The 60,948-nt window shown below is 30.8% G+C and overlaps 4 protein-coding genes across 15 annotated transcripts; 2 read left to right on the forward strand and 2 right to left on the reverse strand.

Moving 5' to 3' along the window:
• The first annotated feature begins 5,654 nt into the window (after positions 1-5,654).
• Positions 5,655-35,565, forward strand: LOC109811031 (calcium-transporting ATPase 10, plasma membrane-type). Of its 4 annotated transcripts, XM_020374667.3 has the most exons (37): positions 5,662-5,792; positions 6,408-6,543; positions 10,918-10,998; positions 16,191-16,246; positions 16,640-16,815; positions 18,771-18,887; positions 18,971-19,007; positions 19,155-19,264; positions 19,355-19,486; positions 19,576-19,665; positions 19,965-20,034; positions 20,273-20,343; positions 20,470-20,553; positions 20,633-20,710; positions 20,803-20,874; positions 21,635-21,718; positions 21,797-21,879; positions 22,282-22,390; positions 22,516-22,571; positions 22,954-22,996; positions 23,078-23,161; positions 23,537-23,674; positions 23,774-23,839; positions 23,949-24,047; positions 24,207-24,317; positions 24,604-24,774; positions 25,323-25,382; positions 28,780-28,941; positions 29,020-29,136; positions 29,397-29,495; positions 29,759-29,896; positions 29,990-30,090; positions 30,467-30,512; positions 30,687-30,821; positions 34,300-34,407; positions 34,876-34,967; positions 35,157-35,565. In XM_020374667.3, exons 5-37 carry the CDS (start codon positions 16,651-16,653, stop codon positions 35,269-35,271), a joined length of 3,243 nt encoding a protein of 1,080 aa, XP_020230256.1. In that variant the 5' UTR covers positions 5,662-5,792; positions 6,408-6,543; positions 10,918-10,998; positions 16,191-16,246; positions 16,640-16,650; the 3' UTR covers positions 35,272-35,565. The 4 variants fall into 4 exon arrangements, with proteins under 4 accessions (XP_082931836.1, XP_082931838.1, XP_020230256.1 ...); XM_083075710.1 differs by lacking the exon at positions 6,408-6,543 and having other exon boundaries at positions 5,655-5,792; XM_083075711.1 differs by lacking the exons at positions 5,662-5,792; positions 6,408-6,543 and adding an exon at positions 10,440-10,771.
• A 693-nt stretch (positions 35,566-36,258) lies between these two features.
• On the reverse strand, positions 36,259-40,110 carry LOC109811005 (choline monooxygenase, putative (CMO-like)). Of its 8 annotated transcripts, none has more exons than XR_002240807.3 (11): positions 39,800-40,110; positions 38,961-39,009; positions 38,656-38,791; positions 38,349-38,423; positions 38,045-38,257; positions 37,684-37,779; positions 37,268-37,389; positions 37,088-37,181; positions 36,747-36,793; positions 36,612-36,662; positions 36,442-36,530 (listed from the first exon to the last, which is right to left on the reverse strand). XR_002240807.3 is itself a non-coding variant. In XM_020374632.3 (10 exons), the coding sequence occupies exons 1-10, from the start codon at positions 40,089-40,091 to the stop codon at positions 36,393-36,395; spliced, it is 1,260 nt and encodes a 419-aa protein (XP_020230221.1). In that variant the 5' UTR covers positions 40,092-40,109; the 3' UTR covers positions 36,259-36,392. The 8 variants fall into 8 exon arrangements, 3 of the variants coding, with proteins under 3 accessions (XP_020230221.1, XP_020230220.1, XP_020230219.1); XR_002240808.3 differs by having other exon boundaries at positions 36,747-36,841; XM_020374632.3 differs by lacking the exon at positions 36,747-36,793 and having other exon boundaries at positions 36,259-36,530; positions 38,355-38,423; positions 39,800-40,109.
• Positions 40,111-51,739: 11,629 nt separating this feature from the next.
• LOC109811046 (plant intracellular Ras-group-related LRR protein 6) lies at positions 51,740-56,719 on the forward strand. 2 transcript variants are annotated; one of them, XR_014434217.1, is made up of 4 exons: positions 51,740-52,029; positions 53,206-53,375; positions 55,618-56,425; positions 56,572-56,719. XR_014434217.1 is itself a non-coding variant. In XM_020374680.3 (3 exons), exons 1-3 carry the CDS (start codon positions 51,820-51,822, stop codon positions 56,294-56,296), a joined length of 1,059 nt encoding a protein of 352 aa, XP_020230269.1. In that variant the 5' UTR covers positions 51,740-51,819; the 3' UTR covers positions 56,297-56,719. The 2 variants fall into 2 exon arrangements, 1 of the variants encoding a protein (XP_020230269.1); XM_020374680.3 differs by having other exon boundaries at positions 55,618-56,719.
• A 1,164-nt stretch (positions 56,720-57,883) lies between these two features.
• On the reverse strand, positions 57,884-60,227 carry LOC109811025 (pentatricopeptide repeat-containing protein At2g37320). The gene has a single exon (XM_020374657.3). It carries the CDS (start codon positions 60,122-60,124, stop codon positions 58,616-58,618), a length of 1,509 nt encoding a protein of 502 aa, XP_020230246.1. The 5' UTR covers positions 60,125-60,227; the 3' UTR covers positions 57,884-58,615.
• Between the last annotated feature and the right edge of the window lie 721 nt (positions 60,228-60,948).

A 60,948-nucleotide genomic window follows, 5' to 3' on the forward strand; every position in this document is an offset into this window, starting at 1 on the left:
AAAGATAAGTGTAATCGACTTAAGAAAGATATGAAAGGAAAATTTTTCAAAAGAAAGCTTATGATTCATTGTTTTCTAAAAACTTTAGAGAGAAGTCAAAGAACTCAAATCCTCTCCTCCTTCTCATTCCTTCTAAGAAACCTTTCCTTTTCTTCCTTTCTCAGCCAATTATAGGAAGTGGTGAACAATCCGAGCTCCGGGTCGAAAACCTCAAGCTAGTGGTGTGCAAAGTCGCTTCTCTTCTTTGCAACTTTTCTTCAAGAGGTAAGGGAAGCCATGATTTTTAATTCTTGAGTACGTTGTGGGGTTGAAATGTCGAATAGAATTGATTTTTTAAGTTGATAACAAGATTGGATGGTAAACATGATGACGTTGAGAGAGTTTTGTGGCTTGAAGAGAATATGGAGAAATTGAGTTGATTATGTTTGGATGATTATTGCATGTTGTTTTTAATGAAGAAACTAGTTGTATATGATATATAATTGTTGTATGTTGCATTGCATGTTGTTGGGCTACTAATTTTTAGGTGCTTAGGATTGAAATCAGTTCCTACATAAGTGTAGAAACTTATATCGTGTCTGGCGCACCTTCAAGGTGTCAGGCATGGTTCCAAAGAAAGGTTCTTGTCTCACTAATGTTGGGCACAAGATTGGTAATGTTGGGCATAAGGAAAGAGACTCATCTCGGGTTGGAATTACATCGAATGTGGGTTGAATGATGCTGGGCATGAGATGAGATGATGGTTTTTGTATAAGATCACGTCGGGTGCTGGTGGAGTGGTGTTAGGTGTGAGTCAGACAAAGAGCTCTTTGTCTGATTAGGACCTGGCGTGGATGTTGCAATGTCAAGCACGAAATTGAGGGGAACTATTTGCCTCAATCACGTCGGGTGCTGGTGGAGTGGTGTTAGGCGTGAGTCAGACAAAGAGCTCTTTGTCTGATTAGGACCTGGCGTAGATGTTGCAATGTCAAGCACGAAATTGAGGGGAACTATTTGCCTCAATCACGTTGGGCACGAGTGGTGGGACATTGGGTGTAGGCGAGACAAGGAACTCTCTGCCTTAGTGTGATGTCGAACACCTAATAAGTGGCATTGAGCATGAGTTGAATGATTAGAAGTTTCTATTTAAAGATGTTTTACAATTGATTGATGGTGAATGAGTTGTATGATGTAAAGTTGATTGCTTTATTTGTTTAGCAATTGAATTATGATGATATAGTTGTATGAATGATGATGTAAGATGATATATGAGTTGATGCGAAGTAAGTTGACCATGTAAGGTTGTGTGTTATTTTAAGTTGCTTAAGTTGATTTTTGAGGTTATTTTATGAAGTTGCTCATGTTGTAAAAGTTATAAGATGTTTTACGTTGTTTAAGTTGTCATGTTGTAATTAAAGTTGATAGTTGATAGTTGAATGTTGTATAAGTTGTATTTTGTTAAAGTTGCTAAGTTGAATGTTGAACAGTTATAGATATGTAGGTTAAATATATATATCTTAGCTATGATACATAAAAATTAAATGAGAGTTAAAAATGTTTTCGAACTCAATATCCTATTGTGCGGATATATATTATAGTGTTTCGAGAGTCTGATGGAAACCCTTCAATAGGTAAGTTGGTATTTGAATGGATAAGTTATTTTTCAGTTGTCCTCTCTAGGTTTATATGATATTCGTGTGTGGACAAGGTTGATACATACGTGTATAAAGCGACCAACCAAGTAAAGTATCGGGCTAGGGACTTAGTCTCTAATCTAGTATCGGAGGATTGTAGTATTTGAAGGATAGTTAGTAGGTTAATCCCATAGGTGGTTTAGTGTTGTAGACTAATGCCATCTAGGCCCATATCCAAATTATTCCATCCTAACATAGTATCATACTTCCTTAATTAAGTGGTGAAATAACTTGAGAAATTAATCTACTTTATGCTAATTATTGTTTCTATCCTTGTGCTAGCTGTTATTTCTGGCCTTAGTGTTAGTTGTTGTTTCTGGTATTATATCAACCATGGTGATTCGATAGGGTCTAGTCACTTAAATTGTTTACCATAATATGTAGCAGATCTCCGTAGTTGACATACGTGATGATGCATTAGATGATGTATATGTATATATATTGATATGATGAACATGTTGTGAGATGTTAAGTTGCCATGATGATGATGATGACATGTTGTAAATTGAATTGTTTTAATATGATGATGTTTTCATAAGTTGTTATGTTGAATTCTTTTCATAGGCTTACCTTGTATTTTTCTTGTGGTTGGAACTGCGATAATGATACTTGGTGTAAGAATATAATAGGATTAGCAAGATGATTGGTGTAGTTGGAGGCTAGTCATGTTGGAAGTGGCTAAATTTTTTGTTGATGGCTACTTTGATGTAGTTGTGTATTGTATAGATTAGAGGTGTCAAAGTAAGTCAACCCAACTCACATGAATTAGCTCACCACGGGTTGGTTCTTTCAACAAGTCAACCCAACCCGACTTACTTTCTGGTGAGTCAAAAAAATTCCAGTTGAACTTGACCCACCATAGGTTGGTAAGTTGGCTCACAAATTTTTTAATAATAATAAAAAAAATTTCATGTTTCTATTTTTAATAAGTAAAATAAAGAGTTATAATTTTTATATCGAAAAATCAAGTCTATCATTGATTCAAGTATAATTACTTAAGAAAATATCAATCAAAATTTTAAATAAAAATTAATTTTATTATATATATATATTATTTTTATTAGTAGGTTAAGTAGGCTAATTCGATTCATTTAGGCTCAAACTCGTTTGACTCACAGGTTAAGTAGATCAGTTTGAAATTTAATCAAAATCAATATAATTTTTTTTCCTTAAACTAGTCCTATTTGAACCCATAATGAATGAGGTTAGGTTTAACTAATTTTAACATCTTTAATATAAGTATTGATTGACATTTAAATTTATTTTGCAATTGATATTGTGTTATATATAATAAGAAGAAAAAAATGGCTAAAATAATTGATAAAGTACATACTAATTATAGCACCAAAGGACAATGATTCTTGTGTTTCGAAATTGCCAAGAATTTTCTTCTATTCAATTAAGGTGCAAATTACAAATCACATGGGGTTTGTACTATTCGACAGTAATTTGTCCGTGAGGACCTGTTTGATAGGGGAAAAAGAAACAGATAAAAATTGTGTAAAAGGAAATAAAGAAAAGAAAATAAATAAATAAATAAATAAAGTAAAAATAGGTGTGTTTAGTCCAAGAAAAAAATGTTTAGTTAAATATTAATAATAATAACTAGATTTTTAAAGCTTATAATTTATTATCAGTTGTCAAAGTGATAAAAAAATGATGCTATGAAAAATAATTTTACTACAATTAAAATTTTAAGAAAGACTAATTTCTAAAGTAGTTGATAAATAATCTTATCAACGATAAAAAGAAGTGATAAGAATTATCCACACATTGTAGTTCATTATAATTCATATGCAGAAACATGAAGAAGATAACAATGAGGCAATAAGGGCAATTTTATTGTTATGTTTTGTGCGATTTTTTTTTTCATCTTTGTTAAAGAACCTCACTTATTTTCTCTTATTCTATTTTTATTATCCTTTCTTAATAACAATTTTAATTATTAAAAAAAATTCTATAATTTTTCTTTATATTTTTTTTTCATTCTCTAAGATAAATAGTGAAAAAATAATTTCACTTTCTTTTTTTTTATTTATATATATCAAAACATTGTATCTTTTTTTTTTTTTTTTATAACTAACATCATCGTATCTTTTCATTATATGAATACTTTTTTTTAATACATTTTTATTATTGATTAAAATTAATTAAAAAATACAATTTAAATACATTCTTATTATTGGTTAAAATTTATTAGAAATTACAATTGTGTATAGGTTTCACTTTTCTTATCACTATATTATTGATATTGTAACAAGTTGACAAATCTCTATACTATAAAACTTAGTTACAATGGAATAGAAAACATAAATATAATATAATTTAGGTTTAAATATATTTTTAGTCCCTCAAATTTAGGATAAATTTATTTTTGGTTCCTCAATTTAAAAATTGTTGTTTTTAGTTATTGTAATTTCAAAAAAATCTTATTTCAATCTTTATATTCAAATTTTGTTAATAAATTTATCAAACATTATTGCATAAAATCTACCTATTGGTATCCTTGTTAGTAAAACATCATATTAAATCCGTTTGATATTATATAATCGCCTTAATTAGTTACTTTCAGATATGTTATCGATAACTTGAAGGACTAAAATAAAATTTTTAAAAATTACAGAGACTAAAACAATAATTTTAAATTTGAGAAGGCAAAAATAAAATTATTTTAAATTTGAAGGATTAAAAACATATTTAAGTTTATAATTTAATATTATTATACAAAGAATTCGTGGATATTCATGCAATAAGATATATGTTAAGAATTATAATAAGATATATTAAATGTGAACCTTGTTATAATAATTATGATCCTTAAAAAAAATTGAAAAATGATAAATCTAAAAATGAAACCAATTATAATAAATTTATTAGATTTTGAAATAAAAATAACTAATTAACTATGTTAATATAATTGGTTTAATTTGATCCAAAGAATACTCCTAATACACTCACCCGAATAAAATTGGGCCTTGTTAGCAAAGTAAAATGCAAGCATGCCTATTTGTCCTCTGCATATGATGATGAGCTTTACAGACTATTTGTTTTTGTATTAATTAAATTTCAAAGCACTTGTATCTCATCTTCGAATTAATTAATTGTCCATTAAAAAAATCCTAAATTTTCAAATATATATGTGCATACATTTGGTGAAGGTTTTAGAATTTCGGGTTAAATGTGTAAAATGAATTTGTATCATCTCTATTTCTTTTGTTGTCTATTTTCTAAACTTTTAGGAAAACAAATAAAATGAAGATGGAATACATTTCAAGAAAAGTAAGATTTATGTTCATAAAATTTAATAATGAAAGAAATGGAGAGAAAAAAAAATGAAGTGTATTTTTACTTATCTATACTAATATATAAACGGGATATCACTTTGAATAGTTATTTTTGATTTTCATTTTTACATAAATCACTTTATCTTTTGTTTATTTTCTATAATTTTTTAAGACTACTTTTTTTTATGAGTAACTTCTCATTCTTTTTCTTTTTTTTATTTTATTATGAAACTATTATAACTGTTTACAAAATAATTATTTTTCTTGTAATACAATACAGACACAGAATGTCTTTTTCTTGTTAGTATTAAATAAGTTGGATTTAACAAATGTTTCCCTTTTTACGAGCAACTATCTCTTGCTTTCTCTCTTATCTTATTCATTTATTTGAGTTATGATTGATGATAATGTTACATAAATAAGAAATATTTAAAGGGTAAATTTTATCATATTTATTTTATTTTAATTTAATTAATAACTCATATGTAATATAAATTTTATGAATTAGATTATTAAATTTAAATTTTTAATATATAAATTAAATTTACAAATTTTAAAAAAATAAAACTATTTAATATTTTATTTTATTAATTTAAATTAAGAAATATTCATATTAAATGGCTGTTCCGTACACACTGAATTTCCAAGAAATTTCCGTTATCATATCTTTAGTCTATATATTATAAGAGACGCTGCCAAATATACCAAAACTTGAAGAAAACGCATATTCTAAACTTTGGGTGAAAGGAATCGCTTTTTCTCTTCTCATCGCTCCACCTTCGCTCTTGCTATCGCTGTTGCTGTTCATACTCCCCTTTCCTTTTTTATGCTGCGGGTATTATTTCGTACACCCACAATATTCTTCTCAATATCATATATTCTTTTACACAGCTTTTTTATTACCCTAACTTCCGCTTTTCCCTCTATAATTTTCATCATAACGTGATGTTGATACAGATTAATGACGTTATCATTTACATCAACTCACCAACAATATCATGCCATGACAAAAAACTATTAAATTTATTTCAATCTTGATAAAAAATGACATCATGATAATTTTTTTAATTATAATTAAGAGATATAATTCTCTTTCATCGTACATATTGAGAATAAAATGATACTTTTAATTATAATATCATATCTAAACCGAGATTCAAATCTTAATTATTAATTATCAAGATGATTAAATACTAGAATCCATTACCTTCATTATTACAAATTCTACTACTTAAACCACTAATTAAGTCACTTGTTTAGTTATACTTTGAATACTATACTATATATAGCATTATTACTTAAGTTAATTTTTTTAAAAAAATTACTTAAATTGATAATTAAATTAACCTCCCAAACATTTAAAAGATGAGTAAATATTCATATATTTATTTAGTGTAAATAAATTGTTTATTAAATCATTGACGGTGATTGTAAGAAAAAATTGAATTAGCGTCAACCGTCAACTAAAAGCCTTGGCTAAGGTTGGATCCGTTCAGATTGCACGTTCCAAAGTGTGGCTCCTTCACGTGTGTTACCAACTTACATTTGGTAAATGAAAATTGTTGGCTAAAGCCTTGGTGTTCCAGGTAATACATCTTAAACTTACCACCAAAACAATTGCATTGTAACTTCATTACAAGTAATTCTACATATCTCTTGCATAACAAAAATAAAATTAATTTTAAGTAACATAAAACTTTAATTTAGACAAATTTGATTATTTAACACCTTAATGATTAATAAACTTGTTATATTGTTATATAATTCACTATAATATATAATTTATTTAGTATGTTTTTAAATTAAAACTATATATAATTCTATACAGTTTAGTCAGTTTACTCTGTCATTATTATATTAATTAATATTTTTAGACTTCTTTAAGGTATAATATTAATTTTATTGAAATTTATAAGTATAAAATATATATATGATATGAATATTTTTTTTTATAAATAATTAATAAAAATTGGATTATGTAATTAAATTAATAATTTACTGATTTAACTTTTGATCCATTAATTTAGTATTTTGATCAATTTGAAGATTGGTCCAATTTTTAGAACATTGTTAATAACATATGACAATAGTTAAAAAAAAACAAGCAAAAAATTATTTGCCTATCAACTATAATAGAACTTATAAGACAAAATAGAGGGTAAACAAAAAGGAAAATTACAAAATTAACAACAGGAGAGAAGAAGAAAGTTAAGATATTGTTCACACTAATTTTATATATATATATATATATATATATATATATATATATATATATATATAATCTTAATCAACATTGGTGTTAATAATTATTGAGGTTATTTATGATATTTGTCTGAGGGAATATTTTATGAGGGTTATTTTTATGAGGTTATTACACAAACATACTCCACAATAATGAGATATTGTCCGCTTTGGGCCTTAGTCCTCACGGTTTTGCTTTTAGTCATTACCCAAAATGCCTATCTATCATTAAAGTATGTTTATGTTATATAAGTTGTTATTTGTTGTTTTATTTTATTTTTTTTATGATAATTGTCTGAAGGGATATTTTTATGAGTATTATTTTTTTTATAAGGTTATTTCACAAACATACTCCACAATGATGAGATATTGACCGCTTTGAGCCTTAGCCCTCACGGTTTTGTTTTTTGTCATCACTCAAAAGGTCTCTCTATCATTAAAGTATGTTTATGTTATATAAGTTGTTATTTGTTGTTTTATTTTATTGATGTGAACTTGTTTGTATCCCAACAATAATGTAGTATTTTTTAAAAAAATAATAACGTCGTTCATGTCTAACATAAATAAAAATATGTTCACTAATGGATGCTAATTAGCATCAATGTCGACGCTAATTAGTTTTAAATTTAAAACTTTACCAAGAAAAAGTTTTAATTTAAATTTTTTAAATTAAAGCTAAAATAAATAAAAACTAATAAAAAAAAGTTACATAGATGATTTTCAAATATAGGGTGCATTATTTAGAGTTGCTTAATATTTCAAAATGTTTAAAAAATATGAATAAAAAAGAGTGTATTATTTTTTTATTTATAAAAAATTATAATGATATTGTCAAATTTTAACTTTAGACATTATGTATATAACTCTAATCTCGAATAGGACAATTTTAATGATTTTTGTAACAATTCATTAGGTTATTATATTTAATACAACACAATAATAATACAATGGAAAACTAAAAAAAACTATTAGTCTAAGATTATCATGTGATAATACTTGAATATCTAAATCCCATTAGGATTACAACAAATCATACATATATGTACTACAAGAAATGTTACATGTAGTGGCATACAAAAAATGTCATTATAGGTACAATATATGTAGGTATATGTCTATTTGACATATAGTTACATTACAATTTTAGTGTTAATTTTGAATGAGATTTAACAACATATTTTGTGTGTTACTATAATCTATACTCACACTTTTTAATAATATACAAACATATATTGTAGTTATTGTGTGGGTAAAAGTAATTTTTAGTGACATATATAGTGTCACTATAGAGTGTGTGTCACTGTATAACAATTTTGTTGTAGTGTATACAAATATACATCTAGTAGAGAGTACTAACACCACAAGTCCTAATGCTAATCAAATGTCCTTACACAACTACTATATCAAAATCCATAACAACATGATAGAGACACAAAAGGTCATCTCTAACATGGCTATCCATAAAACAACATACATGCCAACCTAATTTACTCTATCCTTATATAAAGTATGGTCATTGTATTGAAGAAGGAAGAATTTCAGGATCCAGAGTTTCACTCTCTAACTCCTCTCTAAAACTTTAGAGTCATAAACTTATAAAGTTTGTTCTTCATAATTTTTCTTATATACTTCAATCATCTACAGATCAACTCTCATGCACTTAAATTATATCCTTTATAACTTAAATTTAAAGTTATCATAACTCTAACTTTCACCCCACCAAATACTACAAACAATAAAACAACATGAAATATATAATATTTAATTATATTTATCACAATAAATATAATTAAAAAAGCACGGTGTTACAATTTTGAAAGTGTACAACCATTATATTATATTGTTATAATATATAATTTTATTTAGTCTTTTTATAAATATATATAACTGTGTATTAGTTTATATTTTTATAACTTGTAATTTGTTAAAAATATTTAAATTTATTAAATATTTTTATTTTAATCTTAAATTCTAAACATTAAATATTGTATGATAGTTTGTGATTAGATGATTGAAAAAAAAAGAGAGTATCAGTTTATATATTTTCTTTACTTCATAAAACATTACTGTATTTAAATTAAAATATTATTATTTGTTCTTTAATTATTCGTGATAATTTATTATTTAATAAGAGAATCTAATTATTTATGATAAATTATTATTATAGTATTTTTTCTCAAAGAATTAATATAGTATTGTTAGATATAGATATAAGCAGAAAAGGTAATTATGATAGTTTAAACTTATAAAACATTAATAATGTAAAAAAATTAAAACATAAATAATATGAATAAGAGATAATAATTAATCATTTCGAATTAGTGTCTTCTGTGCTGTCTTACCGAGTAGTCCAAAAGCAATTACAGTATATAGGAAAGAAACGATTACAATAATAATTTTTTTTACATCATTTTCACATCGGGTGATAATGTTTTAATTATTGGTTAGTCATTTATATGAATTGATTAATAAATAAAGAGTTTAATAAGTATATATAGTTAATATAGAATTCTTTCCGCTATCAACTAATTATAAATAATCTTTTATAAGAAATTTAAGAAAATAATTATAATAATTAAAAAATCATATAGAATAATATGTGATTAAATAATAGTATAAAATATCTTTACACTATTAATATATGACTTTAAAAAAAAAGCTTATAACTAATTATTGAACTATGGCAACTTGGGTCCTGGCTAACTAATTAAGATTTAAGGGCCATTAACTCAATTACCCAATTCAATACAATATAATACATTAAATTACAAGTTTAGATTGATTTAAATACAATGAATACAAATTTAAACAGATTTATCGTAACACGTGAAAATACAAACTCAATTTCTAAATATTTTAAATTAATCATCGATAAATTGTTTTTATTTAAGCTGTGGAAATTTTAGAAAAAGTATATAGAGTAAAATATTATTAAAAAATATGTAATTTTGGTTAAACTTTAATGAAAACGACTTTTAAACTTAGTATTTAAAAATTGATCCAATTTATTTTTTTTATTTTTTCAATTTATCCAATCTTTGATTTTTGACATAGTTTTCTCGATTAGATTATTTCAGTTTTATGCACCTCATTGAATCACCGCGAAATCTATTATAATATTAATACTACAAAATGCCTGACAGATGTCGTTCAACTGAATCATACATAGCAGAACTCTTTTTTTACACACACATACGAGAACTTATTCTTGCGTGTAAGATAAAATATTGGAAGAAATAAAAGCCATTTAGGTGATTCTAATTTATATTTAAAACATAAAAAGAATGAATATCCAAACAATAGATTATGAGTCGAATAATACCTTAGTGAGAACCCGAAAAAAACAGAGCATTTTTCTTTTCCCAAGAGGACAAGCTATGTCGGGGTCCAGTTTTTTGGAGTCGCTATAATACCTTACTTGATCCTATATACCAACAAAACATGTCAAGGAAGTTTCAAGGAAAGAGGAGTATATGCTACTTGCAGGAATTAAACACAAATCAAATGATCACTCTGCATGTTTTCTATACTTCCATTGCTCAGCTACTTTTCATTTCTTGTATCTATTATAAGGTGACATTCAAACTCTAATAATAGCTACCACATAGTCTTCTTCTTAAGGGTCATGATTTAACTCATTTTTCAAATTCTGATTAGAGTTCTATGCTAACAACACTTTAGAATGAATGAATTGAATCATTCCTTGTATGGTGTTGCAGATGTTATTCTGACTGCAATTTGCTGCAAACGTTACATACACATTGCTCAAGGATAAACAGTTCAACCATCTTTCTGTAAAGGTAATAATCTCTCTCTTAAACAATCTTTTACTGATATAAGTCGTCTTTTAAAAATTTTATCTATCAGATATTAGCCTCTTTTAAATTTCAAAATAAAATTGACTCTTATCCCCTCCTCGACATAAAGCTTCGTCCAACTAAAATGTTTTTCCCTTTTCAATTATGGGAGGGACAGTGTGACGTGAAATAAGGAAAAGTTTGGTTGACAGTTTGTTTTTTTTCTTCTTCCAAAAGAGTAAGTGATAATGTCATTTATTTTATTCTTTTGTTGTAATGAATCACGATTGCAATGAATTTTAAAATAACTACATCTTACTTAATTTAAATTATACTTTAAAAAAAGATATTACTTACTTTATTTTAAATTTTTTAAATATAATCATAAAACTTGCTATGGGGACACAATGTCTTCTCTGTCAACCTGCTGAATGGCAAAATGATTTACATGTTTGAAAGGTGTAAAATAGTGTGAAATATCAAATCATTATGAGTCTATGATCTCCATTAATTAATACATGATATGTATTTAAATTTTTCAAAAAATAATTAATAACACTTAATTATATGTTATTAGAAATTAATTAAGTAACATGAAATTTAATACCACCTAATAACTTATCTCGGAATGGTGAGAAAAATAGAGGAAATAAGTTGAATTAACATGAATAAAGTGTTGCATATCGCAAATAGTTGAGTTGATTCACGGGTAAGGAGTAAGGACTTATATTCTCACCTTTAAGTTGCAAAATGTAGTTACAATTGCGATTCAAAATATCAAGGCTAGATATTGAGAATAATTAATTTTAGTTGTATTGTAATTTCATAAAAAAAATCCAGAATTGTGATTCTAATTTTTTAAAAATAAATTAACCATTATAATTAAAATTTAAACTCTAATTTATTTTTTAAGCTATAATTTCATATTGAATTTTGTGCATCAAATAGTAAATAAAATTATTATGTACTACCTTCATTTCTCCATTCTTATATATGACTTTTTTTTATATCCTTTTTATAATATTTCTTTGTATTTATTACATCTTCTCAAAAATACTTTTATTATTAATTTTTTTTAAACAAAAGATAATAAATGTTTGAAATTAATTAGATGATTTTTTCTCTCTATTATTAGGATTGAAGAAGATAAATAAACATATAGATATTTATTTCTTCCAATTAATTAATTATGAAAAAAATAATTAAATGAAAAGAGAGAATGTTAATTTTAGGAAAATAGTTAAAATTATAGGCAAATTTAATGCTCTTAACTAAATTACCTAATATTATAATTTAGTTAAAATGGTCTTATAATTAGGGATAGTGTAGTAGTATTATTTTAACTATAGATAATTATTTCTTGTACTTTAAGGGGACATGGGGTACACACAATCTTTTTACTTTTTTGGAAATCCTAAATAGAAATCTTGGTCTTTCATTCATTGGTAGCTATTTAAAAATAAAAATTTCCAGGAAATGTAGTTTCTTAGAAATCATTTTTATTTTACTTTTCACAAAAACATTCTCATCAATAATGAAAATTTAATTTTCCTAAGTTTGGGAAAAAAATTATATATAAAAAGATCACAATATCCCTTTTTAAAACATAAAACTTAATTAACATTTTTGTATCCATTATCATTTGCTAAAGGGTTCTCAAAGCATCTTAATTTATATCACACAATGAGATATTTTAATTTCTAAAACATATTTTACTCTTCTCGAGTTTTATGTACCTTAACAAAGACATTTATTTCTATCACATGCCTAACAATTTAAGAACTTAATAACTATAACATCAATACAACTTTATCACTTAAAACATCACACTTCACTTCAACATATAACACTTGACGCCATTATAAGAGTGCTCAACACTATTGAGATAGAGAGATTTATGTCTTGTTCTTGCCCGACGTGATGAGTCTCCTGCATTTGGAGTGACAAAAGCTATGCCCAAACTCTATCAAGCAAAGAGTTTGTACATAAGTCGCATCCGACATCACTCAACCTACGTCTGTGTCATTTATGCAAAGATTCATTGACTTGATCATGCTTGGTGTGACTAAGTCAAAAGATTCTTCACCGATCTACATTTGATGTGACTAAGTCAAATAACTCCTCATTGATCCACACTTGATACTACCAATCTTGCGTCAAGTGTGATTAGGGCAAAAAGCCCACTAACTTGTGTCACACCTAACACAATGATGGCGTGCCTGATGCGATACTTGTTTTGCACATAGCAAAATCTCCAAATGGCTCAAAACTTGCAATCTAACCAACCAAAACAACATGCAATGCAAGATACAACATATATACACCATAAATGACACCAAATCAACTCAAATATACAACATGCAACTATCAAATACTAAATCCACCAATTTACTTGAGAAACTCTATCAATAACACTTAAACTCATAATCTTCACCACCAATTAAATCACGCAAGTGGCGAGTTCATACAATAATAGTAAGCATTGAACATAACAAATCAAATCACAAAGCTTCCCTTATTTCAACTCCAAGCACAAGAGAAAGAGGAAGAAAAGGAAGAACTTTGGGTTACTGTATAACTTTCACCAACTCAAATTCTTAGCTCTAAGCCTTGAATCTTTGATTTAGTCACTTTAGATCAATTATGAGGAAGGGTTGAATGAAGATTTTGAATAGAGAAGGGAAAACAAAGATTTTGTTATTAGAAAATTTCTCTCTAATTTTTCTTAAAAATTATATTTATGATATTCACATTTTAAGAAAAACCTAATATATTTTTTGTTAAATTTAACTAACTTAACTATCTCAAAGACAACTAAATTTTTAAAGTTTCTTGACTCCAAAGTTCTTAAATAGCAATATTAACAATAACTTACAACTAATCATATAATTAAATTAAATCACTCCAAAATATGCAGTGTTACAAATTTTATATAAGAAACAATATTGAGTCGTATAAGCTTGTTTTGTTTTGGATATGCAAATTATTGATTTTACTTGAACTAATTAGCCTAATTTTTTCTTGGACCATTGTTTTTAGTTTGACAAACTCGACGCTATAAGTTATTTTCAACACCTCCAATTTGACTTGAGTGACACACTTAACCTATTGTTCAAAGCAAACCAATCTTAGATAGAGTCAATTTGAGTTAATATTGTGTCATTTATTTATTTACTATTTTGTTTAGATTTAAATTTGTTGATATTTTCATTTTCTTGTCATTCTCTTATTATTTGAAATTGTTGTTTTGAACCATTATGTTGTATTTTTTTTATTGAATTCTTGTGTGTTTTTTTCCTTATATTTTATATGGTTGTTGTTTTCTCGAATATGCTTTATTAAAAAATTAAAATTGGATGAGTCAAATTGTAACTCAACATGTTTAATTCATTATTAGTGGGTTAAGTCAAATTAGATTGACTTGTATTTTGAGAAACCCTTTACAATCTCCCTTATTGGAAATTTTTTCCATCTCCATATTTCACTCAATATCAAAATCTTCTCACCCCATTATCATCCTTAATTATAATAATAATAAAGATAAATTTAAACCAGAATCACATAAGTGTGCAATTGAATACAACTTAACCCTAAAAACTAGCTGAATAAGGGAAAAATTGCTTAAGTTTTATAAGAAATATTTTTATCATATTTCTTAGAATTTGTATCTTGACTCAACTCTCCAAAAAGAATTACCTATTTCGTATGTGATGGAAGATAAACATTTATTTTGAATAAATAAAATTCATGATAAATAAATTTTTTTTTTATATAAATTACATAAAAATTAAAATTATGGTAAATAAACATTTTGTACACATTTTTAAAGTTTTACAAAAAAAAATTTAACCTGTTATATAATTTTTTAAAAATTACTAAAATTTAATTTAGATATAGAGATAAAAAAAAATTAATATAAAAGAATACTCTTAGATATTTTTTTAACTAGATGAAGAGAAAAATTATTCAGAATATGTAATTAAGGGAATAAGGAGAGTCAGTTGTATATTATGGATTTAATAAATCAATAAGTTCTTAATTTTTTTATTTTTTTAATTAAATCCTTAAACTACTATAATTGTAATTAAATCATTGATTTTTATTTTTTATAATTGATTCACTGAGTTAATTTATTTTGATTTGAAACCATCACATAAACAACAATTTGTGTAGATTTTACTAACTTTAGAGATCTAACTAAAAAAATTGCAAAACTTAAAATACTAAATTACATTTTTTTAGTTTAAAGACCTAACTAAAATTTTTCAAAAAATTTAGAACTTACCCATGCATTAAATACAAATTTTAATTTAAAGTATAAAAATAGATTATTAAATTAAAAAGTTGAGAAAAATACATTAGCATGAAGACAAATAGAATGAATAAAAATGAATGAGTCCCGCGTTTGAATTTGAATTTGGCACCGCAACGGCGTGCATTTTGCCTCTCCAGTTATAGCGCGATTGGTGCCTGGCGTAGTGCAGAGCACCTATAATCGAGACACATTCTTCATTGTTCTCTTACGCGTTTGACTTAATATTTTAGCAACTTCCAATAAATTTTAGTTAATGGTAGAAAACATGTAAAAAAAGAGTGTGTCCAAACTCCAAACCAATATTTCATCCGGTCCAAGGCTATCAATGTACAATAATTTCTAGTTTCATTCACTAATTTTTTTTCTACCGTATAGCTTTATTAATATTCACGTTTACCTCACAAGTGTTATTGATATGTTTCAGGTGAAAGGTAAACGAATACCTGCTTCTGCTTCTGCTTCTGCTTCTGCTTCATAGTTAGGAAAGATTTTCCTGATACTACGCGTTGTGCCACGAGCACAAGTGAATTTGGCAACAACAAAACTAGGACTAGTGTTATGGTTTCATTTCATTTCGTAATTGTTTCCAAAAGTGCAGGAAACGTCGCGATTCATTTTCCTGCATCAACATTTAACACCAAAAAACCTTTTATTAGAAATACGAAAACGTGGAGGAGAATAATGAATATATTCTCGAGCGCATTAACTTCGTATATCGCACTTAAATCGTAAAAAGAAGTTTCGTCGAAGAGCCAAACAAACAATGCGTATATTCTATTTCTCGTGAATGGAAATTAGTTAATTGTAGCTTCAAAAACGGTAGCGTTATTTATTGGTATAGTATTATTCGTTTCGTCATCTGAACTCTGTAGTGTTTCAGGTTTTGCAGAGGAAGACGAAGACCAGAATACACCTATTTCCATCAGAGTAATCTCGGTGAGTCACGCGCTACTATGCGAATTGCACAATGTACTACTGTTTAGAGAGAGAGGTTTTAGGGCTCCTTATTTTCTAGACAGAGATGTGTTATACTGTGTAAGTGAAAATGATTGATTTGGATTTAGAGACTATTCATTCATTGAAACTTCGACTTTGAATTATAAGGATAACGACAAAAAAAATTATCAGTGGAAATTTGAACAGTTTTTTTGATCGAACATGTTTTTTGAGTGTTGAAATTCCGAACTAAGATGTTTTCTTGTGAATCAGTGAGGTTTGAGGTGAGTGAGTGGAAGTGGAACTGTAAATAATAAAAATGATTATTATGATATACTGTGAAGTAGTAGTGAGGCATATAAGGTAGTGACGGTGTCATCTATTCTGCGACAGTTTTCGGAAGTATGAGTTTCTCCAAGGGCTCTCCCGGCGGCCAGACGCCGCGTGATATAGAGGCTGGGTCTCCCCGTAGCTTCTCTGCTGATTTTGATGATGGAGACTTTTCCTCTGATCCCTTTGATGTTACCAGAACAAAGAATGCTCCGGTTCAACGCCTCAGGCGTTGGAGGGTACGTGTCAACTATTCTAATTCACTCTCTTGCTGTCAATATATTATTATTGTTTTATTATTTTAATAAGATATGATTGATACTGTTTCTCTGCTTTTGATTTTCAACCGAATAAATATAAATATATGAATCCCCATGGGCACGGGATACTATTTCAGTGAAGTTGGTTAAAACTGTCTGCGGATTTTACTTGTGCAGTAATATTGTGAGTTGGGCATTTGTTGGTCTTTCTCGCATGCTATTGGTGCCTTGTCCCGTAGGATTTTGGGTGCCATTCCCTTATCAATTCATATGCATGTGCTCGTATATATATAATATATATAGGTGGGGTTCCACTTGTTGAACCAGTATATTTTTCCAAACTTTCCTTTGTGTATTGATATAAACACACACAGATAGACAGGGAGGGAGAGCACTGCTTATCATTTTAATGGTGTACAGGATCCAAATAAAGAGCAGCAGAAGCTCTTGCATAGTATTTGGGTGAAGGAGAATGAAAGGGAGTGGAGGAAAGGAGAGGAACTTTTATTAATTTTTCTTATTTGGTTCAATTTTTAGGAGGAGAATGAAGAGTAGCAAAATCTCTCATCATCAAATTTTAGTTCCACTCTAATATTGTGAGGATTTGGAGGGGAGAGGCTTTAAAACATTTTTAGTATTATACTATTATGTCTAAAATATTTTTACATGTGTTTTAAAATTCTAAATTATAAGGATATAAAGATAAATTAATTTTTAAAATTTTTTCCCTCTCCTAGTGAACCAAACAAGAAAATAGTTATCTCTCCCTTCATCTAAACCAAACAGAGTTTCTAATTCTTCTCCCACCGAGTTTTTTCATGTGTTAGGGTCATGTGAAGAGAGACAAAAACGTGGAGAAAATAATGTTTCAACTGGCGTTTAGGGTCTCTTGAACTCACATGAGAAGGTTCATTCCCCAAATGAATTGATGAGAGCATGGGCTAGGAGAATACTGGATAGACTTCATGGTTTGAAGGAGACATGTTTGAAAAGATAAGCAGATGATCAAAATGGCTCAAAAGATACAAAGATCAAGTACTGATTGGTAATTTTTTGGGGAAGGAGACAAGGAGATTAGAGATTGATATGAGCATTCGTAGCGAAGGCAAAAAGAAGAAAGCAACAGACTTGATTATCAACTTTTCTAAGTCAAGTTTCAACTCTACCCACCAACTTTGAATTTATTTGTAATGGGATACTTCTGACATTTGAAATTTCCCTTTATTGGAAGGAGATAAATCACTCAATTACTGTGAAAGTTTAACATTTTCACATGGGAAAAAGTCAAGTTTGTGACATGAAACTAAGCACTACTACAGTGCCAGGAGTTTGTTCCTAATAGACAATGATTGAATTTTTCATGCTAGTTTGAAGATTCAAGATGTATTCTATTTGCGATGACTCTTCTGAAGTTGCAATTATTCTCCTAGAAATTTAAACTTGTGTTGCCAAAACTGGCTTAAGACAAGATACAGAGCATTTTCTTGATCATGTATCATGTGAAAGTTTAACATTTTCACATGGGAAAAAGCCAAGTTTGTGACATGAAACTAAGTAATACTACAGTGCCAGGAATTTGTTCCTAATAGACAATGATTGAATTTTTCATGCTAGTTTGAAGATTCAAGATGTATTCTATTTGCAATGACTCTTCTGAAGTTGCAATTATTCTCCTAGAAATTTAAACTTCTGTTGCCAAAACTGGCTTAAGACAAGATACAGAGCATTTTCTTGATCATGTATCAGAGACTTGAAGCCACCTTCGTTTTTTTATTTCAAGTTTCAACAGTATCAGATTCCCACGTTATAGTTATTTTGTTAACATGAATTGCTGCTTGTACTTGACTATTTTGACGCATTATGTTTTTATTTTTGATATTTGGGAGACAATGTTTTGTTCAATGACCAGACAAATAATTCCTTTTGTTTTTCAGCAAGCGGCACTTGTGCTCAATGCTTCTCGTCGATTTCGTTACACCTTGGACTTAAAGAAAGAAGAGGAGAAGAAACGAGTATTAAGAATTGTTATAGTGCATACACGAGCCATTCAAGTTTGGTTCCTTCAGTTGACTTTCTATGGTATTGCTCATGTTGCATGTGTTAAGTGAACTAATAAATTAATTTACTCTGTTAGGCCGCATATCGTTTCAAGGCAGCTGGGCAAATGAATGGTGAGTCATTTTGGTGTGCTGATGCTTGGTGCTCCCTAGATCTTTATTAAATAACTTTTTCAGCGAGTTGGCCTGGTATATGACAAGCATGGACTCTATTTTTTTCTTCCAATATCAATGCTCAATGCTTTTAACTGTTGGGATTAGGAACTATAAAACCTCATTCAGGCTCCACTGGGGAATTTTCAATTGGACAAGAGCAACTCTCTTCAATTTCAAGGGACCGTGACATTTCTGCTCTGCAGGAAAAAGGAGGGGTAAGTGTGCTGAGAATAATTTTCTTAAATCAGTAATTCTATTGACTAGTGTCGTAATATTCATGTGATTCTTCTGAATCACTTTATAAGGTTGTAGGGTTATCACATTTGTTGAAAACCAATTTAGAAGAGGGAATTCAAGGTGATGATGATGACTTGATTAAACGGAGGAATGCATTCGGGTCCAACAACTACCCTCGAAAGAGTGGAAGAAGTTTTTTGGTAAAATTTGGTTCACATTATTCATTTAATGATCCTCATTTTATTGGAGTTTTATTGTATTGATGGCTTTATTTTGTTTCCTTCCATAGATGTTTATGTGGGATGCTTGCAAGGATCTGACCTTGGTTATTTTAATGGTAGCTGCAATGGCTTCATTAGTACTAGGGATAAAATCTGAGGTGAGATTAGTTGAGAAAGTTATGATGAAATTCATTGTTCATATATATCATGAAAAAGAAAATCTTGTTAGGTGTTTGTGTTAGACTCAAGCATTCTAGCACACTGAATACTGGATTATATTACTAATTTAATCTTTATAGTCTAGATTAAAATACACAATCATTGAAAGGAAGTTGTAAAGTTTCTTATTTGTAGTACTGTCCTATTGCCCATTTTCTTGTAATTTTTCCTTATTGGTATTCTTGGATAATGTCAGTTCCTTTGTATTTCTCATTCATCCCTTCATAATCTGTTTCAGGGTATCAAGGAAGGATGGTATGATGGGGGAAGCATTGCTTTTGCAGTTATTCTTGTTATTGTTGTTACAGGTATTAATATTTTGTCTTTGCAATGTTGATAATGCATTAAAGCATTTAATTACACGTTTTATTATTCTGCTTCAGAATTTGGAATTTGATATAAAAATGCATTTAGCGTAGACACAAGTCCATTATCAGCTTTGTCATTTATTGTGGAGGTTATCATAATAATTATACATCTAGTATTATTCTCCTTTAACGTTAACGGGCAAAACATCCTCTTTTGTTTCTCCTCCTCTTTTCATAGCTGTAAGCGATTATAAGCAGTCTCTTCAGTTTCGAGACCTAAATGAGCACAAGAGAAACATACATTTGGAGGTTTGTTTTTTTGGCTTAGCTATACTTTTTAGTTATTTATTTAATTATTGTCATTATTAAAATTTTAATGTTATCATCAATTTATCATATTTCTTTAACTTTTTGCTTCAATTTGTGTTTGAGAAGGTTATTCGGGATGGTAGAAGAGTTGAGATCTCCATATATGATGTTGTTGTCGGTGATGTTATTCCCCTTAATATTGGTAACCAGGTATGTCTTTTGTCATTGTTGCATATCATACCTAATGGTTGCGTTTCTTGTTATTTAGATATTGACTGATCTTTTCTAGGTCCCTGCTGATGGAGTTTTGATCACTGGTCACTCTCTTGCAATTGATGAATCAAGTATGACAGGGGAGAGCAAGATTGTAAGTGCTTATTTCTATCATGTAGAGTATAAGGTTAGTTACTGTGTTTTTTTTTTTTTTTCCTAAGTTGGTAACAATTTTCCCTTTTGCAGGTCGATAAAAATTCCAATGATCCTTTTTTAATTTCTGGATGTAAAGTTGCGGACGGCAGTGGCAATATGCTGGTAAATTTTGGACTTTCATTTTCCCCTCTATTGTTGTATTTGTCCAGTCTTGATTTTATTTACAAAACTAAGGAGTTTCAAAGGGTTGTTGATGTAATTCATAACCTATAAGTGGACCTCAACTCTTAAAGCTTAGATGGGAATTATCCCAAGGACCAAAAAAATGTGTAAAATACCACTTTGGTCTAGGAAAGATTTGAGGTGGACCATATTAGTCCTTGAAAGATATTTCATAAAAAAAAGAATTAGTCCTTGAAAGATGGAAATCGGCATTTGCATCCTTGAAAGGTGAAAAAATCGTTCGTTTTAGTCCTTTTTTTTGTCATCATAATCTCTAAAAAGAACTAAATTGATTGACATTTTCATCTTTCAGGGATTAATGTTACTAACTTCAAATCTTTAAGAAACTAAAATGGTGTTTTACTAAAACTGTGCATTTACTGGGAATTTTTTTCTATTTGGATTCATAAGGAAATTGCTCGTTTTTTCTAGAAAAGTCACTTTGAAATGATGTCAATTATTCACTTATCTAGTGCATGCTGTTCATGAAGGGATTTTATTCCCTGTTTGATTTTTGAAAACAATTGGGGCAGAGAGAAGAGGTGAAATATGGATTAAATTGTACTGAACTTCTTTCAATAATTCAATATATTAAATATTGTATTTGTTCTGTCTTAGTTTTAGTCCACCTTTTTAATTGATTAAACATATATTTTTTTCTTTATGATGTTCCTTTTTTTTGGTTGCTTTCCTTCCTCAGGTAACGGCTGTTGGTATTAATACTGAATGGGGACTTCTAATGGCTAGCATTTCAGAAGACAATGGTGAAGAAACTCCTTTGCAGGTCCCTTTTTGCACGCAATTTTGTTTTTTAGTTCCTGCTTCTAATAGTATGTTTTACCTATGTAAGTTCTCAACATAGGTACGCTTAAATGGTCTCGCTACCTTAATTGGTATTGTTGGACTCTCTGTGGCTGTTGTGGTTCTGCTGGTGCTACTGGCCAGGTTTCTATCTGTTTCTTTTTATGATTTAGTAATATTTTTTTAGTTAAAATTGCAAATCTTTAACACTCTGATCCTTTATCAAATAGACCCCTGGTGTGTATTCTTTGTAGTTAACATCCCATGGGATTTTAGGTCTGTCAATTAACCTGCTAAAATTTAACATATGGCTTATTCTCCAGAATCTCCACTAATTCATTTGGTTAACTGTCAAAATTGAAAGCAAGGGTAATTTGCCATTTGTTGAGTTAAATGCTGAAATTAAAATTTTAAGCACGGTGTCAATTGTGAAATCACAGGACTATTTGCCAAACTTTCAAAGTTGAAGTGGATAATTTGCAATTTAACCTAGTTTTTTTCTCTCTTATTTTTCCATGTCTCTGAAATGGCAACCTATAAGCGCAGATATTTCTCTGGAAATACTAGAAACACAGATGGAAGTATTCAATTTATAGCGGGCAAGACCAAAGTTGGGGATGCCATTGATGGAGCAATTAAGATTGTCACTGTTGCGGTATGTGCATTGAGAAGTACTAGACTCACCTGAAATTATATGATCCATTTACAGATAAATATCCATAAACTTTCATAGGCCTTAACGTTAATATCTATGAGGTGATTGTATTGCGTTGGATATAGGTCACCATTGTAGTGGTTGCAGTGCCTGAAGGGCTCCCTTTAGCAGTTACCTTAACGTAAGTTTGATAATTTTTATCTATATTTTGTCTATTATTGTCTTGATGGACATGTGGTAAAATTGCTGCTACTTCACATTATGGATAACAGTATCATTGTCCTTTGACTTCAATATGATTTATACATTTGATCCTTAATTATTTTAAATTTTTAATTGGTGTACCTAATATTGCTCCAATGTAGAATATTTTCTGCCCTTTAATCTGTCATTTTCTATCTTATGGCCTATTTTTTTAATTTCAATTTTATTTTCTTATCATTAAATGATGCCACCATGATCTCTATTTTATCCATTTTAGATATGTCAATATGCTCTTTCATATCTATGACATTGTTACTCTCTACTGATACTTGCACTGTTTCCCATCAACTATTTTGTAGTCTTGCCTACTCAATGAAAAAAATGATGGCAGATAAAGCTTTGGTATGACAATTTTTCTTTGTGCTATTGGATTTGGCACTCCTATTAGTGAAATGCTATTTAATATAACTCGTTGAATTGCAGGTGAGGAGGCTTTCTGCCTGTGAGACAATGGGGTCAGCCACAATCATTTGCAGTGACAAGACTGGAACATTGACTATGAATCAGGTTAGTTGTGATTTATGACTCAGTATTTAAACTCTTAATAATATTTATGGTAAGTTACAAAAACTTGTTGGAGGGCATTTGTTGCAAATATTTTAGTTCTATTGTAGCATATGTGCTTCCCAGCTTATGTTGCAAATATTTCTTTTGGGTCAAAATTTTGAAGAAGTAGTTTATATGTTTGCATTTATTAGAAAATATGAATTTTGGTCAAACTTAATCTTATAAAATTGGCTTGTAAGGTGAAAGTTATTTCCACATATATACTCTATTATCTTTATTTTTAGTCAATGTGGAACTTAGACATTTTCCAATAACTTTAATGAATATAATAATGTGTCCAGCAAATCTTAATTTCTCCTAAATTCTTTGAGATAGATGACTGTGGTTGAGGCTTGCATTGGTGGGAAGAAGATTTCTCCTCCTCACGATAAATCACAGTTCTCTCCTACGCTCTGCTCTTTGCTGATTGAAGGTGTTGCACAGAACACTAATGGGAGTGTTTATGCTCATGAGGTATGATAGAAATGTTTTACTTTGCTCAGTATTCCCCCCTTATAATAATCTCATGCTTGATTGGTTCTACTACTTCATGAATAATTCTATTCATAACAGGGACGTAATGATGTTGAGGTTTCTGGCTCACCAACAGAAAAGGCAATTTTAGAGTGGGGAATTCGGGTCTGTTTTGGAACTCAAGTTTTTTTTTTTTTTTTTTAATATGTCATTTTAAGGAGTTTCATGTGATTACAAGTTTACAACTAGTTATGACTGTTATATAAAATTTCAGCTTGAAATGGATTTTAAGGCTGCCAGATCAAAATCATCAATTATTCATGTCTTCCCATTCAATTCAGACAAAAAGCGTGGGGGAGTTGCAATACAGATGGTAATACCTTGTTGGCATTTTAATTCAAATATGTAAAAAATTTGCTTCTGTTCTAAACTGATATGCTATTAGGTATCTAATATATTATGTTATATGATGATGTACTATATCTTGTTTGTCATCCTTTCCACTATTGCTAATAGTTTTATACTTTTTCAGCCCGACTCTTCAATCCATATACATTGGAAAGGTGCTGCTGAGATAGTCCTAGCTTGCTGTACAAAGTATATGGATGCAAATGGTCAAAGGATGAAGATGGATGAAGCGCAGGTTTGAGAAAATAGTTACCTATTTAGTCCAATAGTTAAATAAAGGCATTGGTTTTTCTTCCCGCTCAACTTTTTCCTGTTGGAAACCTTATCTGATTATCTCTCTTTTTAGAATTTTACGCTTAGTTTTCCTATTTTGTCTCCTATTTTCTCCATCTATTATCATTACACACACTCATGAAACAAGCAAATTCAAGTATTACATGAGCTGTTGGATGGCATTTGATACTGGTTTTTTTTACTGATTTTGGTAATGTTGTCAAAAGTGAAAATTTCCTGGCTTGCAGATGACGGCTTTTAAAAAAACTATTGAAGACATGGCTGCTGATAGTCTACGTTGTATTGCCATTGCATATAGATCATATGAAAAGGAGAATGTTCCAACTAGCGAAGAAGAACTTGCCCACTGGTCATTACCAGAGGATGATCTTGTTTTATTGGCTATTATTGGCCTGAAGGTAATATTTCCTCTTGAAATTAGATTGCCATGCGTTGGGAATCCATGAATGAGAGAGTCGACAGATAGAATGGAAGAAAGAAAGAAAGAAAGAATGGAAAGGAGATCCTATTAATATATTAAACTTCATGATAAAGGACGAATTCTCCTTCCAAGCGTTTGCCTTTTCACAATAGAGCTAATGCTCAGTTCACAAATGTTATCATTCTCAGAATGATACCTCTTCCCTTACACCCCCCATTTATTTTCTAACCAGCTGCTGTAACTGTCAAAACTAGCTATTTTATTTATCCCCCCTTTATTCTTCCAACCAAATCCCTTCTGTTCTAATACATTGTCATCTTTGTAATGTTATCCTGATTTTATACTCGTTACCGCTATTGTTTATAATTTTCCCAATTGTCATTCTTTATCTGGTACATCTTGTTTAGAGTCAATTATCGTTCTTAAAGGGCCTTACTCTTTGTTGCACGACTTATACGTTTTATTTTGTATTATGTCAATATGTTCTAACTATTTGTCTTGTATCAATTATGCATTGATATGCAGGATCCTTGTCGACCTGGTGTCAAAGATGCAGTGCAGCTTTGCAAAAAGGCTGGAGTTGAGGTACTGATACATGCTTTTGATGTTGATCCATTAAGAGACTTAGGTCATTGAGACAAGTATAACATGTTACAGTACAGTTGTTATATTATATTACTCTATTTGTAGTTTAGTACCGCTAAGTGCCCAAGGTTTTTTTTTCTTTCCAAAAGTAATGTATTCTTAGGGGCGCCTGTGAGAGCTTATTTGAATAAGCTTCACGGAGAAACCTATAAAAATTAACTCTTTTTTGAGCTTATCGATCAAGCTCTCATTTGATAAGATTTTACTGAATAAGTGCTTATTTAAGTTATTCACTCAAGTGTGCCCTAAATTCACTGGCATTAACTCTCTTCTTTTTGTCAAAGCTGCTCCTTGCGAATCTTGAGAAAATTGAAACCCCAAACAGTTACACTAGAGGATAGTCAAGTGACTATTTTTCCTTACGGAGTTTTGCATGCTCTTCTTGAGGCTTCTATTATTGGGCAAGGTTATAACTTATAATCCTCTACAGTCTTCATTGTCTGACATGCTCATCAAGAATATAAGATACAGAAATCACCAATGAATCAGTTAGAATTTCCTTATATGAAGGAACCTGGGGTGACATCATCATGGCTTAGCCAGTACATATATGACACGACTTTAGTAGTACCCATGCATAATCTGATTATCCACCTCGGAAGTTACCTAAACATTCTTGCTGTTCCTTTCCAATTGATCTTCTACAACCTCACTGGTTATTGTCACTCACCTATCCATTGATGTTTTTAATTCGACAAACCAAGTTTTAATTTTGTGAGACCGCAGATATCCTAATAGTGAACACCCAATCTAATCCAGAGTACACTCCATTTTTTTTCTGTGATCCTGAGCTGATTGCTGGAAGAAAGCTGCTGAAGTTGCCAGCTGGTAAATAGGCCCCTGACAGTACTGATAGAGACATACTCTCTCTCTATTATAAATAAAAAAATTGATTTCACACGTACTAAAAAAATTAGTTAACTATATAAAATTTTATTAATTTTATAATATTCTTTCTAAACTGTCTTTATTATAAATGTTCATACCTCTTGATTAAGTGATTATAAGACTTGTCTTGAAACACCGGGCCAGTATTTCTAAAATACATTCTTGCAAGTATTAAAATAATGTTTGATCAGAAGATTCAAAAATCATTTTAAAAAAATATCATTAAACGAGACAATAGTTAAAAATTTGTTTATATTTAAAAATAAAAAATGTGTCTTTTTAGTTGTTGCTTATAATAGAAAACAAGAGAGAATATTGTTTCACCTACAACAATGCTGTTATCTAAAATCTCAAGCATGGGTACTCTTAAAGTCATGTTGTACACATATTTGGTATGTACTTGTACCCGATACACGTTGAGTATTCGTGGATACGTACCAGATATGTACCAAACACATTTTCCGAAAAAGAAAATGTTAGGTACTTATGGGGGTAAATATTAAGTTTGCACCTAGGGGACATTGAACCTGCTAAATCAATTCGCCAAAATTGCGAAGTCGGTTAAGTAGTTCAATCCACCCTGCCAACCTAGCGGGTTAAAGGTGGGGTGGAGCAGGTTGGCCGAGTTGACTTGTCTAATCTATCAATATTTAGTGTATGAGTTGTGATAATTTTCGTTCGAAACATCGTCCAAATCTTAAAATATTAATAGTTTTTAATAAATTTATTATTAAATAATTATTTAACTTAATATTTTATAATTTAAGTTAATATTTTAATCTTTCTGAATGTTTTTTGGAACAAGAATTCGAGAGCTCTACCATTTTTTTTAATGTATATATAAATGAATTTATTTTTTTATAATTAAAATAAACATATAATGATTGATGTGTTAAAATAATAAATTAGTATTTTAAAAAATTTTCTTTTATTTTGAATTTTTTTAGTGGGTTTTGATAAGTTAACTTGTGAACCCACCATTTCACAATCAACCCATTTTTATTATTTGATTTGTCAACCTGTCTTTAAATGAGATGGGTTATATTTTTCAACCCACCTTTAAGTTGACCCACCCTGCTTTAGTTGGGTTGATGGCGTGTTGGATCAGGTGGATCCCATTTTGCTAGCTATATGTGCACCCTTGGTCTGATAAATAAAAGAATTGTCCTTTAGTGAAAAAATAAAATAAAATATTTTTTTTCTTCTTATATTTTACTTGCTATCATTCATGTTTTTGTTATGTATCCTTGTTTGTGTTTGACATAAGACACTCTTTGTTCTTGACCTCCTGAATCTATCACCTGTGAGTATCAAGTATAACTCATCCAAATTGGTCATTATGAATCATTTTAAGATGAATGAGATTCATTTTAAGGAGCAATTTACTTTAAATATTTAATTGACATTCATAAAAAGTATCTAATGATTTATGAGTTAAATACATCTTATTTATTGACTTTCTTGAAGTTGCTACTCTTTCTCTTATTAAACTAAATTTAGAGCGATTCTTCTTATAATATTGATTGATAAAAGAAATTATGAGATTGAAACAGTTAAAGTATAATATTACAGTCATACATAGGTGTTATAATATTGATTTATGGATAATTACAAGTTGTAGTTTTTTCTTATGATTTCTTTTTGTTGTTTTGAAGAATTTAGTTCCTTTTATGTTATAAATTATGCTTATTTATATTTCTTTATTATTTATACAATTTAATTGTGTTTATGTATAATTTCTTTTCTTAATTTATGTATTAGGTTTTGCTTAATGTACCCAAACCCTAGATTTTTTAAAATTTCCGTATCTGGTGCAATTTAATCCATGCACCGTAGATTTGTATTTATTTTATTAAAAATCATTTCACAAAATAAAACTACAATTTATTGAATCTTTGCATGTATCGCAACTTTTCTTATTAGTGGTGGAAAACTTGACTGTTTAAGCAAATTGAGCTTTATTGCATTATATTGATTATAATGCAGTCTTACTACATTGTACATGTGGTAGTTGCACCGGGGATTTCACACTTACCCAAACACAGAACTAAAATGTAACATTTTGTTACTTTCACGTTCAACGGAAACTTTTTCACGTTGAACTTTAAACCAAACACACTATTAGTTATTATGTTTCTTGTAGAGGGTAAACCTTGAGAACGCGAGGGGTTTAAGTTTTAACACACTAATTATTAGATGTAAAAGAACGGATTTAAGATAGTAGTGAGTACCATTTATGTGAATTGATTTTTTTAAAAATATTTAAAAACATGTCAATGCTTTTGATATGACGAAGATGCAATGGCCTATTTTTCTTTTATAGGTTCATCTGATCTTTAATATCCTGCAAAATGAGCACTGATTAGGTTAAGAAATCAGTATGCTAGGCATATCCAGATTTCTACTTATGAAAAGTACTAATTTTCTTGGTTTGGATTTCTAATCCCAGTTAAAAATGGTCACTGGTGACAACGTTAAAACTGCAAAAGCAATTGCTATGGAATGTGGAATACTTTCAATTTCTGATGCCACAGAGACAACCATCATCGAAGGAAAAGTATTTCGATCCATGACAGATGAAAGGAGAGCAGAAATCGTTGAAAAGATATTGGTATGATCCAACTTCTATAACAGCTTTAGTGATGTAACTACTTGGCCAATGAGATTAAGTGTCGAGGCTATGTAATAGGTTATGGGGCGGTCATCTCCTAATGACAAGCTTTTGCTTGTGCAAGCATTGAGGAGAAACGGACATGTTGTGGCTGTAACCGGAGACGGAACAAATGATGCTCCCGCACTACATGAGGTTCGCAAGGCATTTCTTATGTTTTTGGGGCTTGTGCTTTTACTTTTATCTTAGATACAAGTTAAGATGATGACTAATTATAATGGTACAATAGGTGAGTATAACTGATGCCAACATTGTCATTGCTATGCCAATGTCATATTGTATTAGAAATTCGAATCTAGTACCTACGGTTCTGACTTACATTTTTTGGTTCAAATTATGTAAAAAAGTTTTTGTTTTCATGGTTGTGTTTGTGACTCTGTATTTTTGGGGTTTAGGCCGATATTGGTCTTGCAATGGGTATCCAAGGCACAGAAGTTGCTAAAGAGAGCTCTGATATCATTATTTTAGATGACAATTTTGCTTCAGTTGTGAAGGTTAGTCCTCATTTCTTATTTATGGGATTTTGAACTGTTCTTACTCAATGACACGTGTTTAACATCTACCTCTTGAAGGACTGTTTCTGGCATTACTTGAAGTGTAGAATTATAATTTTTTTAATACTTTTGTGAGATGTTTATATAGAATTAAGATGCATTTCATAGCCCCAGATATTATTTTGTGTAAAGCTGATTATGAATTGATGTTTGAACTTTGAAGCATAAGTGGTAGTGCCTTTCAATTTCTTTTGCCAATCCAGGTTGTCAAATGGGGGCGATCTGTATATGCAAATATTCAGAAATTTATCCAGTTTCAGCTTACAGTCAATATAGCAGCACTTGTTATAAATGTTGTTGCAGCATTTTCCACCGGTGATATCCCACTAAATACAGTACAGGTTTGCTTTCTGTTTGTCTTTTACTGGTTTGTGTTCCCTCATTTATTCGGAAGGCTATCCTTGTGAACTATAACTTCATTAATTTGTCATCAGCTTCTCTGGGTAAATCTTATCATGGATACTCTTGGAGCATTAGCCTTGGCAACTGAACCACCAACCAATGAACTGATGGATCAACATCCAATGGGTCGAAGGTCAATTTTTCTTTCTTTTCTTTTGGTTGTTTTTAGTGTTTCTTTTCAATGAAAGAAGGAAAATTCAAGCAAGAATAATGCACAAGATCCAAGTGATATATCCTTCACTAGTAGCAAAACAGCAGGTTACAATTAAAGTATTAACACATTGACACAAGTAAAAAGCTTTGTGAATCCCTCCAAAAGTAACCAGCAGCCAAAAGCTATAAAGATGCTAGTGAATGTTGAATTTGTTATTCTTGCATGGATTTTACATAACGCGCTTGTGTACAATGGACCTACTGTTGAAGCTCCATTACCAGAACATCAGATGCCGAACCTATGTTTGTAATGGTTTCTGTGTTATGAAATTGACAGCATCTTTTTTGCTTTACAGAGAACCTCTTGTGTCAAATATTATGTGGAGGAATCTGCTAATGCAGGTGAATTCTGTTTCTCATTTAGTGGCACCCTTGTTGCCATTGAAGCTGGCAGGAATTTTATTTTCACGTTGGCTAAGTCACAAGCAACCAACTAATGAATAAAATATAAAGCATTACTTATGCCATATTATTTCTGCTGTGTCAAAATCATCAATACTGGTTGGAACCTTTCAGGCAATGTACCAAGTGTCTGTCTTGCTTATACTTAATTTCCGAGGGACAAGCATACTGGGTTTGAGGGATGAGCCCAACCGCTCTGCAATCAAAGTGAAAAACACTCTGATATTCAACGCATTTGTTCTTTGTCAAGTAAGTCCTTGTCGTCACCAATTAATGGGAAATTACAAAACTCTAAGCTTTTGTAGCAGGTCACTACATGGGGACAATATTGGTGAAACCAAGAATTTTCCATCTATCTGTTAATTTAGGGCACTTAATTGGATTAAAATCTGCAGAAATACTTATAACTTAGTTGTAAACAAAATATTATTTTAGATATAATAGAAACTTTTAAATAGAATTGCCAATTTAACTAAATAAATTATAAAACAAAGGAATATTATGTCTTTAAAGATGATAGTTATTGTCTATTTTATTTTCTATTATAATTGTGGTTGAGCTCTTCCTTTTACGATCTTTATTATTCATTTATTCTCAAATGGCTTTTGGTGTTTTTATGGTGTATAACACTTGGAAATTGTTAATTGCTTTCATAATACATTAGAAATTGTTAAGTTCAGTTGTTTTTAGTGATTTGTTTACTGCATCTTTTTTGTTTTGTTTTGGGGGAAACAAACTAATTTTACTCATCCACATGTAGTTTATACTAACAAAAGGTGGTCCAGAAGCAATTTCAGATGAATTCCCTCTGCCATAGTAGAGTAACGTATCTGTTGCTTGATTGTTACGGCATATTGTTCTTGCCCGAAGGACTTTTGATAGTAGACCACTTATTAAGGTGTACACGAGGAAGATAGAGAGGTATGCAGGGAATAAATTTAAAGCCAATGTTACAAATAAAGAAATCAAGGGATTAAGGGAGTTAGTAGGTTGAGAAATTGTTTAGGGGAGAGCTCGGAACCTCCATCAATGACCCGTATCTTCCTTTCGCTTCTTGTTACTCTTGTATTGCTTGGTTCCCAAGCCGGTTGAGATAAAGGCTAATGGTCAAGAAACGGATGGAGAACAGAATAAAATCCTCGGAGGGGAGCCTTTAAGATTGGCATATGCAGATGGAAGAGGAGTTGGAACAGCGAGAGCATTGATGGAGGCAAGGTTAAGAAGCACTGAAGGAGCAATTCGTGAAATTCTTGAAAAATTGGGGAAATTCAGATCAGAGGGGCATGGTGAACTTGTGGCGCAGAGTTCAGGGAGAAGGAGAGAAGAATGAAATCTTTGAATGGGAAGGTGGGAACTATCAGACGAAGTGCAAACCCCTATTTTAGCCCTATCATATTAGTGGGGGGAAAAAGATGTCACATGAAGATTTTGTGTAAATTATAGGGAACTAAATAAGATTACAGTTCAATGGCAAGGAGAGAAGGACGAAATCATTGAATGGGAAGGCAAACCAGTTCAATTAGACCCAAAAAGTATGGCTGGAGTTACCTCAAGGAACGCTCCTAATTGTGGGTGAGATTCAAAGTCACAAGACCATGATACTAGTTGATAGCGGAGCATCTCGTAATTTCATTGCTAAGGAGACAGTGGCAGCTTTGGGTTTTCCTGTGTAAGACAGAACATAATATTGGGTCAAACTAGGAGATGAAATTACGAGACCAAACACAAGAAGTTTGCAAGGATGTGAAATTTCAGAAATTTTTTACTTATAGATGAGGGGATGTAATATTGGGTATGGAATGTTTGGATACCATGAAATGGCTTACTCTAAGAGATGTTGAATCACTTTTTGGGACGCATGGGATGGAATATTTTAGAAGATTTTGTAGGTTATGCGGCATTTACAAGGCCCTTGACAGAATTGCTTATGAAGGATATTTCGATTGGAGTCAAGGAGCTAATTGGGCATTTGAAGATTTGAAGGCACCCATAATAATTCTTCTTACTTCAGTGTTACTAAACTTATGCAAAACCTTTGCAGTATAATTCAATGCATCCAGCAAAGATATAGGGGCAGTATTCCCACAAGATAACAGTCCACTTGCACTTCTTAGTCAACCCTTGTCTGAGAGAAAATCTGTATATGAAACGAAGTTGATGACAATAGTATTTACTAGTGTTTTAACATTGGCCAAGACTAGGCAGTCAGACCGATTGAACTGGGACCCAACAATCCAACCAGCGTGAGCCTTCAATTCAACCATTCATGTATTTGGAGGGTCACAACTCAAACCGGTTCAATCCATGGAGATAGTGTTGTGTCTCATGACTCTCATCTATCATGTTAAAAAGAAATATAAGTGACATTAATATTTTAAAAAAAAATTTAATAAAGACTAAGCATGAGATTCAATTAGTGACCTATCAATTCAACTTCTGATCTACTGATTTAATAACTGATCCGATTTTAAAATTGGTATTTACAGTTTAAAGTGAAAGCATTATCAAATGGGGAGGCATTTAATAATCAAAATAAGATCAAAGAAGTCTAAGATTCTTAATTGAAGAAGCTGTGAGCAGTAGAGCAACATAAATGGACCTCAAAACTGTTGGGATTTGATTTTGAAATTCAATGTAAACAGGGATATGAGAACAAGGCTGCCGATGCCTTGTCAAGACAGATTATGTTTGCATCCTTGAGTGAGTGCAAGAAGAATGATCGTAATGGGAAAAGTGGAATCTGATCCTGCTCTTCAGGACTAGTTATACAAGAGGAGTTGGAGGCAAGTCGAAATGTACCTTGTCAACTGGGCATCCTCATAGTTACCTGGAATATACCTTGCAAGCTGGAAAACTGTATCATAAAGGAAGGCTAGATCTACCGAGCAGTTTTTCACGGATTCCTCAAATATTGAATGAGTTTCACAGCTTCCCACGAGGGGGTTGTGCAGGTGTGTTCAGGATGTTTAAAAGGATCTATTGTACCGGAATGATGAAAGACATGCAATAATACATTGCTTAATGTCATTATCTGTCAGCAGAACTAATATCAAACACTGGCTCCGATAGGATTGGTTCAACTTTTGCCAACTCCAGCACAGATTAGGAGTGATCTCAACTATTGTACCGGAATGATGAAAGGCATGCAATAAAGCATTGCTTAATGTCATTATCTGTCAGCAGAACTAGTATCAAACACTGGCTCCGATAGGATTAGTTCAACTTTTGCCAACTCCAACACAGATTTGGAGTGATCTAAATGGATTTTATTGCTGGCCTTCCAAGAGATCAAGGCAAGATGATGACAAGGTGAAAGCTTTAGGGGGGAGTATTGATAATGGGGCTTGCAGGGTATTTTGTAAACACAGTATAAATAAAGAGGGGAATAGGGGAGTTAGTCAGTGAGAAGTTGTCGAGTGGAGAGTCTCAGGACCTCCATGAATGATTCGAGTTCATTGATAGAAATAAAGTCTACCACATATTTTCTTGCACTTTCCATTTTCTTTCATATTTTCTTTTTGATTTTTATTACTCTCGTATCACCGTTGGATTCCTCTGTTCTTCATTGCTGTTAAATCCTTTTGATGTTAGAAAATGGTTATGGATGCATGCCCAATTCATTCTTCACCTTGTATTCAGTTATATTGGTAGCCCTTTTATAATTGCACTATTTTATTTTGATTTTAATTTAAATAATGGAAAAGAAAATGTTCTTCCAAAACTGCAGGTCTTTAATGAATTTAATGCCCGAAAGCCAGATAAACTCAACATATTCAACGGAGTCACAAGAAACTACCTCTTTATGGGGATAGTGGGAGTAACTGTTGTGCTTCAGGTTAGCAATAGATAATGATATTACTATAGAAACGGTAGTAAGTTTGTGCAGAACGAAGTTCAGATTACAATGGAAATAGTAGAAAATTTAGATGCAGAAAGGTAAAAGAAAAATTCTCAAGAGAATTAGTGCCTTCTCTGCCCCATGGCATTAGTGACCCCAAAACTACCCAAATGTACACCCCTTGCACTACCCTCCATTCCTTTTATACTCGTGGCCCCCCATATTGCTGCATCATCCTCTCCAGTAACCTGCTGCCAACTAGTACCCCCTCTGTTTGAGACATGCATAACTGATTCCTCCATTCCACTTCCCAAACTGCCCCTATTCCTCCTCTCCCTTCTAGGGTATATACAGGTGGCCCATGGTGTTGAGCACATGAGTTAGTCTTGTTAAAAGTCTCTCGTTGTTTGCTTTTATTTATAATATATTAGTAGGGCTACCATAAACTTTGTTAATCGTTTTCAGATTGTCATCATTGAATTTCTTGGAAAGTTCACTAAAACAGTCAAGCTGACTTGGAAGCAGTGGCTCATTTCTGTTATTATAGGATTTATCAGGTCAGTTGATGATCACACGTACACAAATTCATAGTGTATCTTGCTCTTTGCATGCTATTTTCTTCTGAGTTTTTATTGGGGATTGCTTTTGATGAAACTGGTAGGGCCTTGATTGTTTTTAATACTTTACTCGCCCTGTGAACGCATGCTAACTGTAATTCTTCCCCTTCTCTTTCCCCATTCTCTCAGCTGGCCTCTTGCGGTGGTTGGAAAACGGATACCAGTACCAAAGGCTCAACTCAGTAACTTTTTCCGAAAATGTCTTCAACACTGTAACATTTTCCGAAGATGTCTTCCTGAATGATCAAGGCGGGGATCTGAGCCTTCTCAACAGAATCAAATATAGACGTCTTGCTGATTCATTCTCCTTGCCGTCTCATTTATTGGCATGTTTACCTACATTCTTCTGGTGATGGAAAATAGTATACTAGTTGTACAGAGGTTGGATTTGGATTTGTTTTATACTTAGGTTCTAACAAGGTTAGATTTGTTATATACGGAATTTCAACTAGTCTATTTTAACCCCCAGTGTATTTTCAGTGTGACATGTTGATCTATATTTCAATTTAGCTTCTTTTTATTTGATGTTTTATAGAAATATGAGTTTCTTTAAACTTATTTATAAACTTGTTTTTAACTTACATAAATGTTTATTTCATTTTTTTCTAAAAGTATTTTAGAGAAATTTATTTAAAGATATTCTTTTAGAAAAATCACCACAATGTTAATTGGTCATTCCAAACAGCTAAAGAGTTAGATGAGATTCGCAAGGCCACGACTAGAAATGAAAATAAATCAAATCAAACTTTGAATATATAATCATTACTTTGACCTATTAGCTTATTTAAATTATTAATGTTAATTAGGTTAATAAACTTAATTTTTAAAAATCAACAAAATTATTTTTAAAATATACTTTACTCTATAGATTTAAATTTTAAAGAAATATAAAAGAAAAATTAAATCATTTTTTATTAAAAGAATAATTTATATATAATCATATATGTTGATATACACTCATACATAGATTTTATAAACTTATAATAAAAAAATAATTATATAAAAAATAATTCAAATATTGATAATTTTTTTATAAATTTATTTATTTATATTTTAATAATATATATATATATATATATTAATTTTTTATTATATTATATTAATAAATAGACTGATCTATCAGGTCTAAAAGACTTTTCTAAAAATTTAAATCTGACCTTTTTTTTTATATATATAAATAGACTTTTTTAAAAGTTTAAATGACTTTTTATATTTGATTGAAATAAGAAAATTCTCAAGATGAATTTGCACTCCATGCATCAATTGCATATTCAGACAAATGGCTAGTGCAAGTATCGGTGTATTTGCACGCCATGCATCAATTGCAAATTCAGACAAATGGCTAGTGCAAGTATTGGTCTCTGCTTATTTGGTTAGGTCTTCATAGAGCAGACAATGAAAATGGTGCATGGCCTGCTCAACTGTTGGAGCATATCTGCCCACTGAATATGCTGGGGACTGGAGGCCCTTCTGGACACCCTGACACAGCACAATATCTTCTATCTGCACATCAACAATCAAATTGTGGGTATATTGCGACTTGAGGAAAATTTCTAATCAAATCTGCAAAACCAATGCTTTTACCTGCACTTCCTCACTATCTTGCAAGCTTTTTTCTATGAAATCTGTGTCATCCTGCTCAGTCAAAGAGAAGTCAGTAGGCATCAGTGTTTTAAATTGACTGCAATTGTTTTAACAAGTATTTATTTATTCTCTAACCTCACTGATTTTATGGAGTGAAAACCCAGAAACTGAAAAGCTCAATCCTATAAGGAATGGAGCCATCAATATGAGCATAAATCCTGAATTAATTTCTGAAAAATAGTATTAATTAAAGTCTTGACTACGTTCTACACCGAATCCATCAAAGCAAGAAAATGTGTGTTTTAGTACATCACCCATAATTACTTGTCGGTTGTCAATAAAATATGCCAGCAAATAAAATTTCCAGCTAATGGTCCAAAAGAGAACCAATACAAGGAAGCAGATCTTTTTATCCTTAGTGCAATTCGGAATCATGGATACAATATCAGGCATATGCTTAAATCACTACAAATTACCTTCAGAGAGTGTTCAAGATAGTAATCAAATATTACTTGACATTTGTTGGGTCCTAGTGGAACCACAAGATTGGTGTCCATCCAAGGTCCATACCTATGAAGGAGATATACCAAAATTGTTGTTTAAATAAATATGACTGAATTTTGATCGATCAATTGCGTAAACAATAAAGCAAGCACCTATTAATCATGAAGTTCGGGTAAATAAAAGCATATATAGCTTTTTTTCCAACTCTATCATAATTCTCTTTGCTCTTCTCTGAGCTGCCTTCACAACTTTGGATGCTAACCCTTTCAAACATCTGTTTCAATCATAACCATCCTTTAGTATATCATAAATCTCTGGTAACAAATAACAATTGAAAATCCAATTCCAAAAGTATTCTATTGTTTTAGCTCAATGTAGCAAATTGTTTTAGATAATAGACTGACCTACGAAGATAAAGAGTATTCTTTATTCTGGTTGGAGTAGAAATGATGAAATTTACGTGTAACAAGGGTTTAGAAAAACATCTACATGACTCGATTTTTCATGCTATACAGTACGATAGCATGTAAAATGAAGAGATTTTTTAAAAGATAGCAAAGGAGCATACTGTGATAGCATACGAATCCATCTTAAGACCAGATGCAAGGCCTTTATGTGCATATGGCACATGATAGCCACCATCTAAGTAGTTATCACAGAAAACCTGCAAAAGAAGACCCAAAATTACGAAAGCCCTAGCACCTCCTTGAATCATACATAAAAATAAATAAATAAATAAACAGACAAACAAATAACATTGTATAGAATAATAAACAATTGACGTTGTTTAAAACTTCTTGTAGAGAATGTCCACCGGTGAGATAAAACAAACAGGTTTACCAACATAAGTGAGGGTGAAGGTTTATAAATCTGGTAAAATTTTTGTTCACATATTATAAAGAAAAATGAAGCACAGAGTCAATTCACACCTTCCAATTGCATTCAACCGTGTATTCACGTCTACAAACATAACTTAGTGAAGAATCAACTCCATTGGTGCTCAGAAATTCCGAACAGCTACCAAGCCATTCTTTTGACACACCATGAATATCAACTTCCTTTTGAGAAAGACTCTCTTTATCCAAATTGAGAAGAACAAAAGGCCCCCAGATAGCTACTTTGATTGGTAAAAGGCCAAAATTCTAACCTTCATCATCGCAGAGAAATCAGTTGACTTTTTCTCTCTAAGAAATATATAGTACAAGTAACTTATGACAGAACATATCTGCATACATTTACATTAAAATTTCGCATTCCCGATATTCTAGTTGCCTTAAGAAGTGCTCCATTGAATCCATATGTCCACCCCTGCAGAAATCATTGTCTTTCAATAGCTAAGTTTCAAAAACAAAGGGAAATAAAAGGAAGAAAAAATAGAAACTTGTAATGAGAAAGATCAAATCATGATAAAAAAATTAACACCCATTATCCATGAAGGAAAGCTTGACAATTGTGTTTTCAACCTCACAAGGATCATAATATAAACCAGAGAATCAAAATAAATGCAAATGTGCATGTTTACCACTGTTGGTAAACTCACATGATAAGGGCAGACAAAGCAGGACTTGTTTCCACTTCCAGATGCAAGAATAGAGGCATGATGACGACAGACATTGTGAAAGGCGCGGACCATGCCACTGTCATCTCGACAGACCACATATTCCACATCTCCTAGTCTGCAATATTTAATCTCCACTTGGTTCTCAGAAGCTTCAATTAGACAACTTTGTTAACAACTCATATAAAAACAACAAATTACAAAATGAACTTGAGTTGATGTATTTCTGTTGAAGATAAAATAGATGAATTGGAATAATAATAATAATAATAATAATAATAATAAACCTTCCAGTGAAAAAGTCACGGGAATCCTTTATCTGCTCCGTGGAACCTGCTAAGAAAATTTGAGTGAAACATGAGAATTTTTGGCTGACGAAAAATTCGATAAGGTAAATTGTAGAAGACATAATTCAAATAGCACTTTGCAATGTCTAGAACTAGGTCTCACTCCCTAGTTTTACTACAAAACAGGAAGGATCATATGTGCAAGCAGAGATTATCGTTTACAGTAAACCCTCACATTAGTTCCTGAATTTGGAAGGTATTATCATATAAATCCTTAAAATTAAGATATTTCCAAATAAATTATTAGAATGTAAAATAAGTCTTTGAAATTAATTACTTACTCTCATTTTATTTCCTGATTATATATTAATATTACCATTTTAGTTACACAGTTTACTTTACAAATTCTTAGTTTTAGAGATTAATATGATATGAAAATTCACGTTTACAGGAAGCAAAATTCAAGCTTCCACGTAAATTTGATTGTAAACGTGGAGAGAGAAAGAAAAATCACGTTCATAAATCAAAACCAAACACGCACTAAAACGTAGATGAAGTGGACCTACAAATCAAAAGAAAGTAATATACTCAGTTTCATATCCTCAGTCACCATCTTTCTTTCCTGCAAAGGTGTTTCACCATACAATAAACATCATAAAAATAAATAATCAATTTTTTTTCTTTTTCAAGCATCGAAACTAATTATTTTTATTGGATTGAAACTCTAAATCTAAATGTGTTTTCATCTTTATTCCCCAGCAGGGTCAGGAAAGCAAAACAAAAATACCCGAGAAAAGAAGGATAAAAAAGGTTAAATCTTTGGGAAGAATAAAACTGACCCACAACTTGCCAGCCTCTATAGAAGACACGATCGAGCTCATGGCAGAAGAAAGAAGGGTCAGTGTACCATGATGTTGGGGGAGTAACGGCTTCCTCTATGGGAATCTTCGGATTGAATTGGTGAACAAGGCTCTGAGTCTCAGTTACAAGATGGCCTGAATTCCGGATTGTGCAACAAGTGAAGGTTGCATGTTTCTTTGGAAAATTAGGGTTTAGGAGTTGTCGCTGTCGGAGATTAGAGACAAAGGGTGTCAACTGCAGGCTCGTCGTCATTTGCATCTGCTTTACCATTCACTGGTGTTTTTCTCTACTTTTGTATTATTATATAAAATCATTCTAGGTGCAATGGGATTATTTATCGGATAATTGTTAAATCAGTTCTAACCTACTTTATAAGTTGCTAAATTTTAGCAAAGTTATTTTTATAAGCAATTCTGTTAAAATTTAAGCAACTCATAAAATGAGTCAGAGCTGATTTAACAATGATATGGTACAAGGAGTTATTTATAAGCAATTTTCATTGCAGATGCTCTAGTACACCAATAATAAAGAAAAGGTAATACTATTTATATATTTTTTATTATTTAAAAATTTATAAGTAAAATAATATAAAAAAATCATGGACAAGAAAATAAAAAGTCACTTTTTTATATAGATATAAATATTATTTTATATATAGATATAAATACTACTATGTTATAATTTAATTATTCTCCGTTTCTCTATTTTACTGAAAAATATACTGTTATAATTTAATTATTCTCACTTTCTCTATTTTACTGAAAAATAAAAATGGAAAGAGAAGCGTGACAATGTTTGTCTTTTTTAGAGGGTCAAATATATAAGTTATGGGGGGTGGGGAGAGGAAATCATAAGTTTCATTTTGGATATTTTGAGATGAGATTGTGGTGCATGTTGAAGTCGGTAATCTCTTGCCCTTTGATATGTATACATGGACATCATATATTCTTTTATGACAGTCATTTTTTGTTTTGTCATATGCTCTTGCATGTCCTTCCATGCACGTATGTTGTTTACTGTTTAGCGGGATTTTACCATAATGCGTGGGGTGAATTCTCTAAAAGACCTGTAATACAAGTAATGTATCTATACATCATATGATGATCATAGATATAATAGTAAAATAATAAATAATTGAGATATTTAATTAATAAATCTTTTATGATTAAGATTTTAAAATTGCAGACTAATTTTTTTTTATTTTTTTTAAATTTTGAAATTGTTCTTTCTCACCTCCCTCTTCTTCCTCCCTTCCTTCTCCTCCACTTCTTTCTCTCCGGCAGCGCCTTCCACAACCTCCGCTCCCGTCCCTCCGCCGCCCCCAATTCCTCCACTGCCTTCCTTTCTCGTGAAATCAACAAGCTCTCTCGTTTCCGTCTCGCCAAGGGATCCCTTCCCGCTCAAAATCAACGGACCACATTTTTGCCGCATCCAAGAGGAATCTCCCGTTCTAAGGCCAGAAAGCGTGTGCCAGAACCCCCAAAACGCTGTCGAACGGAATTGGAGATCTAAACGCATTGCATTCAGTATGATTTTGCATTGGGATATAGTCAAGGTAGAGACTAAATGTGCATAAAAAATCTTTAGTTCACATTAAATTCGTTGGAGATCCCCAAAGAAAGGTCGGGTGTTGTTAAGTATTGATGGTTCTAAGAGGCTGACTAATGATGAAGATGAAGATGAATATGTAGCTCGTTATTAATCTCTATGTGTTGAGTGAGATGATTTAGCAAGGATTTCAGAAGAAAGAAAAGATCTTTATTAATTTCTATGTTTGAGTGAGATGATTTATTTAGCAAGGATTTTAGAAGAAAGAGAAGAATTGTCAAGGGATTAAAAAATATATATGTTTGGAGAAGATAATTTAAGTGAATTTGTGAGAAAATTGTGATAGAGGTTCAAATGAATTTAATTTCACTCTCTTGGGTGGATTTGTATGAAAATTTTCAACAACAAAAAAAATTAGACAAAACTATCTATATACTATTGTCTAAATAGTAAGTTAGTAAAGGATAAAAATGTAATTGTCTAAATAATATTTTTTTATATAAAAATCTAACTATATAAAATATATTTTTTAAATATCAATTTCTCTTTATTTTTTTATCTAATTTTATTCTACCAAATAACTACAAGTTTTACACTATTTCTTATCTATTTCCTATCAAATCAATTTTTAACTATTCTCTTCCATTCTCTTCAATTCTTCTCCTTCCCCCAAACAAAGCATAAGTATAACATTACGTGATTTTAAGTTTTTTCTTTATTAATATATGATATGTGTTGAGTAATTGTTGAATTATTGTATTTATTGTTGATTTAGAGCTTTAAAGACCAAAGGACCGTTGAGGATTAAGTTGTTGAAGAATTTTAGTTAGAGTCAAGTTGACAAAGTTTAGAAAATGCTATTTAAGGTATTTTCTTAAGAAGTGAACTTTATAAGTTCACATCTTTAGGAAACTTAGAAAGGAGTTAGAGAGAGACTTTGGAGTTAGAGAAGTTTTTTCCCCTTCTTAGTTCCACAAATCCCTTCTAAATCATTTCTTGTACTTGAATTGAGTTGAGAGATTGGAGATTCAAGTATTAGAAGATGAGAATTTGAGTTGGAGAGAAAGTTGTACATCAACCTCGAAGACTTTTGATTTTCTTACCTTTTATTGATCTTTGGGCAATTTGAGATAAGGAAAGTTTTGTGATTAATCATTGTTGAGTTTTAATGCTTAGTAGTTGTTAGAATTCATTATTGAAGGTTGTTTTGATTGAATTGAGACGAGATAATGATTTGTATTGAGTTCTTGGTTTCTTGAAAGTGTTTTGAGGAGAACTTGATGATTCTTGAATTGTGGTGGTTGGATGTTGAATGTTGTGTTAGAAATGAGTCATTTATGTCGTGTATATGTTGAAAGTTGGATTGCATGTAGGTTGTTCTAAGTTTCTTGCAGGTTTTGAGCAAAATTATGGATTATGCTATATGAGAAAATCATCATTACATCATGCGTGCTTTCATGGTGTAGGGCATGGTTTCAATTTGGGGCTCTCTTCCTTAACAACATCGAGCATGAGATTGGTAGCTTTGAGTGCGGGTTAGTGAGAAGCTTTTTGATTTGGTCTCATCAAGCGTGGAATGCAAGACATCAAACATGATTCCTCGAGAAATGCTTTATCTGGACAACGTTGGGAGTAAGTTTTGTGGCATTGGATGTAGATCAAGTAAAGACTCTATGACTGGATGAGGTTAGACGTAGGTTTAACTACACTAGACATGATTGACATGGGGACTCTTAGCCTCAATGACGTTGGGTGCAGGTGGATTGGTGCTTGGTGTGGACAAGCCAGAGGCTCTTTTCCTCAACGACGCGCGGAAAGTTGAGTATATTGTGTCAAGCAAGGGTGTGTCGAAGAAACTTGTTGTTTTAAGTCATCTAATTGTTGAAGGATGATGAATTATTTTCATGATGCATGTTGCTACTTGATGCTAGTACATTATGTATTGATTTATAATGATATATAATGATGTTTTAAGTTGTTTAAGTTGGTAATTACCTGTGCTAAAAGTTGATTAAGTTGTAAGATATATGTGTGTTTTAAGTTGTATGTAGTAACATGTGTGTCAAGTTGATATACATAAAATTAGATGATAGTAAAGTTGTTTTAAAAATTAAAATATTTGATTGTGTAAATATAAGTTATGGTGCTCTGAGAACCCAAAGTTAAGAATCCTTTAGTAAGTAGTTGGCTTTTGAATGGGTAATTATTTTTAAATTGTCTCCTCTAGGTTGTATGTAGAAATAGTATGAGAGTAAGATTGAGTCATACTGATTATAAATCGACAAATGTAGAACCATATGAAGGCTAGGTCAAGCCATATGTATTATAAGTGACCAAAATCGAGGGTTAAAATTCTTAATTAATTGTTGGAAAGGTATGTAATATTTGGAAGGTAATCGGTAGGTTAATTCCATATGAGACTTAGATATGCATATTAAGGCGAAGGTAGACTTACACCTAAGTTGTTGTTTTACCCTAACAATAGTATTAGACTTTCTTAGTTCATTTGTGAAATATGAGAAATCATTTTAAGTTGTTAAACAAGTGCTCAGAGAGGCCTGAAGTTGTATCTACTTGACTTAGTTGTGATAGGTTATCAAATCATTTAAACTATTCACCTTAGTTGTAGGAGATTTCCATAATTGATATATGTGACGACATATTAGTTGTTTAAAGTTATTTATGTTGTGATTAAAGTTGTATTTGATGATTGAAAGTTGTGATTAATGTTGCAAGTTGAGGTTATGTTTTAAGTTGGAGAAAAACTTATTGTTTTAAGTTCTACTCAATTGATGAAGTTGAAATTCCCTAATGATGTTATTATGTTGATTATTTCACAAGTTTACTCCTTTCTTTTCTTTATGATTGGACTACAATGATCATGCTTGGTATGAGAGTAAAGTAGGATTAACTTGGATGACTTGGCTTGTTGGAGGATGTCATGTTAAAGATGACCAATTTTGTGTATATTATTCTGACGTAGTATTTATTGTATAAAGATGTTTGACTGGTGATACAGTTATTTGGTATACAATAGTGTATATTGATGTATATTGTATATATGTAGGCTAAAACCCTAATTTGGTCCCTTATAATATTAAAAAATTTCAATTTGGTCTCACTTTAATTTTTTGTTTCAATTTAGTCTCAATTTATTTAAAATACTTCAATGTGGGACTTCTGTTCAAATTTCACAAACGGTGTTAAAGTACCGTGAGAATCACGCCCGTGATTCCAAATCATGACCGTGATTCTCACGTGTGGTGTTAAATCTCGTTCTTCGTTCTCCGATCACCACCAACGTCGAAAACTGCCCACGTTCACCTCCACCTTTTCGTACACCTTCCTCGACCCAGTTATCATCGACCTTCATCCATGATTTAACCGCCGCACGTTCTCCGTCACCATCCCCGACCTCACAAGCCCTAGCATCTACCACGGTGCCAAAGCCCCCCTCCCAACAAAAATTCCACCCCCAAGGTGGCAGTGGTGTCCCCCAACCTCGAACCCCACGACACCATGAGGTCGACGCGGCGCACCCGCATCGTGGGCGTGGCACTTGAGCTGTTCTACGCGAAAATCTGGCAAATGCCGGTGGCCTCGAAGATCGACTTCTGCATGTTCTGCAGGACATGGGCGGGACAGGACGGTGAGATGTATAAAAAGATGGAAGATGGTGAGAAGGAGGAGAAGAAGGTGGCGAAGGTGGAGGGGAGGGTTCCTCTGTCGTGGGAGTTGCTGCAATTGGTTCCTCTGCCATTTTGCCCATTCGGAGTCTCATAAGCCTCTCCAACAATTTTATGGACAAAAACTAGCTTGAAGGTCGATGATAATTGGGCGAACGAAGGTGTACAAAAAGGTGGAGGTGAACATGCGGCGGTTTCCGATGTCGGTGGTGATCGGAGAATGAAGAACGAGATTTAACACCACACATGAGAATCACGGTCGTGATTCTCATGGACCTTTAACATCGTTTGTGAAATTTAGACGAAAGTCCCACATTGAAGTATTTTAAATAAATTGGGACTAAATTGAAACCAAAAATTAAAGTGGGACCAAATTAATTTTTTTTAATATTATAAGGGACTAAATTAGGGTTTTAGTCTATATATGTACATGAATTATATGTAACTCCGTAAAGAACTTTATATTTTTTAGTTATAGTATAATTTATTTTATATTTTTTACACCCTATACATATATTAATTTGTTGCATGAATACCCGGGTGTTGTAGTATGAGAACCTTGATGTAGTTGATTATTTTATATTTTTCGTTGTGTAGTAATTGTGATATATTAAGTATAGTGACATGTTAGATCGTTATAATAAGAAAGAAGAATGGTAGATGGATTTGCAAGATTGTGGGGATGATTATGAGAAGCAAAGGCGTAGATCAAGTAGATTCTTTGATCATGGTAAAAACTATCAAAGAAGAGATTGTTTGGGAATGTAAGTTTGCTTAACAATGTGTTTAGTAAAGAGGAAAACAAAATATAAAATGAAGAAAGTAAAAGAGAAGGAAAATGAATTTATTGCTGAGTCCCACATTCAATTTCTCACACTTTCACTCAATTCTTTTTTTACAAAACAATACTAATGTATTTAGAGAAACAAATAAGTATGATGATCTTTTAGCTAACATGGCGAGAATCCAAAATATAATAGTTTCTCATGATTAGGCATTTGTTATTAGGTAATATTATGAGTCTCTTTTCTTTTTTATTAGCCTTTGTGTAATTTTTTCTTGAGCATGAGTATAAAAAGAATTGAAAGATTAATATAAGGAATTTGAATATTAAAATAACAATTTAATATTTTATATATTAGAACGTGGCAATTAAATTGTTGTTTATATGCATAAAAAACATCTAGAAACCAACCATGTTACAAACTATTTAGTTAGAAAAATGACAGTAATACTTTTATATTAGATGGAAAAAAAAACATTTTAAGTTGTTATCACACATGATCATAATTTCCAATAAAAGTATACTCCCTCTGTTGATCTTTAAAAATACTCGATCTTGTTCTCTTGAACTAACTAATTGAGAAAGTCAACTTATAGGAAAAATGTTATAATTACTAGAAAGCGCGTATGAGTTCTTTATTTCAATTGGTGTGATAAATATTTATCTGAATTTGGTCCATAATATCTAGTTGTGGAGATCACTTTGTGAGTAATTATAGTGTTAATTATTTATATATTATTAGTGAAAAAATTTATATTAATAATTAATTATATCTTTTAATTATATCATGTTTATATAAATATATTTATTTTTAACAGTGACATGATATAATTAAGAAATATAATTAATTGTCGGTGTAAAAATTTACACTAACAACCTATCTAGATTAACTCTTTATAATATTGAATGCTTCAAACTTCCAAAATGCACTATTGACCACTTGGTAACTTTTTAATTGAGAGTACAATAAATTGTGTTTCATTCGATGAATACTCAAAAGGCTCAAATCTACCCACTAGCTGTTGGTAGGTCTTTCCATAATAAAAGAAAGAAAAGTCGCCGCTGCTATTATTTGCTTTTGTCTGTTTCATTTTGGTAATTTAATATTTGACTAATTAATTAACAAAGTCAACTTTCCAGGGAAATAATTACTAAATTTACTGTAGGGCAAGTACAGTTTTATTAATGTTATTTAAATCTTCACAACTGGAATAAAAAAAGAAAAAAATTACGATATAAATAAGTTGTGTAATTAAAAAGAGTTAAATACATTTTTATCTCCAAAATTTGATATTATTTAGTTTTAGTCTTTTAAAAAAATTTCTTGACTTTAGTCCTCCAAATTTATATAATATCTATTTTTAATCATTTTTTAAATATTATTAATTTTTACTCTTAAAATAGGTCATCTTAACATCTAAATTTCCATAAATTTTTATTATTTAAAATACTAATTATTTTATGATTAAGTTAATATTTATAGTAAAAAATAATTTTAGATCTAGAATTTTTCATTATTTACTTTCGAATTCAAACGTGTAAAGATTCTAGAAGTGCTTTATTTTGCTTTCACTCTCAGCGGAAAAAGCCAATGACCTCTTGTTTCTAAAAGGTATCTTGAAGCTCATAGAGGAAGAAGAATGAACATTGCTTAGAGTAATTAGGGCATTAAGATTTAGGGTGAAACAATGTCATCAAAATTTGAGAATTTAGAACTTAGAGGATTGCCAATAAAGGTGTAAAACTAAATGTTTATGGACATGATGATGATGATGGTAGAGAAAAAATAAACCTTGCTTTTAGTTTATGAGAAGATTTTATTATAGTTTTGTGGGAGACTCTTTGTTCAAGTTAAAAAATTTAAATGTAAAATTAGTTTTTACTTTAAATCTTAACTTAATCATAAAATAATTAATATTTTAAATTAGTTTTTACTTTAACTTAAAATATTAATTATTTTAAGGTTAAGTTAAGTTTTAGGATAAAAACTAATATTATACTTAAAACTTTTTACTATTTACTCTCGGACCCAAACATAGAGATTTTAGAAGTGCTCTATTTTGCTTTTTGTTTCTCTATTTTACTTTCACCCTCACTAGATGAAGCCAATTAACCTCTCGTTTTAGAAATGTAATACCTTGAAGCTTGAGGAGGAGGAAGAATGAACGTTTTTAGAGTAATTAGTGTGTTGAGATTTAGGATAAAATGATATCACAAAAAATTAGGAATTATTTGTAGCTTAGAAGATTGGGCATGAAACTAAATATTTATGGACATGGTGATGATGGTGGAGAAAAAAACTTTACTTTGTGAAATAATTTTATTATGATTTGGTAAGAGACTCTTTATTTAAGTAAAAAAAGAATTACTAGAACCTTAATACCTACATCTAATAGTGAATAATAAAAATTAGTTTTTATTCTAAAACTTAACTCTAAAATAATTAATATTTTAAATTAAAAAAATTTCATGTCAATAAAATTTATAGTAACTTGGATGTTAAGATAGTCTACTTTAATAGAAAAAGTTAACAATATTTAAAAATAATTAAAAATAAATATTATATAAATTTGAAGAACTAAAATTAAGATTTTTTTACATACTAAAATTAAATAGAATCAATTTTTGAAAGACAAAAATGTATTTAACACTTAAAAAAATATTATGATAATTTTAAGAAAAATAATATTATTATATTTTGCTTTCCTTGCTTTTTTTCACTAATCTAATCGGTACCTTGAAGTCGCAATCACGATTATACAATTGATATAATATTGTGACAAGTAGTGATCTGAAACTTAAACTAAAAGTATCTGGTTGTGAATGTAGTACACTCCTAGCTAGTAAATTAATATTACCAACTCTATGCTTTAAAATTTCAAATTGCATTAATCATACCACTTAGTAGACAAACATTTTGTGATGGGTACAATCAATTGTCTTTCATGATTTCTTTCAAAGGATTATGGAATCCACCCACACATTCTTATTGGTAAGTCTTCTCATAAATTTGTTAAAGCAATTTCTAAAAGATATATTTACGGTGTTAAAAAAAAATATATATATATATATATATATATATATATGTTGTTTAGTTTAATAAAAGAGACTTATATATCTTAAAAAAACAAATAAAAGATAAATACTAAATTTAGGTTGATTTACCAATTAATTTTTACCATAAAAATATTAAATTAGAGAATATTTTACGAAAAGTTAAATCTTAATTATATTTTTTCCTTTCTAAAAAGCACTCTTAAGTTTAATGTTAGATTTATTATACTCTTAAATTTCTTATGTAATATAAATGCTTTTAACTTGCCCACAGGATATAATAATAAAAGTTTTAAAATAAAATAATTATTATACCAAAAATTAAAAACATAATTTTAACAAAATATATAATATTTATATATATAAGATGCATGTAGTAATGTACTCATAAAAACGCGTAGATCAACTCGTTAGTCTTTTATTAATTAATAAAAAATTATAAACAAAAATTGTGAATGTATAAAGTTATATAATAATTTTAAATATGATTCAGTACTCAGCATAAGTTAGGTGGAAGGTTAGTTATACCTGATCATAATAATATACATATATACTAATGATCGACTTGCAGAGATTTGCGAGCTGGAGCTGAATGGTATGCATTGCAGAGTGTAGATGAAGAAAATACATAATTATATATGGTTCTTATATGAACATCATCTGATGATTCTTTCTTTGGTGGGTGAGATTAGAGATATTTGCATGTCTTCAGTTTGTTTACTCGTTATTCTGCTCTTATAACGTATGCAATAATTCCAAATGAACAAGCTATGCAAGTACATATATCCGTAGTAGACAAGAGTTAAATAAAGGTGTTTTTCAAGTTGATTTATTTCTATGTACAGATTAAAGAATAGATGAAACTGGAATTGATTTATTTTATTTGGATCAGGAAGTCTGAAATCTGAACACAGCATAAAAAAAGGTACTTTATTATATATAATTATCGTCGAATTGTTTCTTTTTTAGATAGCGCCCTACTGCGGTATTACAAATTTGTGTGAGTAAAATACTAAATATTACCTTAGATTAGTAAAAATCAAACTGCATCTTACTTTTATTTTTAACATTAATTTCATATAAGAATTTATTATCAAACAAAACTCAAATATAGTATTATGGATATTATTTTTTGTATAAGATTTATATCATATTTTGTTAACTGATATTTTTATCTCAATAATTAAAATTAATAATTATTGAGATAAAATTAAAGTAATATTTAATAAGTAGAGGTGACCAATGACCATGGATATATCGATCTAATCCAACCAACTTGACTTGACTCGAAAAAAAAAAAAAAACAAATTAGATTGGTTCACAAGTTTTGATTGAGTTAGATTTATATGAATCTAAATAAATCGGATGGGGCATCACATTTATCAACATCATACCTAATTCAATAGTGGACATATAAAAAATAATAATGCATTATTCAGTAAAAAGAAATCACGTACTGTTATTTGTAATTTTTTTAATCGAATAATTCTATCAATTTTCTTTTGTAGTTTAACATTTTAACTTATCTGAAAATCTGACATAATTATTTTTATTGAATTGAATTTATAATTTTAAAATTTCATCAAACATATATAGAGTGAATACTTAATTAATTTGATTCTTGAAAGATGGTAGAGATCATCAATAAGTTTGTAAAAGATTATTTTTGTGACATCTAAGTCTATAAATTTTAATTATGTGATGCAAGTTAATGTTAATCAATTTATTATATTTAGTTTCTTGAACAATTAAAAATTATTTTTTATTAGTTTTTTTTGAACAATTAGCAATTAAGTGTCAAGTTGACATTTTATTCTCTCTTTTAATTGGTTGTTTCCTCCTAATCATCTAATATGAATTATAATACAAGATTTTTATATGGGGTATTCTTGACTATGGGTATTCTGATTAAAATGAAAGGTTGTTATTTTGTTTCATATGTTTTTTGTAATTAGATTTTTCTATCTTAGTTATCTTTAATTTTTTTGTTTGTTCTAGTTACATGTTTAGGATTATAAATCCTAAATTATTGAATTTGAAGTTTAACAAAAATAAGTGATCATTATAAAAGATCTCAAGCAAAAATGTGTTAATCATTGGGCTTTTGACCTCCCTTAAATAAAAAAAAAATGTCAATCAAATATGGGTGTTTTTGTTGTGTTAAATGAATTGTAAAACTCTATTGATTAAAGTGGGAAAGAACTTAATGATAATGATCCTCTGTATTAAATGGAGAGAGAATATATGTCAACATAATAATTAACAGCTAAGTAGTCATGAAACAAATAAATTTAGTAACTAAACATTAAAAAAAAAGTTAACTTATATAATAGAGATAAAAATTAATATATTATTTCTAATTTAATTAGTAACTTTTAAAGATCTATCAATTATTATCACGTCTGACATTTTTCAAGGATCAAATTAAATATTTATTCATCATATACCAGATTTTTATCTTTAATTATGGGTTTCTATTAAATATATTTTTTTTTCTTTCATATCATTAATTTAATGTACACTCAAATTTCTTCCATCTTATCCATTCAATTTCTGTCCAATGCTTTCATATTTTTTTTTCACTCCATTTGTTACATCTATCACTTTTCTTTTCTCTATTTTTTTCTTACGATATGCCTTTTATTCATGTCAATGATCATTAGTATTATCTTTATTAATTTTTGATTGGTTAATTAAATATGTGGATAGAAAATAAAAGGGGTTGACTTGATCAAAGGGGTGAACGTGGCCACGCGAAGCATAGGGTTGTTTATGATACGTCACTCACTCCGCTCTTCTCTCTCTTCTCATCCGTACGTCCTCTCTCCATATAAACCCAACACCACTCTCTTTCTTTTCATTCATTCCCACTATCTTTCTTTTCATATATCCTTCTTCAAACAAAACAAAAACATATATATTAAAGATGATGTACGAGGTGGAACAGCAACGGTTTGAGCAACCTTTGGCAAAGATTGAGACGAGGAAGAAGACGGAAAGAAGTAAAGGCACAGGCATAGAGGAAGAGAGGCTTGAAATTGTCGACTTGAGTTCCATGTCCTTAGACTCCCTTCCCAACCCTTCTCTCAATTTAGCCACCATTTGCAAGTTGGACCTCTCCAATAACAATCTTCAGGTACCTCCATGCATGCACATATATCAATTTTCTCTTACATCAATTCAAACATACATATATCATTTCCTTCATTATCTATGCATATTATAATCAAACACATACATATATCATTTTAATCCAGACTTAATTACTTTATTTCTCTTATAATAAATGTCTTATTTTAATTTTTTTTTAAAATAAGTGTCGTATTAATTTTTAATATAATATTAATTACTTTTTCTTCTTCTCCTTTGATATTCTCATAATATTTTTTTTTAAAAAAAATTATTATGTTGCATCGCTTCTAACAAATAAAATTATAAATTTAATTTTGTAAAATTATTATTTTCTTTTAATTATTTATTAATTTTTCTCGATCCGTCTAAAACAACTTAAGAAGTTGCTATGGAACAAGAGAAATATATTACAACCTCAATGAGTCGATATCAATGATTTTTCTTCATTTTTTTTAATGTTTTTGAATAAAATGTCATGTGTTTGTCATACGTCTGTATTTATGTTTGGAAGCCCGTTTTTCCAGGTTCTGGGTGTAAGGTTCATTTTCAAAGTATACATTATGGAGACTTCAAAAAAATGAATATTTTTATAGCACGGGTTATACATGGGGTTGTTTTTATATAGGTTATCACCTTCCTCCAACTACAGATATAGTGCTATGGAGAAGTTTCCGTTGCACCTTTAATTTGCACTTATGTTTCCACATAACGTACAGATAATTAAAGGGGCAACTACTTATCAGATATTATCATATGTTAATATTGTATGGGGTTGTATTTGGAGTATATATTTATTTTCACCTCTTTTTTTTATTTATTTATAATCATCGTCTATATATATATACGTTTAGTTTATAATTTCTTTGAGCAATCATTTACTGAAGAGGGAGAAATGTGAAATAAGATCGCATATGTCTTTAAAAAGATAAAGACAAAAATATAATATTATAAAACTATTACTATATGTTTTGTGTATATATACGTCTCTTCTTGGCTAATTGAACGCGTACATGTTAGAGTGTATATTAATTAATAATAGAATAAAAAGAAAAAGAAAACAAGTAGCATTAGGTAATTAATAGGATTATATTTGCGGGTTAGTTAATTAGCTAGCAGCCATATATAAGTTAATTAAATGAATCTGAAGTGGTTGTCGTTTGATTAAATAATATTGTGACAGAATATACCGGAGTCCTTAACGGCGAGACTTCTGAACATGGTGGTGTTGGATGTGCACTCCAACCAGCTTAGGTCACTTCCGAATTCTATTGGCTGTCTCTCTAAGCTCAAGATTTTGAATGTCTCTGGCAACCTCATCGAATATCTTCCCAAATCAATTGAAAATTGCAGGTAATTCAATTCATCTTCTTTTATTTCTCTTTCTACTTTTCCTAGCAAATAATTAAGTTAATTGCATGCATGTTGTTTCATACAATAATCTAATTAACAAATTCAATAGAATTGCATATTTTAATTATAGGAAAAGGTTAATATAACCCGTACCAAGACGGGTACAGAGAGAGAGAGGGGAAACAACAAACATAAATGTACATTATTGATTATGTGATTTAAGTCCGTGTTTTAAAAACCAATGAATTGATAATATGTTTTCAATTTAAATAGCATCTAAGTCAAATCTAATCACAGTTTAATAATTAATTTAACTTATCAAACCGTGACTTAAATATCTTTTTGATTCGATTTTTAATTAAAATATTCATACAGTTCGCTACCTCTATATATATAAAGCAGCTTAGGTTAGTCAAACAATACACATAGTGCACGAAACAGTCCGAAGCACTTGAATAAGTTGCTTTCCACCTTATGATATGTCGACTCTTTAATTTCTGTGTTTATGTGTTTTATTTTATTTATATTTTTTCTTCCTTTGATACTAGAGCATCAAGGATATCCATATATAAGAATACTCAAATCCTACATCATGATTAGATTCGAAAGCTTTATAAGTTATAGATTATTAAACATGTATTGATCATGATAGGGAATAAGCTAATTAAAGATATACCTACCCTATAATTTTTATAAAATAACTTGCTTTACTAAAATCATCAAAAAAAAATTGTTGAAATTTGTTATTTTGTTGACTATATATACAATAATTCAAATTCTGAGTTATAGATACTAATTGAATATTTTAGTTTCTAAAAACTTGAATGGTTAATATGTTGATCCATCAAATTAAAAAACTGAATGTATTAGCCTTTTGAATGGTTAACTACGAAATGTTGTACACACATAACTTGTAACTTTTTTGAACATAATTTTTTACTGATCAACGACGTATACCAATTTAGAATTAACAATATATATTATGTGATTGGTAAAGACTGAATATTCAAATATGATATTGTATAACTGTTCTTTTTAATCACTTAATGTTGCAAATTATACTTTTATATAAATAACAAGAACGAAGAGTAATATTAGAAAAAAAGTATATATATATATATATATATATATATATATATATATATATATATATATATATAGATTAGTTAATGTTATAATAACCATTGGATAGATTTTTTTTATGCTGCAGGAAGAAAAGAAATTATTCTTCGATGAAGTTACCATTTAATTATGTGGGTATTGTTTGTCTGGGATGAGTGTGAGGGGGGTTAAAAAGGGAAGAGGAAAAAGAAAGAAAACATAAAACAAAATTAAAATCTTAAATACATTAGAATTTCATTCACTGTATATGGGTCCCATATTCTATTAAATATATATAATATGTATGAGAAAACCTCCCTAAAAAATTAGAATTTTGTAAGCATTAATTGTGGGCCGCTATCACAAATAGCGGGCAAGAATTAAAATCGTCCATTTTCTTAGGATGTCATTATAGTTACATCTGACTTATAATAAAACAGAAGATGGACGACACCTTGCTAAAACAATTATTTATACATAAAAGGAAGAAAAAGTCAATCCATAATTGATTATCCCGGGGAAAACTATTATTCTTCCACAATCACCACACATCATCCCCAACCGCAATCGAAATTTGCGTACCCACGTTTAAATATGAAAGCAACAATACAATAACCAAACAATCTCCTCATCTTTCTAATCATAGTTATCAAATTCATGCTTTCATTTTCAACCGTTATATCATAGAGAAAATAGGTCATGCATGCACTTTAGACTGCCTTCAAATTCAATTATCAAAACAAATATACCACCATCAAATCACAAACTATCATTTATGATTAATTTTTTATATATATAAATAGAAACAGATTTACTGAAATTCATTAATAATTTATTGTATAATACAAAATGAGATATGTCTATAATCGTATAGACTAGCATGAAATTCAAAAACCTATGCCAATCCATGAGCGATTGTATTCGCTTGTCTTTAGAGTGAAACTAATTAACCTTGTAGTTTTTTGAGCTATCTAATAAGTTTTACAGTTTGTTAATTTTTATAATAAGTGTCATAATATTCATGATCTGTATTAAGTAAAGTGATTAATGTAATTTTTCACGAGGCATGCATGCATGCATGAGTTAGCAAGTTACATGGAGGTAGTAAGTAATTAACGTACGTGGAACTTGGATTGAGCAGAAGCTTGGAAGAACTGAACGCGAACTTCAACAAGTTGAGCCAGCTCCCAGAGTCAATAGGGTTCGAGCTGATAAACCTGAAGAAGCTATCAGTGAACTGCAACAAGCTGGTGTTCCTTCCTCGGTCCACCTCTCACCTAACCGCTCTGAAGGTCCTGGATGCGCGCCTCAACTGCTTGAGGTCTCTGCCAGAAGACCTAGAGAATCTCATAAACCTGGAAGCCCTAAACGTCAGCCAGAACTTCCAGTACCTGGTGGCCCTACCCTACTCCATTGGCCTCCTCCTCTCCCTGGTCGAACTCGACGTCAGCTACAACAAGATCACATCCCTCCCGGACTCCATTGGCTGCCTCAAGAAGCTCCAGAAGCTCAGCCTCGAAGGCAACCCCCTCGCTTCGCCACCACCGGATGTCGTCGAGCAGGGGTTGCATGCGGTGAAGGAGTACCTCGTCCAGAAGATGAACTCCGGCCACCAGAGCCCCACCAAGAAGAAGTCCTGGGTGGGGAGGTTGGTCAAGTATGGCACCTTCAATGGACAATCCAGAAGTGTGCCCCGCGAGGACCGTGAGGCTTTCATTGTTCCTGATTATAGGCCCATTGATGGCCTCACTTCGCCACGCTACATGGGCATGTTTTCTCCTCGCCGCCTCTTCTCGCCGCGTAACTACTTCAGCACTTGAGGCTCTATATCAGAGTAGCTAGCTTTACTGCTCAGGTGTTGGACTTTTTTAGAGTGCATAAAGGGAGTGGTGGTGGGCTCCACAGACTTCATGGATCCACTGGCTTTGTTTCATTGTAAGAGTGTCTGTGTAAGTAATACACATACATATATGTTCTTAGCTATATCCTGGCTCTGGTATGTAAATAAACTTCATGCTTCTGTGGCCACTGTGTTGGTGTGTTTGGTTTACTGGCACTACACTTTCTAATGAGAAGTTATTATTGCATGATTCAGGATTACATGCTCTCCCCAGCCATTCTCCATGCAACATATTGTGTGGAGTGGAGATTAATCAGGACCACATGAACTCGGACCATGTAATAATTTGTCCTTTTTAATACATCTGAATGAAAAGCTTATCTCACCTTGGGTTGACTTTTAACTTCAGTAGTCCAGTTTCAACTCTCTAAATGGGTTTCCAAACATACTTTATCATATATATGTGCCTGCAGCGTTTACCAATAGCAAAGCAAACAGAACATTTACGACTATATATATATATATTCGATTCTATCTCAACGAGAATTTTCACACATGTATTTAAGGGGATGATCTCAGGACTATTCAGTTATTTCCAAGAGTTTTCCTGCTAATCACAAGATGAGATGGGCTGATAGGTAACTATAAAGATATTTTGATATTTTAGTATTGGAGTCAAATGAAGAAGATTAGCAAAAAGATGAGCATTCAGAACTTGTAAGTACATCCGTTGGGAGACCAAGAATGTAATGGAAGTATGAAGCTGCTGTAATTCTGCTTAAGAAACCAGCAGTACAATTACAATTTTACTAGGATTTATAATTCTTGGATTCTCAGCCAGAAAACTTATCGATCGGATCTAATCAAGAAAATGTTAACAAATATTAAACAACTAATACGAGTTTATAAATTAATCTTTCACTGTTAACTTTAAGATATTATAAATCATGTTTATAAAAAAAAAAAAAAAAAACCGAGTTTGCAAATTGCAACTCAACATTTTTTCCCCCCATCAGTTACTCTTATATCCCCTTGGCTTTCATGATATGGTCCCTTCTTCTCTTCAATCCGTTTGTTGTACAACACCAATTTTGAATGAAGCATAGATGCCTTTGGAGACCGTACTAACATGCCTATCAATTGTTCACCAAATTCTCTCTTGACACGATATTGAAAATTTTCCTCTCAACATTACATTTTTCTTTTATTTTGGAAATAGACAGGGAATGGATGTTGGGGGAGGGAAATGAATATAATGTTTACTTCTTGTACAGGGAAATAGAGATGGCCCTTTGAAATGGGAACCTATATTGTTGATTATACCAACACTTACCGTTGTACATTTGTGATCCAACGGTTGCACCTGTATCATAGGACGAACGTATGATGCTCATTAAAGAAAATAAAATAGCTCTCTGACATATAAAACTGTTGATCATTTACCTGTCTTACTTAAGGGGTAGACTTTCTCCTTCCTATTTTCGTATGTGTCATGGTAGTAGGAACATAAAATAAAATAAAATATCAGGTTATAATTTTTCATTATTTAGCATGTTAAATCCAGAAATGATTGGGAAAATCCTTATGATTAAAATTAGTATAAAACACTAGGAAGTATGCAAGTATACATAATTTTGAATGACTCAGTCATGAAAATCAATCATGATTCATTACGAGATTTAATCTAATAAACTAACCAACCAATACCCTATGAAACAAAACTTCTTGGTAATTTAACATCCAAAATCTTGAGATGCTCTCCATGATGTAAATCAAACCTCCAGCGATTTGAACTGATGTGGAAGTTGCATGAGCTACACATGCATTGCTTCATCATGTACGTGATATCCAATGAAGGTTTTCTCAGTCATGTCAGCCTCAAGGTGACACTATTATTTGTTAAAATCAAGTGTCAAGGAAGTCTTTTCCCAATTCTACTGCCAAGATGATGATTGTGTCATCCTTTAACAATGACCAAGTGAATTGAAGTCAAATGGGTGCTATTGCACTTTGTCCATGGGACAGAATCCACATCATGCTTGCTTAAGTTTCTACCACAGTCACTGCACTAACACGTGTCAGTTTTTCTGCAATAATTATGGTCCTGATAAGGACAAGGAGCATTATTAGCACTTTCAACCAACATCAAATGTCACGTGAACCTTATTGCTTGCATTGTTTCTTGAATTTCACACCACCAATGAACATTTCACTGACTAGAAAATGACTGCCCTCTGTTCCTACCCATGCCAACTCTGAATGTCAATGCTGGAAATGTTAGCAAGCCCCGACAACAGAGTTAGCACTGTGAAAACCAAATATTTTCCTCCTCACACATCTGAGACTGAAGGTTTAAACTTCTCATGTGGTCTATCAGACTATTCATCATCAAAAGCATCTCAGTCATTCCGTTGTTTGACTTACCTTGTGCTTCAAATCTATGGACTTTGCTTTTGACTTCAATCCAACTACAACCAGGATTTGGTTTGAGACCTTTGTCTTTCATTAATTTTCGCACTCGTGATACCTGATTCCACCAACCTACTCTTGCATATAGATTCGCTAGCTGTTGAAGTGTTGCTGAGCACCCTGGTTCCAACAATAACCTACTCTCTGCTGCCTGGATGCCAATCTGAACATTTCCATGAAGCCTGGAGGAAGAAAGTAGTGAACCCCATATTACAGCATTGGGAAAAATAGGCATATTTTGGATGAAATCACGAGCCTCCCGAAGCAAACCAGCCCGACCAAGAAGATCCGCAATGCAAGAATAATGATCTAACTCTGGCTGCACACCATGCTCAACCATGGAATTAAAGTAAACTTGACCTTCTTTGACAAGACCTCCATGCCGACACGAGGATAAGACGCCAAGGTAAGTAACAGCATCAGGATGAACACCTTGCTTTATCATCTCTTCAAAGAGATTAATCACCTCTTGTGCAAGCCCATGCTGCGCATAGCCACTGATCATGGTGTTCCATGTGACAACATCCCTGTCCTTCATATTTTCAAATATGTACAAGGCATCATCAATTGCCCCACATTTGGAATACATCGCAATGAGAGCATTATCAATGTGGAGGTAAGAATGAAAACCCATTTGAATTATTTGACAATGTGCACATCTACCATGTCCCAAAGCTCCGCTGCCCATACAAGCACTCAGAAGACTAGTGTACGTAAAATAATTTGGTCTCAAATCTGAACCCCTCATTCGATGGAAGAGCTCCAAACACATGTCAACACGCCATTCTTGTGCAAACCCAGAAATAATTGCCGTCCATGAAACTACATTTCTCACAGGCATTTCTTCAAACATACGGTATGCATCACCCAATAAGGCACACCTGCTATACAAACGTATCAAAGAACTTCCAATATAAACACTGTGAATGAACCCAGTTGTTATTGCCAAGCAGTGATATTGAATTCCTCCCCAAAAGTCACGCTTGGACCCACATGAGCTCACAGCCTGTGACAAGAAACTCGCATCAACTCCGAATTCTTGTTCCATCTGTAGAACAGAGGATTGAATAGTCTTTTCAGTTGCACTCCCCCGAGTAGCTGAATTGTGAGCAAGAGGGATAGTTGCACTGTTTTCCAACAAGTCATCAATGAGCTTAAGATGAATTTGACAATTCTCACCATTAGTAACACGCGTTCTTTGGGATACAAGTTTAAGGACTCTTAGTGCATCTAACCCTTTAATTGATTTCGTGGGTGACAATTTGTGGGACGAGAAAAGCCTGAAATTTATATTCTTAAGACAGAATGTTGTGAGGAATGCTTGAATCCTTATGGGCATTGTAATAGGATTGAGGCCTCTTGGTGGTGTGAAACATATTCTATGAATTTAAGAGGAATGCTATTCTCCCACTTTAACATCACGGACCAACCCACCTATTTATATTTCATCAATTCATTTATATAGGTTCAAAAATAATTAAAATATTAATAATTAATATGTATAATTCATAACTAAAATTGATAATAAATAAATATTATATATCTAATATTTGTAATAGATAACTATTTTTTAATATATAAATTATATTTTATATTTATGATAAATAATTTATATTGTGATATAATTTTATTTTAATAATTAATAATTTTAAAAATTTTAAAAACTTTCTTGTCCAATAAAACTCCATAAAAATAATTTTAAAAAAATAATTGGTATAAATACTTTCGTATAAAATAACTCCTTTAACTGATATATAGAAGATAACGTACAATTTATTTGATAATTTATATTTTATATAATTTTATTTGTTCAGGTATATAAGACTTATGGTCATACAATTTATATCATCAATTAACTAGATATTATATAACTAATGATATGATTGTTAAGATAATAATTATAAAAATTAATAAATTTATCATATATAATATAAAATTATATTATATTCTCAGTATAAAACCTATTTTCTCTATATTTGAAAATGTACAACGTTTTTAGAAAGAATTATTATATTAATACGAATCAATAAAATTTTAAATTTTAAATTTTAAACTAAACTATTTTCTGAAATTTTCTCATAACTAATTATATTATGAGGAACTATGTCATCCTTTATTTTAAATATCACAAGTTTTTCTTTTTTTAGAAAAATCAAGTTAACT

Source organism: Cajanus cajan, chromosome 5 (genome assembly GCF_000230855.2).
Source record: "Cajanus cajan strain Asha chromosome 5, NIPB_CcT2T_4, whole genome shotgun sequence".
Classification (NCBI taxonomy): domain Eukaryota; kingdom Viridiplantae; phylum Streptophyta; class Magnoliopsida; order Fabales; family Fabaceae; genus Cajanus; species Cajanus cajan.

Bases quoted from the DNA above. Each gene is read 5' to 3' on its own strand.
- LOC109811031 (XM_083075710.1), top strand. From the start codon at position 16,651: ATGAGTTTCTCCAAGGGCTCTCCCGGCGGCCAGACGCCGCGTGATATA. The intron at 24,775-25,322 runs GTAATATTTCCT...ATTGATATGCAG, and splicing joins TGGCTATTATTGGCCTGAAG to GATCCTTGTCGACCTGGTGT. The intron at 30,513-30,686 runs GTGAATTCTGTT...GGAACCTTTCAG, and splicing joins GGAGGAATCTGCTAATGCAG to GCAATGTACCAAGTGTCTGT.
- LOC109811005 (XM_020374630.3), bottom strand. From the start codon at position 40,091: ATGGTAAAGCAGATGCAAATGACGACGAGCCTGCAGTTGACACCCTTT. The intron at 37,780-38,044 runs GTGTGAATTGAC...CTTCTTTTGCAG, and splicing joins CGGTTGAATGCAATTGGAAG to GTTTTCTGTGATAACTACTT. The intron at 37,390-37,683 runs GTATGCTCCTTT...TGATTGAAACAG, and splicing joins TGGATTCGTATGCTATCACA to ATGTTTGAAAGGGTTAGCAT.
- LOC109811046 (XM_020374680.3), top strand. From the start codon at position 51,820: ATGATGTACGAGGTGGAACAGCAACGGTTTGAGCAACCTTTGGCAAAG. The intron at 52,030-53,205 runs GTACCTCCATGC...ATATTGTGACAG, and splicing joins TCTCCAATAACAATCTTCAG to AATATACCGGAGTCCTTAAC. The intron at 53,376-55,617 runs GTAATTCAATTC...TGGATTGAGCAG, and splicing joins AAATCAATTGAAAATTGCAG to AAGCTTGGAAGAACTGAACG.
- LOC109811025 (XM_020374657.3), bottom strand. From the start codon at position 60,124: ATGCCCATAAGGATTCAAGCATTCCTCACAACATTCTGTCTTAAGAAT.